The 72,089-nt window shown below is 41.0% G+C and overlaps 1 protein-coding gene and 1 long non-coding RNA gene across 2 annotated transcripts; one reads left to right on the top strand and one right to left on the bottom strand.

The window, feature by feature from the left end:
- Positions 1–11,245: 11,245 nt before the first annotated feature.
- Positions 11,246–11,773, bottom strand: LOC145099169 (uncharacterized). The gene is made up of 2 exons (XM_079036760.1): positions 11,446–11,773; positions 11,246–11,379 (listed from the first exon to the last, which is right to left on the bottom strand). The coding sequence occupies exons 1-2, from the start codon at positions 11,771–11,773 to the stop codon at positions 11,246–11,248; spliced, it is 462 nt and encodes a 153-aa protein (XP_078892886.1).
- A 5,684-nt stretch (positions 11,774–17,457) lies between these two features.
- On the top strand, positions 17,458–19,165 carry LOC145103242 (uncharacterized). The gene is made up of 2 exons (XR_013706408.1): positions 17,458–18,719; positions 18,857–19,165. It is a non-coding gene; the product is annotated as an uncharacterized LOC145103242 (long non-coding RNA).
- The last annotated feature ends 52,924 nt before the right edge of the window (positions 19,166–72,089 follow it).

The raw sequence follows: 72,089 nt of genomic DNA, 5'->3' as shown, positions 1-72,089 counted from the left end.
TATGTTTCCCGATTCCTGATTTGTGATGATGTAGGACTTCTAATTGAACACATCAATTTAGTCCTGGCTGGGCCCAGCACATAAGTCAACACCAAATCATCGAGGGGCCCACAGATTTCGCTTTTCCCGTTAGGGCAAAAGGAACGAATAAACATTGACTCATATGCTTGTATCTTTTACTCATCAAACCATACATGATAATATGTTTTATAACACCAAGTTACTGATGCGTTTTCGTATCACCAATGCATAGCCGACTTGCAAATCACAACTCGTATATCTCTGTTTCAAGATTATAAGATATTATCGTCTCAGTATTACTCGTGATGAATTCCATGAAGTAATACTCTGAGCGAGGGTTTATTTAATACCCAAATCTCAGTTTCTGAGTACTCATGAACGTTGCAGCAAATACATTGCCATGTCTATCCTTAGACAATCTACAATCCAGTTCATGACAGTCTTGATTCACTACTTACTTCCAAAAGTACGAGCGACCGTGGAGTTTGAATAATCTTATTATTCGGGAAGTAAAACATGCAAAAAATGAAACACAATAATAAACAATTGACAAAAGGTAGAACCCAAACTTATAAATAATACTTTATTATTTAATCACCAAAAGTCAATTACATTTACTTTGTTACAAGTTTCAGAAAACTAATCTAACTACTAAAACTAATATCATCTTTCAGTCCTATGCTCCGAGCATGCGGAATATGCTTAGCCCTACTCAGACCCTTTGTGAGGGGATCTGTTGGGTTATCTTCAGATGACACCCTCTTCACTATAAGATGGCCTTCTTCTACTCTATGTCTGATGAAATGGTACTTTCTGTCGATATGTCTGGTTTTACCATGATCTATCGGTTCCTTTGTCAAGGCAACCGCTCCTTCATTATCGCAGAACAGTTCCATAGGCTCCTGGATGGTTGGAAGAACTTCGAGATCTCCGATGAAGTTCCTCAACCAAGCTACTTCTTTCGACGCTTCACTTGCTGCTATGTACTTTGATTCACAAGTAGAATCAGCCACCGTATCTTGCTTGGAACTCTTCCAAGTAACTGCTCCTCCATTTAGTAAAAATACCCAGCCCGACTGAGAACGGAAGTTATCTCTATCCGTGTGAAAGCTGGCATCACTATAACCATCTACTCTCAAAGTATCATTGCCACCAAGCACAAGGACCCAGTTCTTCATCCTTCACAAATACTTGAGTATATTCTTTACGGCTATCCAATGTGCTCTACCTGGGTTTCCCTGATAGCGACTGACCATGCTCAAAGTAAAGGCCACATCAGGGCGAGTACATGTCATAGTGTACATGATCGATCCGACAGCGGAAGCATAAGGTACACGACTCATGTCATCTATTTCCTCATCTGTACTCGGGCATTGAGTCTTACTCAATTTGGTATTGCTCTGGATAGGTAGCTCTCCCTTCTTGGAATTTTCCATACTAAACCTCTTTAGTACCTTATCCAAGTATGTGCTCTGACTAAGTCTAAATAGTCTCTTGTTTCTATCTCTCAATATTCTAATCCCAAGAATATAGGCGGCTTCTCCAAGGTCTTTCATGGCAAAACACTTTCCAAGCCAAGACTTAACTTCATTCAAGGTTGGAACGTCGTTACCAATGAGTAATATGTCATCGACATACAACACCAGAAAAGTTACTATACTCCCACTAGCCTTGATATACACACAAAACTCATCTTCACTTCTAGAGAAACCAAACTCTTTGACTTTCTCATGGAAGCAAAGATTCCAGCTACGAGATGCTTGTTTCAATCCATAAATGGATTTCTGAAGCTTGCACACTCTATTGGGAAACTTTGCATCAACAAAACCTTCTGGCTGACTCATGTAAACATCCTCAGCCAACTTCCCATTAAGGAAAGCAGTCTTGACATCCATTTGCCAGATTTCATAGTCATGAAAGGCAGCTATGGCGAGCAATATCCTAATAGATTTAATCTTAGATACTGGTGAAAAAGTCTCATCATAGTCAACCCCTGGGGTTTGAGTGAAACCTTTTGCAACCAGTCGAGCCTTGAATGTATGCACATTCCCATCCATGTCTATCTTCTTTTTGAAGATCCATTTGCACCCAACTGTCTTCCGACCTGGTGCACTATCAACCAAATTCCAAACTTGGTTGTCATACATGGACTTAATCTCGCTGTCCATTGCCTCTTTCCACTTGGAAGCCTCTAGGCCTGCCATTGCTTCCTTATAAGTGACTGGTTCATCTAAGTTTACCAGTGTTCTGTCACTTATGAATGTGTCACCATCTGAAGTAATATGTAAACCATACAACTCAGGTGGCACACTCACCCTAATGGATCATCAAAGAGGTAATGATTTATCAACTGGTTCAACAGGAACTGTTTCCTCTGGTTGAGTGCTAGTATCATCTAAGTTTCCTGTATTGGTTGACTCTTGAATCTCTTCAAGGTCAATGGTACTCCCACTATCTTCTTTGAATATGAGCTCTCTTTCCAGAAACACTCCTCTTCGAGCTACAAACACAATGTTTTCACTAGGTCTGTAGACCAAATATCCAAAAGACTGCTTTGGGTAACCAATGAAAACACATTTCTCACTTCTAGCTGCTAGCTTGTCATGAGTCTCTCGTCTTATGAAAGCTTCACAACCCCAAACTTTAATATGTGCTAACGAGGGAACTTTCGCTGTCCACATTTCGTGAGGTGTTTTGGCAACCTTCTTTGTAGGGACAAGATTGAGGATGTGGGCGGCTGTCTCTAAGGCATACCCCCAGAAGTGAATAGGAAGCGAGGCACGACTCATCATAGAACGAACCATGTCTAACAAGGTTCGATTACGCCTCTCAGGTACACCATTTAACTGTAGTGTCCTAGGAGGAGTCAATTGTGAGACTATCCCACATTCTTTCAGATAGTCGTTGAACTCGGTACTAAGATACTCCCCGCCTCTATCGGATCTAGGTATCTTTATCTTTCTGTTGAACTTTTCAAAGGTTTCTGACTTATGTTTGATCAAGTAGATGTAACCATATCTGCTATAATCGTCAGTGAAAGTCACATAGAATCGATTAGCATCCGTTGTGGTTGATCTGAAGGGCCCACACACATCTGTGTGTATGAGATCTAACAGACCTTCACCTCTTTCACAAGACCCTGTGAATGGTGATTTTGTCATCTTTCCCAAAAGACAAGACTCACACATATCATCTGATTTTAGGTCAAATGATTCCTACACTCCATCCTTTTGGAGTTGGGCTATGCGTTTCTTATTAATGTGTCCAAGACGACAATGCCACAAGCATGCCTTGTCTACACTATTAGACAAGTCAATATTAAGTACACTATTTCCTAAGCTATCAACACAAGTCACTGTTTCATACACACCATCACAAGATAAAGCTTCAAACATAAACACACCATTCTTATAAACAAAAATTGAACCATTCAAATCATTAAAAGAATATTTAAAACCTTGTTTGAACAATGCATGAAATTAAATAATGTTTCTCGTCATCTCAGACGAATAGCAACAATTTACTAAGTCTAATCTAACATCATTACTAAGCAATAGTTGATAAACTCCGATCTTGGTCACTGGTGAAGACTTTCCGTTCCCTATGATCAAGTTTATTCTCACATGATCTATCTCCTCACTTTCTTTTAGCCCCTGCAAATCAGAACAGATATGAAAACCACATCCTGTATCAAGGACCCATGAACGAGAAGATAATGAGTTATTAGCAGAAATAGTGTAAATACCTGCCGTGGATGGATTCACTTTTCCATCCTTGATATCTTGCAGATATTGTGGGCAAGATCTCTTCCAATGCCCCTTTTGATTGCAGTAAAAACAAATGGCCTCTTTTGGATCAGAAACATGGGGAGTGGAACCATTGGGCTTAGCCTTCGGGCCATTACTAGATGACACAGCTTGAGCCTTGCTCTTTTAGTTTTTCTTGGGAGGACCATTCCTCTTCTTCCCCTTTCCCTGTCCAATGACCAAGACAGGGGCACTTGCAGGTGTGGAAGGTATACTTTTACCCTTCATCCCTGCCTCGGCTGTCTGCAACAAGTTGTGTAATTGGGCCAATGTCTGCTCAGTGTTGTTCAAATGGTAAGTTAAAATGAACTGACCATAACAATCAGGCAATGAGTTCAAGACCATGTCAATGGCCAATTCCTCATCGAAGTGAATGTTAAGCTTGACCAAACGCTCTATGTATCATTGCATTCTTTGCACATGAGATACAACTGATTCCCCTTCTTTCATCTTGCAAGCCATGAGTGACTTGACTACCTGAAACTTTTCTTGACGAGCTCGCTTATGGTACTTTTCCATAAGGTCCTTGTTCATCTCAAAAGGCCAGTAGTCCTCATAGTACCTTTGTAATTCTGGGGACATGGTTGCAACCATGATGCATGCCACTTTGGTAGCATCATCATAGTGTTTCTTGTAGGCAGCATACTCTTCGGGAGTGGCTTTGGACTCATCAAGTTCTTTGAGCTCCTTTTCAAGGACATACTCTTTGTCCTCGAATCTAAGCGCCATCTTGATGTTACGCATCCAATCGTTATAGTTGGAGCCATCTATAACGACTTTGGAGCAGATGTTTAGTAGATAGAAGTTGTGGCTGGAGGATGATGAAGCAGAAGTGTTTCCAAGAGTAGACATCTGAAAAGAAAGATAGTTTTAGTTAGATTTCAAGACAACTCAATATAATAAACCAAAGATATCATATCAAGGTTAGGACCCAACTATGACGATTTACAACTTAGAAATGGGATGCCGAGATCCAAGTTCAAATCTCCATAAAGGTAGGTGAATGACGATTCACCAATTCCACCATTAGACAAAATAAACAAAGTGAAATTCCTAATTCTTTTGAGATACATTAAAACTATTTAATGGCATGTTTTAATCTCGGATTATACTCTACTATTTGTGACTGGGATACCGAGGATCACAAACTAGATGTGAATAACCTTGCAAATGTGCTTGGTAACCTTATTGTCTTCATCATTAACTATTGATGTGCCGGTAAACCACACACGCTCCATCAAAATGATAATTATAAGATACCCATTACTACTCTTTATTAGTGCTTTTTAGTGTGCCGGTTAACCACACATGCTCCACTAACGACCAATAAAGCATAATGTGCAATTTTATGGATTAGCATACTTTACACATTTTTCCTAAAGTAACTAGAGTTAGGATTTTGAAAAATAGTGTTCTAGTACTTTCTTTAATAGCATTATACTTTTAATGAGAAGTAGTTGTCCTATCAAATCCTTTCTGGTAACGACCCTCCACTAATCAAGGAAGCGGTGGGTGAGAGTGGACACCCATTCAACTACCATTTTATAGGCAGTTTCCTTATACCCCCCTTATAGACTAGCTTCGTGAATGAGGCATACTAGCGATTTGACTAACCATATTCTTATACATATTTAATATTTAACTTTTAATTATAATATATATATATATATATATATATATATATATATATATATATATATATATATATATATATATATATATATATATATATAAGGTGTGTTTTAAAACATTTTAAAACTCCAAGGGTTTATATAAATTTTCGAAATTTAAACTATTAAATTTTAAATTTAAATAAACCAATTAATTAGATTTAATATTTATCTATTAATTAACTTTTAATTAATTTATTAAATCTTGTAAGGATTATCTAATTAAATTATTCAATTAATTTAATCCTAATCCTTATCCCTCTAAATTTCGAAAAATAGGGTAAAGGATAATTATCCAATTAATCTAATCAAGTAACAATTATCCAAAACAAGAAACCCTAAAAAAAGGCTAGCAATTTCAAAATTTACAAGGGAGGAGGCTAGGGTTTTCAAAACCCAAACCCTAATTTCGATTAGGGTTTTCTGGAGGCTAGGGTTTTCGAAAAAACCCTTTGATCCCCAACCCTAAAAATCGAAAAAATGGCCTTTAGGGTTTAATAGCTATAAACCCTAATTTGCAATTCAACAATTATAGCAATTCAATTTAAAACAAACAATGGCTCTGATACCACTGATGGGTTTTTGGTAAAACAAATAAACTAGAAAACAATTCCTAAGCTCACATGCAACCTACTTTGGATCTATGTTTTAACTATTGAACATACAACTTTGAATTGCAAAACAAGAACCCTAGAGGATAGAGGCTATTTTCGAAATCTATAAACTAGGGTTTAGTAATTACATACCTTTCAATTGTTATAGTAAACAATTGATAATTCCCTTGATCTTGATCTTGATCTTCTTGGAAGCTTAGCACCACAAGTGTAATGCCTCTAATGGAATCACACCCAAACTAGCAAGAAGGAAAGTAGAAGAGAGAGGGGAGAGGGAGTATGCAAAATTTCGGCCCTTAGGGTTTCTTCAAAAGAAAGAGTGACCAAAATATGAACCAGGAGGCTCCTTATATAGCTGAGGGATCTAGGGTTTAGGGGAAACCTAGTTATCCTTTGCTTAGGGCCTAAGCAAACCCAAAGGCCTTATCCAAGCCCCTATGGACGAAATTATTAGGGTTTCCCCTAAAGATTTCGTCCACCCTTATCCAAGGGGGTTCTAGAGCCTTCCACTCAACTATTAGATAACTGCAAACTAGTCCCTACACCTTATAATTAATTCTTATAACCCCAAAATTAATTCTAATTAATTTCTGGCTAACAATTAATTAAACAGAATGATTTCTTATTAATATATTAATCTTTTAACATATTAATAAATTCATTTATATTAATTTATTAATCTTATAATAAATTAATATCTCTCCTTTCATAATTTCCTTGTCCGGTTGCTAGGTTTGAGGGCAACCCAAAAGGACTGTGCTGCTATCAATTCAAGTACATACCAATTATAGTTATGGGCTTAGACACCTAATCCAACACAACCCTGTAGTCACTCATGCATGCTTATCATACATGACATTGGATCTTATAGACGGTCGAATACTTCACCCTATCCTAAACCCTTCACCAGACATGAACAAGAAATAAGGCTAAATCAAACATTCTTTATTCTCTGACTATAAAATCTTAATTATGTACAACTGCGATGCACACACTAAACAATTATAGTAATGATGTGAATTTCACCTAACATATGAGAAGTCCTCCTAGGCTATCATATATCATATATAAGACAATTCTATCGTGTAATCACTAAAGATCCCTAGCCTATCACTAACACGCAGTTATATCATACTCATAAATAACAACTAAAAGTATGAGTAACTTTGGGTATACTCTTGTTACACCGTTGATCGTACACATTACATCCTTCCTTGGTTACTTTTGAAAACAATTTTGAAAACCATTTGAAAACTATTGTAGTTCCTTAGTTTGAGTCTAGATTCACACAAATGTTTATCCAATTCTCTCAACCATGGCTCTGATACCAACTTATAACACCTCAAAAATCTAGGTAAAAAATTTCTTTTTTAAATCATGAAATCATTGTTTTCAAATAAAGTAAAAAATCAGCCAATAATTTACAAAATATTGTTCTCAAACATAGAAATCATATATCAAAGTGTCCCAAATCAAAATCATCAAAACCAAGAGGATGTACACGATCATGCCTTCGCTTTCCCATAGTCATCCAAAGTACCTGAAACATAAAACTAAAATTCTAAGCCAAAACTTAGTGAGTTCCCCAAAAATACCACCACACAATATATAACAACATGAATATTGGGTCCACAACTAACAGACTGGATTACCACGGAGTACATAACATGAGTCTAGCTTTTTGTTAGGCTCAAAGATCATGTATGGCTAACTCGTGAGCCCACATCATAAGTTTGGCTTGCCCCTTGGACCCAAAACATATGTTTGGCTTTCTCCTAGGTTTATTGGCTTTCGTACAAAGCACTAACGCCTCAACCCAACCGTACTATGTCAACATACACATAACATATAACAGATAAAGATATTACCATTCAATAAGACTAACATGCAGATCTACAGATCACTATCGCATAAAAACATCCTATATACCAGGACTTTGTACCAACAAGTCAATACATAGTAACAACATCCTTTAAAACAGGGCACACAATCCAATGGGCTGGTATTGGTGCCTTCGACTCGCAAGTACAGTGAGGAAAATTTATCTATCAATCCGATTAAAAAACTGAGTAAGTCTCTACCCCAAATATTAGCTCTACCCATCACAAATTCATCAAGTAGGGACCAATCTCAAATATAAATCAAAATACCCAAATTAACCTTAGGTTAAACTTTGTCAAATCCAGGTCAAAGTCAAAAAGTCAAACCTTGTCAACACAGCTAAGTACGTCTAACGTACTCAACTTGTACACTTAGCGTACTCGAGCTTGACCAAAAAAGGGCTGGTTGACCTTGTACACGCCGCATACATGGGTTACGCCCAACATACACAATGGATTCCTTTCCTTTCTTATTAAGAGCTTATTCCTTAAAGTCTTTTGCCCAAATTCCATATCTATCCCTCAAATAATGTCTTTAACCATAAAGTTTCTAACTTTGTGGTCTTTCATGGTATTAAGTGCCCAATAACAAAAACCATAACTTCGTAACTCATTAAAACATTATAACCCATACATGGAGGAAACTAACAATCAAGATTGCATTTTATGACCTTAGATACTCCAAATCGTCTAGAAGGACAATTTATTTGGATCTAGAGAATTCCATACTCAAGAACACCATTGATTGGGGACAAAATCACATAATAACATCATATAAGCTAGATCTAACCAAATAACCATCAAGGTATGAACTTTATACCTTCTAGAGATGTAGGGGGTGCAAAACTTCCAGATCCAAGGTTGTTCCAAGCTTCCAAGTTATTCTCTTTTCATTCTTCTTCCTCAATGAACACCATAACACACACAAATTCAAGAATGCTAAAAAACAAATTAGGGTTTTGAAAAGTCGAAGTTGAGGCTGGAGGCTGCTTTAAGAAAGAAAACTTAGGATCTAAGGATGTTTAAGTAGGGTCTAAACCATAAATATTAGGGTTTGAGATTTGGCATGTACGCCCAGCGTACCTGGGTACGCCCCGCATACTCAAGGTGGCTCCAAAAATTACAAAAATGCAATTAAGAGTCAAAATGCAACAATTCTCATATCATGGATTAAAAATGGAAAATAACTAAATATCAATATGTTATACTTATTTTTGAAAACGTATTTTCAAAAAACATATTTAAAAATGTGTTTTTTTTTTGACAACGTATTTAAAAATATATTTTCAAAAAAATGTATTAAAAACGCATTGTGGAAAATCTATTTTTACAATGTATTTAAATACGTACTTATATTTATTTTTGTTTTAGAATAATAATAATAATAATAATAATAATAATAATAATAATACTAGGATTAAAAAAATGTAGGGTTCAAAGTAGTCTATGGATTATGGCAATGGACCCCCTTTATGAAGTGTAGGTTAAAAACTCAAGACTTGTCTTATTCCTTATATATTGTCATGTATTATTCATAATTAGGGTTAAGAGTGAGGCAAAATGTAGCCTCCAAACATAATGAGGTTTCTTATTAGAGTTAGACTCTTTAGTTTATCCTAAAAGTGTAATTTATTCCTCATGTTCATGAATAAATTGATTGATCATTCGACATATCTTCATTATTGTGTTCGTTCTTATTTTCCGCATTTTGTTCATCAAATCGTAATTATGGTTTTAATCCAAACAAGTGGTATCAGAGTGGGTCTTTCAAGATCTATTGATTTTTGAAGTATCGGTTCTTGATTTGATTATTTTCTGCACAAGTTATTGAAGATTTTTGGTGTTTTGGCGATTTGGAATCATGATTTTTGTTCGATCTACCGTTCATGGAGACTTATGTATTCAATTACTGTTCATCTGGGTAATTTTCCTTTAATCCGATTCTTATATTGTTTGTATTTTCTGATTGGATCTTATCAATTGTTTGATACAAAATTGATCTATAAAATCTCTTTTGATCTGGCCCAATGATTTGTTGCTCATTAGTATTCACTGATCCGATTGTTCAAGCCCAATTTTTTTTTTTATTATTATCATCCAGACAATATAATCTTCCAACCAGGGTTTCTCATTCAAGCTTTGATCAATTGATTTGTGTTTGAGATTCGTATGTTTTATTCAATTTCTGATTTGATTCAATATTTGATGACAGGATCCGAAATTCGATTGTGATATTTTGGACATTCAAATGTTCTTGTTTGCAAATTTAGATGATGTTTGTTTTGGAAGTGGTCAAATGTCTTTTGTTTTTTTTCCATGTCTGCGGAAGAAGACGTGGATTAAAAGTCTTTTTTTATGTATTCATACAAAAAGTCTTAATGCAATAAGATTGTGTTTTGATTAGAATGAACTAAAACTTAAGAGATCTTGTAATAAAGGAGATTAATTAACCATATTTTTTTCTCATATTAAAATACGAATAATTCACGTTGGTTTTTAATAAATTGAAAAACCTATCCATTTAATAATATTTACGAACAATTTAATAGATTTATAGTATTTTGTAAGAAAATATTAGATAATATAAAAAAGCAACATAAAAATACAATCCTTGAAATTAATGTTGAAACAACCAAAGCTCAAATGCTAAAAACTCAACATCTCATACATTACTAATCTATTAAAATTTATATTTGACTTAAACTTTGCCAATAACAATTTCATACAGTTTCAAACATATAATATTTTTTAAAACATTAGATAAACTATATATATTTCGACTTAAACCGGAAGGCCGCATACTTATTAAAGTGATATTTTTAAAAACATAAAGGATTGTTTTGATGATTGTCTTACAATATTAAAACTAAATTCACAAAACTAACATATTTTTATGAAATCATTCATTCTACACGCATTAACCGGTCAGCAATTTGATCTCGTAGATGAACCATATATTCCCGGTCTCTTGCACTTCCGTGTGGTTGTACCTCATGCACGTCATCCTCCTCCTCCTCCTCCTCATCATCATCATCTTGTACATTGTTGCTTTGAAGTGATATATCGACTTGATTATATTGAGAAAAATACTCATCACTTAATCCCTCTTTTATTATATAATTATGAAGCGCAAAACATGCAATGACGATGTTTCTTTGTGTAACCAATGGAAATGGAGCCATTCTCTTCAATATAGGGAAACATGCTTTCAAGAGACCAAAAGCACGTTCAACAACATTTCGAAGTTTTGCATGTTAGTGATTAAATTTTTCTTTGTTGGTTAATGCACGTCTTCGATGAAAATCTCCAAGCCAATACTGCACATTATGATAAGGAGCCATAAATCCTCGGGTGTGTGTATACGCAGCATCACAAAGATAATACTTATCTATAAATATAAGGAAATAATTAATTTAAAAAAAGTAGAAATATTAAAATGAAAATGTAAACAAACCTGGTGGTGGAATTGGAAATGGTGCATCTCGATCTGTTAAAGCTTCAGATAATATTCTTGAATCATGAGCTATGCCTTCCCATCCAGCCACGACAAATGTTAAAATCATATTGAAGTCGCATATTGCCAATATATTTTGAAAACATTCGCCTTTTCCCCTTCCTCTATACAAATGTTGTTTGTCGAGAGGGACAATAGCATGTACCAAAGTTCCATCAAGTGCACCAACCGCTCCTTTGAAAATGCTTCGTAACCTCCTATTATGTCCCGGAACATTTGGATTTGGATTAAAGGAAGTTGGTACTATTATCTCATTTGCGAACACCATCATTTTATCCAATACTTCGTAAAAATACTTATGAATCGTTTGTTTTGAGTGTTGAAATCTACGTTTGATGATTACATAACGTTGATTGTGACCGCTCATCATCAAGAACATCACCATCTTCTCTTCAACCGATATATGTTTACTATCCTTTAACCAACTTTTTACTCTAAAATGTGTGCAAATCCGAACATAAGACTCACATGACATACGTAAGAGCTCAATGCATTGGTTATTAGTTCCTTGTAATAACTCTAATGTGAATTGATGCCCAGACGTTTTTGAGGTATTATCTCGCATTCTTTTCAAACCTCTTCTCCAAAAAAAAGCGAAGATACAAATTCATAACAATTAGGAGGCGCAACTTTTTATTGTAATCCATTGTGAACCCGTTAAACCACAAAACTTGTTAAATCCCAATATGCTAAAGCAAAAAAACATAAGCATTTGTATCATATTCAATGCACACATTTTGTTTCAAGTAAGTATATAATCTCAATACTAGCAATATTTGTGTCAAATAAGTACACAATCATTCAAATGATAGCAAAAAACATAATGTCAAACATAAGTTCAAGAAACACATAATTGTTCAAAATAAAAGAAAAAACATAAGCATAAAGACTACTTAAACATCCCTAATGTGGTGCCAGTCATCTTTATGCACCCTTTTAAGACCTCTGGTATCGGTGGCAATGTCATCCATGCCTTTCTCATATTCATGGACATTCCAAAAAGGTGAAAGGCTGCCAAAAATATAGGATCCATTGGGTCTAATCCAACTAGCTTCAACCTCTCATAACATTCTTCTACTGTTGGCCCTTCCTTGCTGTTCACCAAATGTTGCAGAGCTTTTTGCATATCAAGACTCAACTCATCAAGACTAACAGAGGTTTTAGAGGCTATATCTATATCGGTCCTATTAGTAGAAGCATCACTGGTTTTAGCCCCTTTATCGGGCCTAACAGTAGAAGCATCAATGGTTTTAGCCCTTTTATCGGGCCTATCAGTAGAAGCATCAGTGGGTTTAGCCCTTTTATCGGGCCTATAAGTAGAATCGCCATGAGCTTTATCACTAGGAGCTCGAGCACTAGTGTCATTGGAAGCGTCATCATCATCATCATCATCATCTTCTAGGCCATTAAAAGGGTTGTCATCAATCAGAAGTATTTGGACATGATGAGAAGAAGATGATGTATTTGCGGGTGTAGTTTGAGTAGAGGCCCATTTAATGCTACCGCTAGCACTACTTCCATCAAACAAAGATGCACAAAGGTTGGGATAAGGCAATGGGTGTGTCCTCAACCATCCTGCCTTAGGATGACCCTAAACCAAAATTAATAGTAATTACAAGTATTTTGACATCATTATTAAAATTGGACATAAACTAAAAAAATTAAATTATATAGACACACCTTGAATTCTTCCCATTCTGTGTTCACTAGGGAAAATGAATTTGTTTGAGCATTGTATAAATTCCCTGACTTGTTTCTCAAATATTTCCACCCTACTAGGGAAAATGAATTTTTTTGTGAAGTATCCATGTCAAACTTTTCTTTTAGAGCTTTCCCTAATGTAACCCAAGACTCCTTGTGCATGCTACCTCCTTTTCTACCAATTTTGTTGACCTCTTCGATACATGTATCTAATAAACATTTTACTTGCTCGTTCGACCATTGTAGTTTGTATCCCATTTAGACACGCTACATATAATAACTTTATAAATTAAGTCCATGAAAGAATTGACTTAAAAAACTAAAAACTTCATGATTCATATCTATGGATTACAACATGTTAGCCAAACAACATAAAATAGAAACATTTGATTCAAATTAATCGAAAGCTAATGACAAATAACATGATGTTGATCAAGAAAAAAATTAAATAAAAGCACTTCACTAGAAGCATGCAATGAATAAAAGCACTATACTAAACAGTTTGAAACTAGAAGCATGTAGTTTGAAACTAAACATTTTAAAGAGAAACTCTAAAGTCAATGAGTTTTTCCTTCTCTTTCAAAAAAATGCAAGTTTTCTCACAATCACATTAACTTTTCAAAAAACATAAAGCTACCCTTTTGAGTTTTTGCAAATTACTTTTTCAATTATTGTTTATATTCTCTATGAAGTGTTGCTATAGACAATGTATCCAAAAAATATATAACAAATTATTCAATGAAAGTAAAAACCATTTATGATGGTATAACCAGTTTTATCAAAATTAAAAAAGAATCAAACATAAATCATCAAGTAAATTACAAAACGGACACTACATATTTTGGACAACAATACCCCTGATGGCCAGATTTGGTGCCAATGGGATTTCAAACAAGAAACAAGAAAATTACTTATTCAAACAAGAAACAACTAATAATTTTCTGGTATAAGAGCAGTAAACAACATGAAAATTACATCCTAAGCAAAGCATAATCAATTAGATCAGGTAGAAAATAAAAAAAAAATCTAACAGATTAACAAGAAATTATTTGAGAAATCAACAACAGGAAGTTATTTGACAAAATGGTTGATGGGTTTCACCATTAATGGAGTTTAAAGTAATAATACAAGTTGAGAGGGAGATAAGAAAAGAGAAACGAGAATGAAGAGTGACTAAACAGAGTAAACTCAAGCATGTACAAAATTCCCAAGAAATAATGTTACAAATCGACACCCACTGTCAGAAAACAGAACTAAACACAGGAAAAATGAAGAGCTGAGTTACATCTTAAACTAAACAAAATCACAAGAGAGGAATAGATAAAGCTTAGATGAACAGGAAGTAGTTTGATTCTAGTACCAAACAGAACAAAATCAAAGAGATAAATAGAAGTTATCTGAGAAATCAACAACACAGAAGGTTTTTAATTGACAAAATCGTAGATGGGCTTTCACCATTAGTGGAGTCTAAACTAAAAATACAAGCTGGGAGGGAGATAAGATAAACGAGAGAGGAGAACGAAAAGGGAAAGAACGGAACATACCTGATGAGTCGGCGGCGGCGATGACGACATGGAGCGACGAAGGACGAGCGAGGAGCGTCGTAGGCGGAGCAAGGACTGGCGTTGGCCGGAGGTATGGATGGTGCGTAGAGATCACCGGTGGGAGGGTGTAATTTCAAGTAAAAGGGGAAAAGCGTATGGAGACGATGAGAAAAAGATAAATGTATTCAACAATTAGAAGGGGCGTTGTTAGGTCTTTCCGGAAAAGTGATGAAAAAGTCTTTTTAACTTCTTTTGTCTTCCAAAAATCAAACAATCTTTTTAGTAAACATCTACCCGCCCGCAAATGTAAGCCCCTAAAAAGTCTTTTTGACAAAAAACAAACGAGCCCTTAGTCTCATCTATCCTACGCTTGTTTAAAATTGAACCAACTAGAGAAGATTTCTTGTTCTAATTTTTTACAATTAGTTGTTTCATGGATTTTTGAGATTTGTTGGTTTCGTGAATGACAACATGAGTCTAGATGACGAAGAACAAATGAAGGTTGATTGAATGTATTGTTTGATCCGGTACTCGACTCGTTTAGCTCAAAAATTGGGTTGAGGAAAATTAGGTCTGTTGTTTGGTGTTAATTGTTGTCGATGATCAAAAGTCAAAATCGGAATTGTGGATTTTTTTGGTGCAAAGGGACTCCCTGCGAACTTAATCAGGATCATAATTTGGATTCACAATCAGAACAGATTGATTCAGAGTTGCTATCGGAAGTATGATTGTTTGACTCGGGACGAACCATCTTGGATTCGAAGTTCTAATCGGCTCAGAATTGGAATTGAGACCTGACTCGGATAGGTAACTCACATCTTCATTAGAAACGAACTGGGTGCTCGGAACCAGTGCATTCGGAGTTCTCTCCTGTTCGCGATCATTTGATGTTCGGAGTTGGTATTTAGGGGGTGTTTGACTTAGCTTTTCATATGCCAAAAGAACTTTTAGTAAAAGATCAAAGACAAAAGATGTTTGGCAAAAGACTTTTAGAAGTAACTTTTGGATTTTGGATAGAAAAAAAATCAACTTTTTGGAAAGGCCAGGAAAACCTGACTTTTTGTAACTTTTTGGAAAAAGACTTTTGCCTCTAAAAAGCTAAGCCAAACACCCCCTTAGTCAATCAGAGTGAGTTGTGTTTGTTTATCAGGGGAAATTGGGGAAGAAGACTACCGATTTACACACTTGGTCCCCATAAATTTGACAAAGTGACAGTTTTCGTCCCTGTTCCGAAATTAATACAAATCAAAGGGATAATGATAAAAAATTACCTTTTCAATCCCTGACTTTCAGCAAGTGACAGAATCTGCCTAATTTTCAAAAATGTTTAAAAATTTAAGGGATGGTGAACAAATTCAGATTTCTCATGAACATATTTTTTTTTGCATTAAAGGTACATATGAGATTCCAACAAGTCTTGGCTGTTCGGAAATTCGTTTTCTATGATAATGTCAATTGTTTGATACAAACTTGTGACATTATCATGGAAAACGACTTTCCGAACCGCCAAGACTAGTTTGAATCTCATATGTACCATTCATGAAAAAAAATATGTTCATGAGAAATCTGAATTTGTTCACCGGCCCTTAAATTTTTAAACATTTTTGAAAATTAGGCAGAAACATTTTTGTTCACCGATTATTACAGATTAAAAGGGACTAAAAGAGTAGGTCGTATCCTAGTTTATACCCCCATAAAGTCCGACAAAAACTTTAAGAACTGAATCGACAACCCCTAGAAACTTTGTAGGTCATCTGTGTCATTTCCCTATATTTTTAAACTCGAGCATCAGCCTTGCTTATAATCTGCACTTTGCAGTTTGTTATCACATATAATTCATACTCGAGTTTGAAGTAAATCCAGGTCAATACGAAAATGATTTATATGAGAAGATAATTTATGATAGTAATAAACTTTTATGAAATTTTATGTTGTGCACATGTATCATTAAACTTACTAATTTTTGTAAAAGATTATGATTATTGCCATAAATAAAAGGTTTATCTTTGTACACATTTATTTTATGCACATTATATATAAAGATAAAAAGAACGTTCAGAACAGTTCTTTAATATCGTTGGTTGCTTTTTTATTATTAATTCTTATGTCATTTTTTTTAAAAAAAAAATATTTTGAAGTCTGTCCACGTCTTCTGTGTTCTGGACAGATGTTATGTTCTATTGTTCACTGGTCTCATACAATGGCGAGTCCACATATTACAAAGGTAGGTCACTTGACCTATCTTATTATTATTTTTTTAATAAGAAGTATAGAAAATAAAAATTGTGACCTATCTTAATTATGTTTAGTGAACTATCCTATTGTTTTGGCAAAAGAAAATATGTATAAATCAAGATTTTTAAAGCTTATATTTTATATTTCAATAGCCCAAATAAATAATCTATCCAAGGTGGAGATGAACAACGTCGGTTTTATATATATATATATATATATATATATATATATATATATATATATATATATATATATATATATATATATATATATATATATATATATATATATATATATATATATATATATATATATATATATATATATCTGTCGGGTATAATTGTAAGAACTTTAATTTTTTTTTGTTTATACGATTTGACCCGACCCGAACTCACAACTAGTATTTTTTTTTTTCTATCGATATCATTTTAATAGTGAACCATGTCGTTTTACGTTCTAGACTCGCCACTGGTCTCATACCACCGCCCAGTACACAGAGAACATATAAGCCACCGACTCAATACTTGGCCACCGTCTCCTATCACTATCTGCTTATATACGTTGCTTAGCTGTTAGCACCACCATGGACATCAGTTTTGTATTACTAGCTGATTCATCTTTTGATGTTGCTACTTTCAAGCCACGCTTCTTCCTTCTTTGATTCCTTTCCCTCAAAATTTCTAGAATTCCCGTTTTCGTTTGCTTTCATAAAATAAAACCTCCAAAATCTTGAAACAAAGCAGAGAAATAAAGAAACGATCTTCGTCATGGTTTTCCCGAAATCAACCCCTTTCACTTGCTCCTGTGTCAGTGATGGCCATAGTTTGTCGGTTGTTGAAAATGGGTGTTCCATGGTTGTCTCTTCTCTTCCCTCTGTTAGCACCACCATTGTTTTGACCTCTACCTATTCTCATTCTGTTCCTGTTTCTCTCTAGAAGCGATTTTACTAAAGGATTCCTTTTGAATTTGTTGGAATCATAATCGGGGAAAATTGGATCCCCGTAGTTTCCATAGACGTTACCACCGCCACCACCGATCAATCTACCTCCACTCCGGGCTCAATTCATCATCCCGTTTTACCTTCTTTTTCGTCGATTTTTGGAGGCTGCCAACCTACTTAAGCAAAGATCATCTCCCAATTTCAATTATCTACGAGGTTGTTAATTTTCTAGATACCCCTTTCACCACACACTGAAATGCTCTCTAAAATGTCACAGTTTTTCAGAAGATGAAGACACAGATGCGATAAAAATGGTCCCTTTCTATAAAACCTTTCTCCTTCTGTTCTTTTTTATTTTTTTAGATTTACGACATGTTTATGTTATCAGAATTAAAATAAAGTAAACTGTTGTTGCCTCTGTGTGCATGAGGAAAATGGAAGTAGGGGTTAATATCCGATTTCAAGTAAGTCTCGAACCCTAAAACATCACCTTTAATAGCTTTTAAGATTGCAAAGGGCGCCATCATGCTTAGAATGTATGAAATTTATGCCATAAGATGAAACTGCAAAAGAACCAATCTTATTATCTTGTACAAACAGATAATTGACATCCTATACCCACTTAAAGACATTCTATAACCTGGTGTTTTGTTCAAATGTTTGAAGAATCTTTCACTAACTTCAGATGTGTACATTTCTTTTAGCATAAAACACTCTCATTTTATTTTTGTGGATCAGGCCTGAAGATTTCGAAAAACCAAAGCATTTGAAATTTTACAAATCTGTATTAACATGTCAGAAAGCACCCATATCAATTGCACTATTATCAAAGCTCTTCCTTTTTCTTTTACTCTTCAAGTTCTTTATCCACAATTACTCTTGGCAATATATTATAGTAACTGATTTCTATTGTGGTTATTATGTGTTGTAGGTGTATGAGGTATGCTGTAGGAGGAGAAACCCCTTATACGTATTGCCATATCATCTTCAGATTTTGATAACATTTTGGGTGGTGGAATAAGTTGCAAGGAAGTCATTGAAATTGGTTTGTTGTTTTGAGATACGTTTTCTTTTTGTTTACTTCAACCACATATGCTAATATTCCAACTTTTCTCCCATTTTTGTTTTCTGATTATCTGGAGTTCTAGGCATTGGTAAAACACGATTTAGGTATACTATAATGTTGATATAGCCTGTTAAGTTGACTCAACAACAATTTCAGAAATTTGTGAACATCTTATATTGGTTTGTCATTATTTTAAGACAAAACTTCAAAAATGGTTCCTGTGATTTTCAAAAATATCAAGTTTAGTCCCTAAGTTCAAAAAACCTCACGGATCGTCCCTGTGGTTTCAAAACTTTTAACATTTGGTCCTTCCGGCTAACTCCGTTACCATTTAGTCGTTAAGTCAGGGGCAATTTTGTCATTTCACTACACAGGGACCATTTATGAGGTTTTTAATTATTTTTTTTAAAAATAAATAAACATATAATATTTAATATGCAAGGGGTCCCACCCTCTCTCTCTCTCTCTCTCTCTCTCTCTCTCTCTCTCTCTCTCTCTCTTACACACACCAAACAGTAAACAATCACCTTCTTCATCTTCTCTAACCATCCCTCCCAAAAACCCAAAATCAGGGAGAATCATAAACCCGATTCTTTTTCAAAAGTAAGACATTAAGATTCTACAATATAACTCTTCATGTACAGAAGCCTTGCACCTCATGTACTGATGCTTTTTACCATTTGGGTGAGGTTGTTTGCCCTAATCCACCATTGTTTCCCACTGATTTATATTGACTAATGATGTTTCAATAACTTTTAGCCGTTCTCAATCTCAAACAGTAAGTTCCGAAATCATAACACAGAGCACATACAACCTAATTTACGGAATTGGACAGATACAGACACTCACGAACACCATACGATATAAGATGAAAAGGGCGTAAAAGTAATTATAAAAGCAAACAAGTTATGTGAGGAGCAATTGTAATCAATGATCGCAAATCCACACGAATACCATGTATTCAAAATCCAACCAGATCAAAATCAAACCTCACACTCTTCCTCAAATGGTAAAGGAAAACCCAATTCAAGAATTACAGTTGCAAAATCCAAATCCAAATCTAAATCCAAATCAAAATCCCCCAAAAATCTTTACTACCATGGCAGTAAGTTCTGTGGACATGTGATGTCCAGTGATCGCCTTTTTTGCCACAACTTCTGCATACCATGAGTACAGCGCCGCCTTTGCTCAGCTGTCCTAAGCCGTCTCCGGTAGCCTTTTCTTCTCCCTTCGAACCTATCAAAATTCCAACACGAAAAACACAGAATTAGTCCATTTTGAAAAGCGAAATGCAAATACAAATCGATTTTTCAAGGTTTAACACCAAATCCGATAATTATATTCGACTGATGAATTTATCGCAATTGGAGGAAGAGGAATATACGATTTCATGAAACTAAAACGAATTTGACAGTGGAATTGTTGATGGAAATATAAGAACACACCAATTTCATACTTCATCAATGAGATAACAGAAAGTGTTAAGAGGGTGAGAGACAAACCAGGAGCCCTAGGTCGTTCAAGCAAGATCTCTCTGTTCGAAACCATGGTGAGCCGAGAACCGACTTCTTCATGAACGGCATCGCCAAACTTCGCCCACGACCGGGGCTCGATGGCGCGCTTGCTTAATCGGGCTTTAGCAAGCTTCTGGACTCGAATAGGAAGATGAGAGGGAAGAGGTCTTGGCAGTCTAATGAAAAGAGAGAGAGAGAGAGAGAGAGAGAGAGAGAGAGAGAGAGAGAGAGAGAGAGAGAGAGAGAGAGAGAGAGAGAGAGAGAGAGAGAGAGAGAGAGAGAGACCATTTAATATTAAATAATTAAAAAAAGAGGCAAAACTTCATAAATGGTCATTGTGATTGTGAAATGACAGAAATGCCCTTCACCTAACGGCTAAAAGCTCACGGAGTTAGCGAAAAGGACCATTTGTTAAAAGTTTTGAAACCACAGGGACCATCTGTGAGGTTTTTTGAACTTAGGGACTAAACTTGATATTTTCGAAAACCACAAGGACCATTTTTGAAGTTTTGTCTTATTTTAAATTCATCTATTATTATTTTTGATTAACAAGAATATAGTTAACTTATGAATGAATACATGACATCTGTGAAGTAAAATTACCGGGAAAACGTCCTCATTCAGTTTGAAATTTTTCCTAACCACAACATGTTTAATCTTTTTGTTTTAACGACGATATCCATGTACAAAATATAAGAGCAAATATTTATAACTTTTTTTTTTTACTTTTTATTTTTAATAATTTTTATTAATTTTTCATGTGACAAAACCATTATCGTTCATTATTGAGACAAGTAATTGTATTTTACAGAAGATATTCAGATATTAGTTATGGAAACTTTTGATTGTGAAATCTGGATTAAACGACATATTTATTATTTTTCAAAATTTTACATGATGTTATGATATTTTAGGAAGCTTGCATTTATTTATTATTTTCCAAAATTTACATGATGTTATGATATTTTAGGAAGCTTGCATTGCATTACATGCCAACAAATGGTCCAAGTGCTTCGAAGAACCATGTACCCTCTATAATATTGTAACGCCCGCGTTTTCAGGCTAGTCATTATTGTTGATGTAATAGTCTAGGTTAACCTTTATAACTCTTTTTGAAGTATTAATGATGAAATATTTGAGTATTATGTGAATTATGTGTTTATTTTCTTAATTATTATAATTTAATGAATTAAGAATAAAATAAGCGTCAAAATTAAAGTGTGAGATAAGCTCGATATCATTGCATGAAGATGTAGTGGTTGAAACAAGGATTCCGGAGATATAAAGAATGCTGAAATCCAAGTTATAACGAAGAAGTTATGACCTGTCGAAGTTTCGCGACAGAATCGGCAACGCTGAATGACGTAAAAAGTGAAATTTACGTTAGAGCGATATTTAGCCTTAGTGATCTAAACGAAAGTCGTAGAGTTCGTTAAACCGAGAGCGTGCATAAAAAGAACGCCTAAATCTGACATCGTATGAGGACGTTATGATTTTTTTAAGTTTCAACTTAGCAGCATGCAGCCCGAAACTCGAATTCGAGATCGAGTGATTGTTGATCGAAACAATCTAAACGAGAATCGAAGATCTCGTTATGAGTAGTGCAACGATGAAAAGACAGAAGAAAACCGACGTCATATGAAGAAGTTATGAATTTATAACGAAGTTTTCCTGTCCCGACCTACTAAAAATAAATAATAAAAATAATTTCAAAATTAGCCGACGGAGTCCAAACGAAAGTTGTAGATCATAGTCTCACCTACGCGTGGATATAAACAACGTGAAAAACGGAGTTCATATGAAGAAGATATGAATTTGCGAAGTTTTTAAATAATTAATATTTATTATTTAATCTTTAAATCGGATAGTTATCCGAAGGAGTCAGCAATCCGATCCGCGTTACGCCCACTGTAGAGTTGTACGCCCAGTGTACAGCGAACCATGACCCGCCTCGCACTCGAGTACTCCGAAGTACGTAAGCAGTGACGATCCGAAGCGTACGCCCCGCGTAGAGCATTACGCCCAGCGTAATGCGAGGCTTCAGCCTCTATAAAAGGCATGCGAGGGCAGCCGATTTGTTTGCTCATTTTCTCTTTTCTCTCTCTCTCTCTCTCTCTCTCTCTCTCTCTCTCGTTTTACCTCGTTTTTTCATGCAAGAATTATCCCGAAGCCCCGGTATCATTCTCGAGACCCGAAGCACGTCCCGAAGCCCCAAAGATCCCAAGAGGTGAGATTCCCGAGCCGAAGCTCTGCCCGCGAGAAGCCAATTTTTGTGAAGATCTTCTAGATCTACCGAAGAATACTACTTCTACTAGCCGTAGTGCTGTCCGATCATCTTCTGATCAAGTGAGTGTGTAGTCACTTTCTTCTAACGCATAATTATGAAGTATTTTATACGAAATACGTGTTATGTGTATATTTTTGTTGTTATATGTATGAATGTATATTCACTTTCTTCTATCTCATAGATATGATTTATGCTCTATGAAATACGTGTTATGTGTATGTGTCTCATCTGTTGCTTGGAATATGTATTGAATGAGAATGCTATGCAGGTCTTAAACTATGTATAAAAATATATATTTTTATCTACTAATATGTTGGGTAGAACTTGGGTAGATAGTTGATGTGTGATAAACAGATGAGAGGTCTCGATATTGTTTTTGATTTAGTCATCTAGCGGAGTTTAGATGACGACCACATACTTTTGTAGATAGTCCTGTGGGACGCTAGTAGGCTCGCCACCTGTAGGTGTTAACGAACTTGGGTGTTCATTCACTGTACTCCATCCCCGAATGCATGTGTTGTCGCCCCGATGAAATATTCTTAGACTAGGTCCCTTGTGTTAGTTGTTTTAGGGACATAAAGTGAGAATAACGAGAATAGGTAATTGGGTTATTGTTGGTTAATGAAAATAAATTTAATTACTTATTGTGGGTTGAAAACCCTATATGCTCACCAGGCTCCCAAGCATGACCCACTCGGTTTTCTTTGTATTACAGGTAGTGGCGCCAGAGCATAAGTTGGATGACTTGTCAAGTTATTTTTGGTTTATAGACCTGTTGTTTTAAATAACTATTGTAAGGTCTATATTGAAATGTTTATGCTTTTGGTCTGTTTATCGGAACATGACATCATGAGTATTGTAATATAATGAAAAATACATTTCTTTAAGAAATGCTTTGGTAAATCTTATTTTTAGAATATTTTGTTTTGGGAACAAATTTCGCAACTCTTTTAATCAAAGGATTACTCTGAAATCATTTTAAAATTATAAATTAAACCGGTCTTTTATGGCCGTGATTTTGGGGATGTCACAGTTGGTATCAGAGCATTAGTTTAAGCGAACTAGGAATTTGTAGGATTTCTAGACTTAAATTTAGAATGCTAAGTGAAATTGTGAGATGTGTGTCTGTTATATTTTAGACACGAGCACTAGTTTATTTTAGAAAATTTACCTGAAATGTTTTTATGTGCTAAATATTATATGTTTGCCATATATGATATTATTTGTTCGGATCTATGGTCTGTTGCCGACCGAATCTGGAAACCTTATGTGTTTAGGATTCTAAGCGTACGTCTACGAATTTAGAACTAGCATTTAACGTCTCGGAGTGATAAAGATGATTTGAATATCTAACGTGAATGAGGATCTAAAATTCACCTTATTCGGTGTATAGATAAAAAATGGTGAGAACGAGGAGTGGAGTTGGAAATGCTGATGAAAACAGGAATCAACCACCAGTGATTGAGCAAATACCTGTTGTAGCAGTAGCACCTAAGCCAATGACAATGACTGGTGTACAAATGATGATTCAAACAATGTTGGATCATCAGATGGAGGATACTAGGCGGTTGCTTCAACAGAATCGTGAAGAACTATCAATTCAAGTGGAAGAGCCCGAATTAAATGAAGGGCACTCGGAAGGAGGAAACTTCAGTGGATCTGTTGGTCAAGCCAACCTACCAATAGTTCGACAAAACAACCAGGAAGGAGGGAATAATGGAATGGGATGTAAGTATAAGGATTTTCTGACTTGTAAACCATCGACCTTCACTGGAAAGGAGGGTCCGATCGGAGTCATGGATTGGATATCGTAAATGGAGCTAGCCTTCATGACGTGTGGCTGCAGAGGCAAGTTGTAGACCACTTTTGTAGTACGCCAGTTCAGGGGTGGAGCTGTTCATTGGTGGAACACTTTAGGGAAGACCCTAAGCCCTAATGAGCCACTACAGTTGACTTGGGCAGAGTTCTTGATGCAATTCAAGCGCAAGTTTTGTTCAGCCCAAAATCTGTTGGAGTTGGAGAACAAGTTTCTGACATTGACGAAAGGCAACATGTCAGTTGATGAATATACTAATAACTTCACAGACAAGATGGATTTTGACTTGTGCATTGTCCCAGACGAGCTGAACATGGCAACAATAAAGAATAGATATCCAATGCCGAGGATTGATGACCTGTTTGATCAACTACAAGGTTCAAGTTATTTTTCAAAGATCGACCTAAGGTCATGGTATCATCAGCTGAAAGTAAGAGAACAATATATAGAGAAGACTGCATTCAGAACATGATATAGACACTACGAGTTCTTGGTTATGTTGTTTGGACTAACCAATGCTCCAGCAGCATTCATAGATTTAATGAATCGGGTTTGTAATCCATTCCTTGATAAATATGTGATAGTGTGCATAGATGACATTCTGATCTATTCGAAGAGTCAAGAAGAGTATGGTAAACACTTGCGAGAAGTGTTGGAAGTATTGAAGAAGGAGAAGCTGTATGCTAAGTTCTCCAAATGTGATTTTTTGATTCGAGAAGTCCAATTCTTGGGTCACGTGGTCAACCAGGAAGGGATAATGGTTGATCCAACAAAGATTGAGGCTGTAATGAAGCGGGAACAACCAAAAAGTCCCACGGAGATCCGAAGCTTTATTGGATTAGCTGGATATTACCGAAGGTTTATCCAAGGCTTTTCTTCGATCGCTACTCCATTGACAGCTTTGACCCACAAAGGAGCTACTTATGCTTGGAGTGATAAGCATAAAGAAGCATTCGAGAAGCTAAAGAAGAAGCTATGCGAGGCACCGATACTTTCTCTACCCAATGGAGTTGAAAACTTCGCTGTTTATAGCGATGCGTCTGGTGTTGGGTTGGGTTGGGTTGTCTTTTGACCCAAAGAGAAAAGGTGATAGCATATGCATCTCGACAGTTGAAGGAGCATGAAAAGAACTACCCGACTCATGATTTGGAGTTGGTAGCGGTAGTTTTGGCTCTGAAAATATGGAGGCATTACCTCTATGGCACGAAGTGCAAACTTTTCACTAATCATAAGAGTCTCCAATATCTCTTTAATCAGAAGGAATCGAATATGAGGCAACGACGCTGGCTGTAGTTACTCAAGGACTACGACTGTGAGATACTTTACCATCCCGGTAAAGCTAATGTTGTTGCTGATGCTCTTAGTCGGAAAGTCAATCATGAAAGAAAAAGGCCAAGAGCGTTGAGAATTGAAGTTGTCTTGACAATTGTGGAGAGTCTAAAGAAATCTCAGGAGGAAGCTTCTGAAAAAAATGACCGAAAAGAGGAACGTTTGGGCAAAACGTTGGTGTTTGGTACAAACGGTCATGGACTAAAGGTATTCCGTAACACCCATAAAATTTACGCCAAATTTAAACTTTTAATACTAACAAAAGAGTCAAATAGTAATTGTTTTTACAAAACATTCCCAATTCAATTATCATCAGAGTGTCCCAAAATAGACCATGAGGATGAGGAGCAGTACGGTCACGCCTTTGCCTTCCCTCGCTCTCCTGAAGTACCTGAAACAATAAACTGAAAATTGTAAGCCCGAGGGCTTAGTGAGCTACCCCCAAAATACCAATACCACGCTAGCAGACACCATAACCATAACGATCAATCAAACAACATACATACTGGGCCATCGGCCGGACTGGTCCTCCCTACTGGGCCTACAGTCTATCTGAATCTATCCCGAGCATTCGGCATGACTGGTCCGCCGCATGGGCCTACAGTCTCCCCGGACAGCTCAGAGGGTGTGTTGGCCTTCAGCACAAAGCAGGACCGCCTCAACCCAACCAACAAGCAAATAACCATGTACGCATACTTTCATATACTGGCACATACACATAGCAAACATATCTATCTCACTGACCATCAATCATAGAGTTTCACTCCTAACTAGAGCATCGACCTAACAGGTCACTAACATACCAATCCTTATGGATCATAAAAGCATAACTTACTATCTATCTTGATTCCGATCTGACAGATCAGAATCATATGTAGCCTACAATCACAACCGATCTAACCGATCTCTAGCATAGCAGCCATCCTAAACAGGATGAACTCTAACATAGCAATATCATAAGACCCATCCTATCCAGGATGAAATCTAACATGGAAATAACAAAGCAACCATCCTAAACCAGGATGTAATTCATAAAGGGACGGACTTGGTGCCGTAAACCCTATCGATATAGTGAGGATAACTCACCTGCAACTGCCTACTTGAAGAAATAAGGCCACGTTGCTCCGACCACTATCACGAACTCCACCACTGATCATTACCAAATAACCAAAACCAATTAACACCAATGATTACCAAAATACCCTTGGAAGTCAACTGGTCAAACCTTGGTCAAAGTCAAAGTCCTCAGTAAAAGTCAACCTTCCTGGTTGACCCTACTCGCCGAGTCAACCCGTTGACTCGTCAAGTTCCTATGCTCAGAAACTCCCATGCCATGACTCAACTCGTCGAGTTGCCCCAAGACTCGTCGAGTCCAACAAGCTCCGAGTCCTTTCCTGCTCAACTCACCGAGTCGTCCCTCGACTCATCGATTCACAGCTTAACCAAAAAGGTTAGGACTTCCCGACCAGACTCGCCGAGTCCAACAACAAACTCGCCGAGTCCAACGCAATCTTCAATAGACTCGCCGAGTTGTTCTTCCAACTCGTTGAGTTTCTGCCCATCTTCATACAACTCGTCGAGTCATCTCCCAGAGTTGCCGAGTCCACACGTGACATCTTCATTTAGACGATCACAGGCCATTCCATTGCTTCCAATACATAGATCTAGACTCCTAGGGCCAGATTCACAAGTAAAGTTTCCAAATTTACGTGCATGCAACGCTCAACAAGCGCCAACCAAGCTACAAAAAGGTTTTGGGAAAAAGGCAGTCTCAAACAAGCCCAAAGACTGATGCTTTCTGCCCTTATGACTCCAATACAACCTAGATCTGAAGTTGCAACTTCAGATCTAACCTCTAAACCCTAAATGAATCCAAACCAAGCTAAAAAGTCCCCAAGACAACCACCAAGGATGAACCACAAAGGAAAAATCTTAAGGCAAGAGCTCCTTACCTCAGAGATGTACACAAATCTGATGTAGATCTCAGATCTTTACAAGCCTCTTGATGCTAGCTCCCAATTTCTCAAGTTCCTTTCACAATTTCCTCTTCTAAGCCCCAATCTTTCCAACAATGAAGCCTCACACGAAATTAGGGTTTTCTGGAACTAAAAGGGAAGGTAGAGAGGCTGAGGGTGGCTATAATGTGCTATATATATGGCACAAACCCCGGATTAGGGTTTTTCTCCCTTCAGCACCAACTCGCCGAGTTCAGCTGCCGACTCGCCGAGTTCGTCACTTAACACGCGTCCTGAATCGCGACCCGACTCGCCAAGTCTATCCATCGACTCGCCGAGTCGACCTTCCTTATTTACACTTAGAACCCTGAGCTTGTACTTCTGAACTCGGGGTGTTACATATTTTAAGGTCGTATTAGGGTACCTAAGTCAGGAGGGATAAGAGATCTTCTGATGGAAGAAGCTTACAAAACCATGTACTCGATTCATCCCGGTAGCACTAAAATGTATAGGGATCTGAAACCCTATTACTAGTGGCTGATGATGAAGCTTGATGTTGCAAAGTATGTGGCCGAGTGTGTGACTTGTGCGAGAGTCAAGACATAACATCAGAAACCATATGGGAGTTTAGAACCTTTACCTATGCCTATGGGTAAATGGGAAGACATTGATTTGGATTTTGTTACTAAACTACCCAGAACAAATAATGGTCACGACATGATTTGGGTGGTCGTTGATCGATGCACTAAGAGTGCTCATTTTATAGCAGCCAAGGAGAAATGGTCTATAGATAACCTTGCGAATTCTTATGCGAAGGAAATTGTGAGGCTTCACGGTGTTCCGTTAACGATTGTGTTAGATCGTGACAGCCGATTCACCTCACAATTTTGGAAAAGTCTACAAGAGGAATTAGGTACCAAGTTGTGTTTAAGTACAACTTACCATCCACAGACTAATGGTCAAAGCAAAAGAACGAAATAAACACTTGAAGATATGCTGCGAGCATGTACCTTGGAATTCCAAGGTAACTGGGATGAACATTTACCTTTGGTAGAATTTTCCTACAATAATAGTTTCCACTCGAGCATAAAGATGGAACCTTATCAAGCTTTGTATGGAGATAAGTGTCGTACGCCGTCTTGTTGGCTTGAGGCTGGGGAAAAGCAGTTTAGGGGGCCCGATATGGTCCATCAAACCGATGAAAAGTTTAAAGTAATTAGACAAAGAATGTTAGCAGCTCAGGATCGTCAAAAGAGCTATGCTGACGCGAAGCGAAGACCGATGACTTTTGAAGTTGGAGATTCGGTTTTGCTTAAAGTCTCGCCGTGGAAGGGACTTATAAGATTTGGTAAAAGGGGAAAGTTAAGTCCAAGGTTTATTGGACCGTTTAAAGTTCTTCAGAGGGTTGGAAACCAAGCTTACAAGCTCGAACTACCAGAAGAACTGGACAGTATTCATAACACTTTTCATGTGTGTTATTTGAGGAAGTTCATGGGAGAAGTTCCCGATATAATTCCAATTTCTTAATTGAGAATTGATGAAAAAAAGAGGTTAATTGAAGAACTAGAGGCAATTCTTGGCTGAAAGACTAAGAATCTTCGACGCAAGATGGTCGAATTAGTGCTTGTCCGTTTGAAACATTCGAATGGGCCAAATCTCATCTGGGAAACGAAGAGTGACATGTTGAGTCGCTATCCGCATTTGTTTGTTGATGTGTGATTCCGGGGACAGAATCATCATAAGGGGGAGAAAATTGTAACGCTCGCGTTTCCAGGCTAGGCATTATTGTTGATGTAATAGTCTAGGTTAACCCTTGTAACTCTTTTTGAAGTATTAATGATGAAATATTTGAATATTATGTGAATTATGTGTTTATTTTCTTAATTATTATAATTTAATGAATTAAGAATAAAATAAGCGTCAAAATTAAAGTGTGAGATAAGCCCGATATCATTGCATGAAGATGTAGTGGTTGAAACAAGGATTCCGGAGATATAAAGAATGCTGAAATCCGAGTTATAACGAAGAAGTTATGACCTGTCGAAGTTTCGCGACAGAACCGACAACACTGAATGACGTAAAAAGTGAAATTTACATTAGAGCTATATTTAACCTTAGTGATCTAAACGAAAGTCGTAGAGTTCGTTAAACCGAGAGCGTACATAAAAAGAATGCCCAAATCTGACTTTGTATGAGGACCTTATGATTTTTCTAAGTTTCAGCTTAGCAGTATGCAGTCTGAAACTCGAATTCAAGATCGAGTGATTGTTGGTCAAACAATCTAAACGAGAATCGAAGATCTCGTTATGAGTAGTGCAACGAGGAAAAGACAGATGAAAACGGATGTCAGATGAAGAAGTTATGAATTTATAACGGAGTTTTCCTGTCCCGGCATACGAAAAATAAATAATAAAAATAAATTCAAAATTAGCGCACGGAGTCTAAACGAAAGTTGTAGATCGTAGTCTCACCTATGCGTGGATATAAAGAACGTCAAAAAAAGAGTGCGTATGAAGAAGATATGAATTTCTGAAATTTTTAAATAATTAATATTTATCATTTAATCTTTAAATCGGATAGTTATCCGAAGGAGTCAGCAATCCGATCCGGGTTACGCCTAGCGTACAGAGACCCGCCTCGCACTCGAGTACTCCGAAGTACGTAAGCAGTGACGATCCGAAGTGTACGCCCCGCGTAGAGCATTACGCTCAGTGTAATGTGAGGCTTCAGCCTCTATAAAAGGCAAGCAAGGGCAGCCGATTCTCTTGCTCATTTTCTCTTCTCTCTCTCTCTCTCTCTCTCTCCCTCTCTCTCTCTTTATCTCTCTCTATCTCTCCCATTTTACCTCATTTTCGTGCAAGAATTATCCCGAAGCCCCGACATCATTCCCGAGACCCGAAGCAAGTCCCGAAGCCTTGAAGATCCCGAGAAGTGAGATTCCCGAGCCGAAGCTCTGGTGCCGTAGACCCTATCGATTTAGTGAGGATAACTCACCTACAACTGCCGACTTGAAGAAATAAGGCCACGCTGCTCCGACCACCAGCACGAACTCCACCACTGATCATTACCAGATAACCAAAACCAATTAACACCAATGATTACCAAAATACCCTTGGAAGTCAACTGTTCAAACCTTGGTCAAAGTCAAAGTCCTCAGTCAAAGTCAACCTTCCTGGTTGACCCTACTCGCCGAGTCAACCCGTTGACTCGTCGAGTTCCTATGCTCAGAAACTCCCATGCCACGACTCAACTCGCCGAGTCACCCCAAGACTCGTCGAGTCCAACAAACTCCGAGTCCTTTCCTGCTCAACTCACCGAGTCGTCCCTCGACTCACCGATTCACAGCTCAACCAAAAAGGTTAGGACTTCCCGACCAGACTCGCCGAGTCCAAGAACAAACTTGCCGAGTCTAAGGCAATCTTCAACAGACTCGCCGAGTTGTTCTTCCAACTCGTCGAGTTTCTGCCCATCTTCATACAACTCGTCGAGTCATCTCCCAGACTTGCCGAGTCCACACGTGACATCTTCATTCAGACGATCACAGGCCATTCCATTGCTTCCAATACATAGATCTGGACTCCTAGGGCCAGATTCACACGTAAAGTTTCCAACTTTACGTGCATGCAAGGCTCAACAAGCTCCAACCATGCTACAAAAAGGTTTTGGGAAAAAGGCACTCTCAAACAAGCCCAAAGACTGATGCTTTCTGCCCTTATGACTCCAATACGACCTAGATCTGAAGTTGCAACTTCAGATCTAACCTCTAAACCCTAAATGAATCCAAACCAAGCTAAAGAATCCCCAAGACAACCACCAAGGATGAACCACAAAGGAAAAATCTTAAGGCAAGAGCTCCTTACCTCAGAGATGTACACAAATTTGATGTAGATCTCAGATCTTTACAAGCCTCTTGATGCTAGCTCCCAATTTCTCAAGTTCCTTTCACAATTTCCTCTTCTAAGCCCCAATCTTTCCAACAGTGAAGCCTCACACGAAATTAGGGTTTTCTAGAACTAAAAGGGATGGTAGAGAGGCTGAGGGTGGCTATAATGTGCTATATATATGGCACAAACCACAGATTAGGGTTTTTCTCCCTTCAGCACCAACTCGCCGAGTTCAGCTGCCGACTCGCCGAGTTGGTCACTTAACACGCGTCTTGAATCGCGACCCGACTCGTCGAGTCTATCCATCGACTCGCCGAGTCGACCTTCCTTATTTACACTTAGAACCCTGAGCTTGTACTTCTGAACTCGGGGTGTTACGATTCTCCCCCACTTAAATTAGGCTTCGTCCTCGAAGCCTGCCACAACACATCTCAGATGATATTCCCACAATGCACCTCTTGGTATCAATCAACCCAGGTTCCTCCGAACACTGCTAACCATCCTCTATAAAGTCTACTCTTCCCTCCCAGAGTTACGACAACTGATTCAAGCCGGCCACCAGCTTCTTTCTCTGATAACAACCCCTTATTAACCAATGATCCCCCGATGATACCTTCATCACTCCAGATCGCAACAATCACTTGACTCTTACAAAGCTAGATATCAACCTGAACCACCAGGTCCTGACCCGGTACCAAGCTGCTACCCATTTCCTCGACTGGCATATCCTTTATCGAATTCACTTCTGGGACTTATCCTGCTTTCCTTCCCGAATCCAACTCGTTTCTTTCCGAGCTGACAGGATGGCACATCCTTCAGCTCCTGAGCAACTCCCATGAGCTCTCCTCTGCAATCACACACGCATGTTGAACCTACTCTAACATCCTCAGGCTGGAAAACCCGACACACTGATGATACCTCCAGACATCCCTAGGATGATTTACCGCTACAGATATAACCTCCTAATCACAACCGTACTAAAAATCCAAGGCTTCATCCTTGCATCCCTTCCGAACTCCTCAGTTGTACTCCACGGAGTGCAACCCACTTACACCTCCCTATCACGACCTCTAGGTCCTTGACCTCTGACTGTAATATCATCGTACAGCCCTCAGCACCGGTCCAGACTACTCCCGAGTCTGTTAACCTGCTGTCTCACCTCCCATTGTCCAAACCTCCAATCTGGAACCACTATCCTTCTCCTCTCCCAAGGAGACTGAAACATGCCTGCGCATTATCCAACATTGCTACAACCTCAACGGGCATCCAACCCGTAAGTGCCCCCGTATATTTGGTACAACCCTAGTGCTTACTATCAATAACTGAAGTACTTTCGGTCACCCGATCCCACTACCGTTTTCCTTTCAGAGGGCCCACACTCCTTCTGGAGCTATATACCTTCCCCTTCCAGGGAATCTACTCAACAATCCTTGCCACACTTGTAAGTGTCATTGAGCTAAACTTCACTCTATACTATCCATGTAGAGCAACTGCTATTCTCGAACTCCCGTATACTCAAAATCCGATCATATACTAACTAGGCCCACGCACGGCCTCCAGCCGACTCCATCATCATGATCAATACTTGGGGCCAGACCATACGATTACCATCACATGGCGACCTATTCATTTATACTCCTCATACCGATCCAATAACACTTATAGAGTCTTCAGCATGACTGGACCTCCTTTCCAGGCCTTCAGCCTATCTGGACCACTCTCGGAACCTTCAGCATGTCTGGACCGCCCTCCCGGGCCTTCAGCCTGTCTGGACCGTTCCCCGAACCTTCGGCCTGACTGGTACGCCTTCCGGCCTTCAGTATATCCGGACCTCTCAAAACCGTCGTACGCCACCCTGAACCATTCTTCCCGGGAATCTCTCCCATGTAGTCTGTTCTAGCCCTTTAGGGGTTCCGAACTCCGAATCCGTCCCTTGAATTTTCCCCCCTGCCTAAACCAGGCCTCACATCGATCAACTACCTCATCTGAACCCATGGACTGCTCCCTGCCCTATGCGTCTATCACATACGCTAAATAACCCGCATACCTGTGCTGCAATGCTGCCGAGCCCTAGCAGCTAACAAAACCTTCAATCTATCAATTCAAAAACCCTCAGAGTTGAGCACACCCTCGAGTGAATACTCGAACTTAACTCAATCATAACCAGACTTCCAAACCAAATCCCCAAATTCTGTTGTCAATTACCGAGAAGACGGGATACACATAATGGGGAGTTTTACCGAACCCCCGACTCACACAACCCTGAACCAAGCAACCATTAGGGCCTTCATTCTCCCTATCGGGTTACAAAACTTATCCTCGTTTCAAAACCCTTCCCACATCCGCATCGCAGGGTAACACTCCCCCACTTAGATTTGACTAAGCCTTCATAATACATGGAAACTGGAGGATTCTCAATCCTTCTCACTTCCTAACGACCGATCCGAGGCCAACCAACTCTTTCCTACTAGTGTTCCATTACTAGCCCATCCCGAATGATCACACACCTCCAAGAACCAGATGAGAACTTGCTGAACTCCAGAGAAAGCGTCACCCACTAATGCTTGAGCGACCCTACACTCATCCCCTGAAGGCCAAGAGATAAATGCTCCAACTAATACCTTGCCAACGAACCCCTTTCCGCTGGCGCTGCCGTCCGTCAATCACGAATGGTTGCTAACACCACTAAGTCCCGACAATGCTGAATGACCATTCTGAGAAACCCTACCCGCGGACTTCCCCCATAATACACCTTTTTTTCAATGGTCTTCCAATAAACTTCCCGCTCCCAGGCACTAGAATCAGTCTCTTCAGGGTTCACACCCTGACCCAATTATCAGCTCAAACGTCCATAGCTGAACTGCAGCAGCTGAAACAACCTCTGCCCTAAACTGGGATACAACTACTCCCAAGACATAATCTACACTCCCAATGTGCAATAGATTGTACAATCAATCCTTACAGTCCGATGCAAGAGATCAAAGGCAACCCGAACTCCACATTTACATATGCCAAGTCGACCCACCTGCGCTTACCGGTGCTCGAACAATGTTGCAAACCTCTGCAACCAACTGACCCCAATGCTAGAGAACAACATGCCCTGGGTCACAAGTCTGCTCACTCTTTCGAGCTCGAGAAACTGAGAGGGAACAGTCCTTTCCCTACCAAACGCTGATCCAATTCATCAATTAACCTTTTCACTACCAGCTGCAAAACCCCAGTTGAACATAGTCATCACTCCTTTCCAGTGTCCCCGAGCCCTTGGAGGTTCCACTCCACCCTGACCTCCTCCCATAGTCCTCAAAGTGGCCGGTGCTGGAGCCTGCACCGGTCTTGCAACAAGCTGTGGATAGTTGACCCTCAAGTGTCCAATCTGATGACAATGATAACAGATCCTCAAATCCTGAATCGGGGCTGACTGATGGAAATCCATCGCATAATGCCCCTCTTTGCCACACTCGTGGCACGCAACACCGGACCTACAAACTCCGGTATGACCATTCCCGCACTTCTCACAAGTGCGGCTGCTTTGACTTCCCAACCTGGAATCAACGGTCTTGGACCGCTTCGGTGCCGGCTGCGACTGCACCGGGGTTTGCCTCTGCTCTCGCAACTGTAACTAATTCTCCAACTCATGCCGCCGAGCGGCCTCCTGCAACTCCAGCAAGGTCTCGCACCTCTGCGTAGACACAAATTGCCTGATATCCCTCTTTAGCATACTCAAATATCAGGAAATCTGAGCCTACTCCTGAAGTAAACTCAAGGCAAAACATCGCCCTCTCAGTTAACATCCTGGTGATCTCCGTCACCGACTCTGAATCCTGCTTCAGTTCCAAGAACCCTTGAGTTAACCTTTCTCTCTCAACCCTCAGAACATATCGAGTGCTGAACATCTCTCGAAACTGATCCCAAGTAACCGCGTCCTGCTGTGCATCCGAATAAAATCCCGTAATCAACCTCCACCAATCCCTCGCCCTGAGCCTCAAAAGGTTCAGAGCACACCTCACCCTCTGATCAACGGGGCATGGACACGTGAAGAAACAACCCTCCACGTCTGACAACCACTTCATAGCAACGATCGGATCCTGAACTCCATCGAAAGTAGGGGGCTTCGTATTATCGAAGTCCCGATACTAAAAACCTCGACCTGTTCCTCCCCTTGCCGCTGTTACAGCCGCAGTAGCTGCCGCGGCAACCGCCTCCAAAAGAGCTGCATAACACTCATCAAGGTACTCAACCATGGCGGTCTTGATCGACCCAATATCTCTGGCAACTCAGCTCGGAACATAGCAGCAATCTCATGATGCAGGATCTCATGAATCCTGACATCCAACTCGTCCGTACTCATCTGACCAATGGCCCCAGGTGGTACCGATCCACCCTGATCACCCTCTCCTGATCTTGATCCCGAACTGGATCCAGCCCCGAGACGTCTCGTAATCACCATACATAAAATATACCACATGACATTAGGAATTCCTCATGATAACCCCAAGAACTAGCTCCCAACAAAACCCTAGGGGTTGTGACTTCCTTGATACGCGTATGGGTCCTGTGCTTTTAGTAGTACGGGCCCATACTACCTTCCACACCTACCCATATTTGTCTCAAGTATCACCACAACGCCCTTACAATATCATTAACATAGGAAATGCGTTCAACCCTCATTCTAGGGGAATACCAAATACCTCGCATCTAGACTCGCCATTTATCACGACTCTCACATCCACGAAACTTCCATCATCCCCTGCAGCGCTAATGCATGCTAGCTGCACATAATGCTGGACCCAATAGACTTTCGAATATCCGATCCTACCCGAAGGCCGAATCAACATTCTCAGGCTATAGGTCTTTATTATGTATAACCGTGATGCATACACTAAACATCTACAGTTATGATGTCAATTCCACATACATGAAACCCTAGGCTAATAAGCATCAAGCAATCAGGCAAATCTATCATGTGATTCCTAAAGATCCCTAGCCTAGCACTAGCATGCTGTTTTAACATATCATAATATCAAATAACTGCATGGTATTTTGGGGTTTACTTATAGGCTCCGGCTGATCGTACCCTCTGCATCCTCCGTCCTTTATTTTGAAAACCATTTTAAATCTTATTTCCGAAAATCTCCTTGATTTGAGACTGGATTCACACGAGTGTTCCTCCAATTCACTCAAATTAAGGCTCTGATACCAACTTGTAACACCCATAAAATTTATGCCAAATTTAAACTTTTAATACTAACAAAAGAGTCAAATAGTAATTGTTTTTACAAAACATTCCCAATTCAATTATCATCAGAGTGTCCCAAAATTGACCATGAGGATGAGGAGCGGTACGGTCACACCTTCTCCTTCCCTCGCTCTCCTGAAGTACTTGAAACAATAAATTGAAAACTATAAGCCCGAGGGCTTAGTGAGCTACCCCCAAAATACCAATACCACGTTGGCAGACACCAAAACCATAACGATCAATCAAACAACATACATACTGGGCTATCGGCCGGACTGGTCCGCCCTAATGGGCCTACAGTCTATCTGAATCTATCCCGAGCATTCGGCATGACTGGTCCGTTGCGTGGGCCTACAGTCTCCCCAAACAGCTCAGAGGGTGTGTTGGCCTTCAGCACAAAGCAGGACCGCCTCAACCCAACCAACAAGCAAATAACCATGTACATACTTTCATATACTGACACATACACATAGCAAACATATCTATCTCACTGACCATCAATCATAGAGTTTCACTCCTAACTAGAGCATCGACCTAACAGGTCACTAACATACCAATCCTTACGGATCATAAAAGCATAACTTACTATCTATCTTGATTCCGATCTGACAGATCAGAATCATATGTAGCCTACAATCACAACCGGTCTAACCGATCTCTAGCATAGCAACCATCCTAAAATAGATGAACTCTAACATAGTAATAGATAACACCCATCCTATCCAGGATGAAATCTAACATGCAAATAACAAAGCAACCATCCTAAACCAGGATGTAATTCATAAAGGGCCGGCCTTGGTGCCGTAGACCCTATCGATATAGTGAGGATAACTCACCATCAACTGCCAACTTGAAGAAATGAGGCCACGCTGCTCCGACCACCAGCACGAACTCCACCACTGATCATTACCAAATAACCAAAACCAATTAATACCAATGATTACCAAAATACCCTTGGAAGTCAACTGGTCAACCCTTGGTCAAAGTCAAAGTCCTCAGTCAAAGTAAACCTTCCTGGTTGACCCTACTCGCCGAGTCAACCCGTTGACTCGTCGAGTTCCTATGCTCAGAAACTCCCATGCCACGACTCAACTCGTCGAGTCGCCCCAAGACTCGTCGAGTCCAACAAGCTCCGAGTCCTTTCCTGCTCAACTCACCGAGTCGTCCCTAGACTCACCGATTCACAGCTCAACCAAAAAGGTTAGGACTTCCCGACCCGACTCGCCGAGTCCAAGAACAAACTCGCCGAGTCCAAGGCAATCTTCAACAGACTCGCCGAGTTGTTCTTCCAACTCATCGAGTTTCTGCCCATCTTCATACAACTCGCCGAGTCATCTCCCTGACTTGCCGAGTCCACACGTGACATCTTCATTCAGACGATCACAGGCCATTCCATTGCTTCCAATACATATATCTAGACTCCTAGGGCCAGATTCACACGTAAAGTTTCCAACTTTACGTGCATGCAAGGCTCAACAAGCTCCAACCAAGCTACAAAAAGGTTTTGGGAAAAAGGCACGCTCAAAGAATCCCCAAGAAAACCACCAAGGATGAACCACAAAGGAAAAATATTAAGGAAAGAGCTCCTTACCTCAGAGATGTACACTTATCTGATGTATATCTCAGATCTTTCAAGCCTCTTGATGCTAGCTCCCAATTTCTCAAGTTCCTTTCACAATTTCCTCTTCTAAGCCCCAATCTTTCCAACAATGAAGCCTCACACGAAATTAGGGTTTTCTGGAACTAAAAGGGAAAGTACAGAGGCTGAGGGTGGCTATAATGTGCTATATATATGGCACAAACCCCAGATTAGGGTTTTTCTCCCTTCAGCACCAACTCGCCGAGTTCAGCTGCCGACTCGCCGAGTTGGTCACTTAACACGCGTCCTGAATCGCGACCCGACTCGCCGAGTCTATCCATCGACTCGCCGAGTCGACCTTCCTTATTTATACTTAGAACCCTGAGCTTGTACTTCTGAAGTCGAGGTGTTACATATTCCAAGGTCGTATTTGGGTACCTAAGTCAAGAGGGATAAGAGATCTTCTGATGGAAGAAGCTTACAAAACCATGTACTTGATTTATCCCGGTAGGACTAAAATGTATATGGATCTGAAACCCTATTACTGGTGGCTGATGATGAAGCTTGATGTTGCAAAGTATGTGGCCGAGTGTGTGACTTGTGCGAGAGTCAAGACACAACATCAGAAACCATACGGGAGTTTAGAACCTTTACCTGTGCCTATGGGTAAATGGGAAGACATTGCTTTGGATTTTCTCACTAAACTACCCAGAACAAATAATGGTCATGACATGATTTGGGTGTTCATTGATCGATGCACTAAGAGTGCGCATTTCATAGCAGCCAAGGAGAAATGGTCTATGGATAAGCTTGCAAATTCTTATACGAAGGAAACTGTGAGGCTTCACGGTGTTCCATTAACGATTGTGTCAGATCGTGACAGCCGATTCACCTCACAATTTTGGAAAAGTCTACAAGAGGAATTAGGTACCAAGTTGTGTTTAAGTACAACTTACCATCCACAGACTAATGGTCAGAGCAAAAGAACGATACAAACACTTGAAGATATGTTGCGAGCATGTACCCTAGAATTCCAAGGTAACTGGGATGAACATTTACCTTTGATAGAATTTTCCTACAATAATAGTTTCGACTCGAGCATAAAGATGGAACCATATCAAGCTTTGTATGGACATAAGTGTATTACGCCGTCTTGTTGGCTTGAGGCTGGGGAAAAGCAGTTTATGGCGCCCGAGATGGTCCATCAAACCGCTGAAAAGTTTAAAGTAATTAGAGAAAGAATGTTAGCAGCTCAGGATCGTCAAAAGAGCTATGCTGACAGGAAGCGAAGATCGATGACTTTTGAAATTGGAGATTCGGTTTTGCTTAATGTCTCGCCGTGGAAGGAACTTATAAGATTTGGTAAAAGGGGAAAGTTAAGTCCAAGGTTTATTGGACCGTTTAAAGTTCTTCAGAGGGTTGGGAACCAAGCTTACAAGCTCGAGCTACAAGAAGAACTGGACGGTATTCATAACACTTTTCATGTGTGTTATTTGAGGAAGTTCACGGGAGAAGTTCCCGATATAATTCCGATTTCTGAATTGAGAATTGATGAAAAAAGAGGATAATTGAAGAACTAGAGGCAATTCTTGGCCGAAAGACTAAGAAGCTTCGACGCAAGATGGTCGAATTAGTGCTTGTCCGTTAGAAAAATTCGAATGGGCCAAATCTCATATGGGAAACGAAGAGTGACGTGTTGAGTCGCTATCCGCATTTGTTTGTTGATGTGTGATTCCGGGGACAAAATCATCTTAAGGGGGAGAGAATTGTAACGCCCGCGTTTCTAGGCTAGGCATTATTGTTGATGTAATAGTCTAGGTTAACCCTTGTAACTCTTTTTGAAGTATTAATGATGAAATATTTGAATATTATGTGAATTATGTGTCTATTATCTTAATTATTATAATTTAATGAATTAAGAATAAACTAAGCGTCAAAATTAAAGTTTGAGATAAGCCCTATATCATTCCATGAAGGTGTAGTGGTTATAACAAAGATTCCGGAGATATAAAGAATGCTGAAATCCGAGTTATAACGAAGAAGTTATGACCTGTCGACGGTTCGCGACAAAACCGACAACACTGAATGATGTAAAAAGTGAAATTTACGTTAGAGCGATATTTAACCTTAGTGATCTAAGCAAAAGTCACAAAGTTCGTTAAACCGAGAGTGTGCATAAAAAGAACGCCCAAATCTGACTTCGTATGAGGACGTTATGGTTTTTCTAAGTTTCAGCTTAGCAGTATGCAGCCCGAAACTCGAATTCAAGATCGAGTGATTGTTGGTCAAAACAATCTAAACGAGAATCGAAGATCTCATTATGAGTAGTGCAACGATGAAAAGACAGATGAAAATGGACGTCAGATGAAGAAGTTATGAATTTATAACGGAGTTTTCCTGTCCCGACATACTAAAAATAAATTCAAAATTAGCCCAAGAAGTCTAAACGAAAGCTGTAGACCGTAGTCTCACCTACGCGTGGATATAAAGAACATCAAAATGGAGTGCGTATGAAGAAGACATGAATTCCTGAAATTTTTAAATAAGTAATATTTATGATTTAATCTTCAAATCGGATAGTTATCCGAACGAGTCAGCAATCCGATCCGGGTTACGCCTAGCGTACATCGAAACATGACCCGCCTCGCACTCGAGTACTCCGAAGTACGTAAGCAGTGACGATCCGAAGTGTACGCCCTGCGTAGAGCATTACGCCCAGCGTAATGCGAGGCTTCAGCCTCTATAAAAGGCAAGCGAGGGCAGCCGATTCTTTTGCTCATTTTCTCTTCTCTCTCTCTCTCTCTCCCGTTTTACCTCATTTTTCGTGCAAGAATTATCCCGAAGCCCCGGTATCATTCCCGAGACCCGAAGCAAGTCCCGAAGCCCCGAAGATCCCGAGAAGTGAGATTCCCGAGCCGAAGCTCTGCCCGTGAGAAGCCAATTTTTGTGAAGATCTTCCAGATCTACCGAAAAATACTACTTCTACAAGCCGTAGTGTTGTCCGATCATCTTCTGATCAAGTGAGTGTGTAGTCAATTTCTTCTAACGCATAGTTATGAAGTATTCTATACGAAACACGTGTTATGTGTATATTTTTGTTGTTATATGTGTGAATGTATATTCACTTTCTTCTATCTCATAGATATGATTTATGCTCTATGAAATACGTGTTATGTGTATGTGTCTCATCTGTTGCTTGGAATATGTATTGAATGAGAATGCTATGCAGGTCTTAAACTATGTATAAAAATATATATTTTTATCTACTAATATGTTTGGTAGAACATGGGTAGATAGTTGATGTGTAATGAACAGATGGGAGGCCTCGATGTTGTTTTTGATTCAGTCATCTAGCGGAGTTTAGATGACGACCATAGACATTTCTAGACAGTCCTGTGGGACGCTAGCAGGCTCGCCACCTGTAGGTGTTAATGAAATTGGGTGTTCATTCACTGTACTCCATCCGCTTCATGGTTTCCTTATTTGACATATATTGCTGGGCAACCCCCGAATGCATGTGTTGTCGCCCCGATGAAATATTCTTAGACTAGGTCCCTTGTGTTAGTTGTTTTAGGGACATAAAGTGAGAATAACGGGAATGGGTAATTGGGTTATTGTTGGTTAATGAAAATAAATTTAATTACTTATTGTGGGTTGAAAACCCTATATGCTCACCAGGCTCCCAAGCCTGACCCACTCAGTTTTCTTTGTATTACAGGTAGTGGCGCCAGAGCATAAGTTGGATGACCTGTCAAGTTATTTTTGGATTATAGACCCGTTGTTGTAAATAACTGTTGTAAGGTTTGTATTGAAATGTTTATGTTTTTGGTCTGTTTATTGGAACATGACATCCCGAGTATTGTAATATAATGAAAAATACATTTCTTTAAGAAATGCTTTGGTAAATCTTATTTTTATAATATTTTGTTAGGGAACAAATTCCGCAACTCTTTTAATTAAAGGATTACTCTGAAATCATTTTAAAAGAATAAATTAAACCGGTCTTTTATGGCCGTGATTTTGGGGATGTCACAAATATTCTTGAGGATTTAATGCAATGGTAAAAATTCTCTAAGTATTATTATTTTTGATATTTGTTTTGATCAAGAAAGCAAGAGACCGATTCCAACTTCTTTTGATTACAACATATTTCATTTCAAATGAAGGGTAAACATGTCATTTATGTTATTGGCTTATTGCTCATTGCAGCACCTACATGGATGTTGATAAATGACTTTTAGGTTAGGACTCTTAGAGCCAACAACTAATTACAAGAAGAATTATGAAGTAAGGGATCAGGTTGCTCTTCTTTGTATCGTGATTGCATTTTTATTTATATAATAAACAATTGCTTTCCCTATTGCAAATTCTTGCACATGGTTCTAACGTAGGCAACATTTTCAATATGGTTGAATTTGCCTTGCTCTGGCAAGTTATAATAAACAAATGGTTTTAATTTACAAATCGTAGTGGAAGGTGCGGAACCACACGCTCGGACTACATGCCAACACCAATATTGCTAAAATATCTGCTATTATAAGTCTTGTAAGTGATATCTATAACATCATAGTATCATACTTTTGGTTTTTTGATATTTCTGTACGTACTTCTCATAGTATCTTGCTTTACTGATGTATGTATGCATGTATGTATGTATGTATGTATGTATGTATGTATGTATGTATGTATGTATGTATGTATGTATGTATGTATGTATGTGTGTATGTATGTATGTATGTATGTATGTATGTATGTATGTATGTGTGTTGATATATATATATATATATATATATATCTGTGTGTGTATTGCTGTATATATATATATATATATATATATATATATATATATATATATGTGTGTGTGTGTGTGTGTGTGTGTGTGTATGTGTGTGTGTGTTGATATATGTTTCAAAACACATTTTACCCATCTTATTTGTAACGTCGGGTACTTTAAAATTACTTTAATATCTGATGTAAACCATGAATGCGCCATATTAATAGACAAACCAAGGAAAATCCTTTTGACCCATGCGAAGCATGGTCACTTTTCTAGTTAACCACTAAAACTTATTTTGTGCATATTTACTATTAAACTTACTAGATTCTTAGAAAATTAGTCATCTACATCGGGTAGCCTTTTCAAAATAGGTATCTTGTGAACCATCACACATTTCATATAATTTTGGCATGTGTATAATGATAAATATCTAAAACTCTAAGCACTTCAAATTATCAAATCCCATTTGGATATCATGAGTGACAATGACACTCTCTCATCTTAAATCTTCATATTCTAATAAAAGAATATGTTTATTCTCCTTTTTTCGTGTTTCATCATATTAAGTCTTCTAATTAAACTCATGCCACTTGTCCACCTATTGATTCTCTATTTCAAAATTTCAAATTTTAGATTTCCCACTCTAATTACATTAAATTAATAACATTAGAAAAAATTAAAATAAAAGTAATACAGATTATAAAGTCACATATTTATTTAAATCAACGATTATAAATATATATAACTAAAAAAACATTTCTTAATTAATAATTTATTTAAAGTATTTGATTAATAATTTGGAGTTTTTACTATGAAAGGTTAATTAATTTTGTAATTGTGGTTCCTACGGGTTATAAACTAGTGAATGAATATAAGGATGCCAAAATACTTTTAAATCAATAACAAATTAAAATAATGTACGGCGACCATCCCGTTTTTCCATTAACCAATCTACTTTACTACCCTTTGTATATTAAATTCCTCAAACTTTACTAATGACTAATTATGCATAATAATAATACATTATCATCTTTTATTAACTCTCAAATAAGTACAAATTCATTTATGACTTAACACAATTTCAATGTCTCGTGGATTCGATAATTCGATGTAGACTACAATCATGCACTCTATATCTTAACTCGTGAATGACTTCAGATGTTAATCGGACTATATTCGTAAGACTTAATGATCACTTTGAACTTCCAAACCACAACTCAAATATCATATTAATCCCTTCCTAAGTCATGATTCCGTCCCATTTAATGTAATTCCAAGCTTACTATGACATTGTGTCTTTCTAATCCTTTCTAGGTGTTGCAAGCCAATATAAACCTTTGAATAGCCATAAAACATTTTCGTTCAATTCAAAATATTATGTGTTCATGCAACCTATGAGGATCTAAGTTTCATTCTATTATTTCAACTAATAGTCTAATAAGAAAATAATTACATAGCTATTTTGTAGTTAGAGATCTTCTTGCTTGCCAACTTGCTTAGATGAAAGGATCTAAACTAGAATCCTCTAATGTTTCACACCCAAAAAGAAAAGTGCAAAAGTGGCAAATCCTTGGAAATGGGAAGTTAGGAACAAAATTTCTACAAACCCTAGAGAGAGTTAAGAATTTTGTCTAAGGAGAATCGGGAAAGCGGAGTCCAAAATTTTCAGGAGATAATGACTACTTAGGGTTTGATCCCTAGCATACTATTTGTAAGCTTCAATTTCTTAGTCCCATAGCAACTCCAAATCCCTGGATATGTCGTATCCAAAATCTTCCACCTCCATCGCTTAAGAGTTCTAGAATGTTCCACTTAACTAACAATTAATTAATTAACATTCAACCCATGTAATTAATTAATTCCAAAATATTTTCTAATTAGTTTTCAAAACATGAAAAATTGATAACTTCATTTCTCCTAAATTGTTTTTGTCTTTTAATTGCTTAAAAAGGTTTTCAGGACAACCCAAAAGGATATGTTATTATTAGAAATACATCTAATGTTCCAATGAGTGGTCCCTAGCTTTAATCTTTCACTTGAGCAACTTCCTATGTTGTTCGTATCAGTAATGATATCCTAATCCAACTACCTTAGAGCATTGGAAATGTAAACTATTGCCACAAGAGACTGGGGAATGCTTCAAGCTCTATCCCTATATCTCCCCTTGATGATATAAATCTCCCATATGGAGTCGTGCTAAACCCACATCTCGATCTAGCTCCAAATGAAAGGAAAACTACTAGTTCTTTAAAATCTTTGGTCTTATGGCAAGATTTGTCCTTAAGTTTCTTATTTCACAAAATAGACACCTTATGTAAAATCATATATATGAAGTTTCATAATTGAGAAATTCCCCCCATTCCAACATTTTGTTGGATTAGGTGTCTAAGTTCACAACTATTTCGGGAATGTACTTGACCTGGTTGGCATGGTCCATTTGGGTTGCATGACATTGCAACAGTTGGATAGACTAAATAAGAGAAAGGAAACTGAAGGATTATTAATATATTATAAGTTCTAATATATTAATAATATTATTTAACTAGTATTGATCAAATAATTAATTTGAAATTAATTCAGTGATAAAAAGAGTAATTAAATATGTGAGGTTGATTGTTTAAATCATCTATTCTTCTATAGTGGGCTAATGATCCATGGTTTGTGTGGATTGGGCTAAAACCCATGAGGTACTCCATGGATAGTCCATGAAGGTTACAAACCCATGGATCATGGAATATGGAAAGCCATGTCAATTATGGCTTACATGGTGTAACCCTACTTGTGACCCAACTATATAAAGACCCCATGACTAGCAAAATCGGCCACTACAAGCAAGTACAAGAGGGCTAGCCGAATTTTGAGTGTTAGTGAACTTCTCTCAAGATTATTCCAAGTGTTGTGGTGTTGTGTGAGACATTTTAGGCATCAGACCTAACGTGCTAGGCTCACAAGGTTCTCAAGGAATCCAAGCAATTAAAATGTATGTTCTTTTATTAACATTAATGTTTTAAAGTTACCCATGCCATGCTAGTTAGGTTAAGAACCTTGGAAAATCAAATTTGCATGTATCTTATTAAAAGATAGATCCAAGGTTTCTAGGGTTACATGTACACCTTAGGAGTGTTATAATGCTCAAAACCCTTTAGTGGTATCAGAGCCTAAGCTTGTTTTCTTGATACTTGATGTAAACTTGTTCGAAAAACTAAAAAACGTGCAATCTGCTAAGTGAACTCGCCGAGTCCATGGGGGGACTCGACGAGTCTATGTGTAAAATCATCCTACTCGTTCAGTAGGTTCATGCACTCGACGAGTACGATCCCCTGATTGCAGATTTTCGAGTTTTGCTGCTGGAAATGGACTAGAAACATTACCCTAAACTCTTTTGGTCTTATACAACTTGTTTTAGGGGGTGTTTGGTTTAGCTTTTCACAGCCCAAAAGTCCTTTTTTGGTAAAGTTACAAAAAGTCAGGATTTCCCGACTTTTCCAAAAAGTTCATTTTCCTTGTATAAAAACACCAAAAGTAACTTTTAAAACAAGTTTTGCCAAACATCTTTTGTTTTTTTTCTTTTCCAAAAACGACTTTTGGACTGTGAAAATCTAAGCCAAACACCCCCTTAGATGGTGTAATGGTTATGCTAATCCATTTTCAATGGCTAATATCAAAATTTCAAGTTTTATATGGTTTATTTATGATTCTTGAAATCGTTGATATGATTGTTCACGAACTTATGAGTTTAGACGATTATAGGAATTATTTGTAACTTGCTTGTTAGCTTAATTCTTGATCTTGTTGTGTTTTAATGGAATCTATAATTTGTACTCAATTTATTGATTACCAAAAGTCACTCTTTTAAAGTCCATTATGAAACACATAGGTTACATAAAATGAAAAGTCTCTTATTTTATTAAACCATTAACTCATAAGTTATGAAAGATGAAAAGTTTTGAAAGTTACAAAACTTGCCCTCAAGTTTTGGAACATGTAAAGTCGCTTTAAAAACTTTAATTCCAACCCCTAGAATTATAAAAATTAAAATTCAACCCTTATACTTTATAATATTATAAATTAATAATATATATATATATATATATATATATATATATATATATATATGTACAAGAACAAGTCGTTTTACTGTTAGTAGGCCTCATTCACGAAGCCGGTCTATAAGGGGGGTATAAGGTTGTTGCCTATAAAAGGGCAACTTAATGGATGTCCACTCTCACCCACCTCGTTGTTGACTGGTGGAGGGTCGTTAGCTGAACAGGTAAGACAATGACTTTAATCCTCATTAAAAGTATGATGATTGTAAAGTAACTAAATGTTTTTATAAATTCCCAATCTTAGTTACTTTAGGAAAATGTGAATAAGGTGCTAACACATGAAATTACACTTTGCACTTTGCTTAAGTCGTCATTGGAGCGTGTGTGGTTTACTGGCACACTAACCTGGAGTTAACAAGGTAGGAAAAGGGAGGCTTAAGGTTTATCATAGGTTAGTGGAGCGCGTGTGGTTAACCGGCATATTGATTGAGTGATAAACATTAAGAGTACCAAGTAATTTACATGGTTACTCCACACCTTGTTTTATGATCCTCGGCATCCCATTCACAAAACTTGAAGGGCACACTCGAGATTGAAACATGTCATTTAAATGTTCAATGAATCTCAAAGAATCTAGGAGTTTTAAAAACCAATTAAAACCTAATAATTTATTTCGTTTTCATGGTGGAAATTGGTGAATTGTCATTCACCTACCTTCAAATATTTTATAGCTTGGATTACGGAATCCCTTTTCTAAGTTATAAAATATCGTGTTGGGTCCTACCCTTAATATTACATTTGGGTGTTTTATTAAGGACTATCTTTTTATCTAATCTAAACTTGTCTTTCTACCTTTTCAGATGTCTTCCAACAATGCTGCTTCTGGATTAAACCCTACCGGCTCCTTCTCTCTCATGAACCTTTGTGGGAGAGTCATCTTTGATGGTTTCAAATTTATGGATTGGATACAGAACATCATAATGGTCACTCGTTACGAGGACAAGGAATATGTTGTCAAAAAGGAGCTAACGGAACTTGATGAGTCGTCTGCTACTCCCGAGGAGATCGCTGAATTCCGGACTCATGAGAGAGATGCAACTAAAGTGGCATGTATCATGTTGGCTACAATGATAGCCGAGCTCCAAAAGTCCTATGAGGACTATTACCCTTTTGAGATGCACCAGGACTTGATGGACCGCTACGATCAAGGTGCTCACCAAGAGAGGTATGACATCATCTACTCCATGATAACAACCCGGATGAAGGTGTAACATCCGGATTCCTAGGTATACTATTTTATTTTATTATTTTGAAATTTGTGGAGGAACTCGGCGAGTTGGAGCCAAGACTCGCCGAGTAGGGTCGCGGATGTTCATCCGGGTTCACGTCCGGACTCAGCGAGTCCATGCTGTTTAATGAAACCCTAATACCCAGGGTTTGAAGCCTATTTAAGGGCACTTATAGCCTCCCATTGCGGCTACCAGTCCCTTGAGAGAACCCTAATTGAGCCAAATCGTTGTGAGGAAGAAGAAGTCACTTTTGATCCTTGTACCTTTGGTTTAGCAAGAAGCAGGTGACCAAGAGCAAAGAGGAGGTGCGATTCTAGCAGTTCCAGAGTTCAGAGACTTCATTTTGAGGTAATAGTTCGAACCTCCTTCAGTTTTGGTGTTGATCATTAGAGTTAGGGTTTTCTAACCCCTTTGGAGAGTGATTATGTGGAGTAAATGGTCCCTCTTCGAGTTTGTGCCTTGGATCTGGACTCAAAGAGGTCTAGAGACCTTAACCCTTGGAGCTTTATGGATCAGTTTGGGGTTATTGGACTTAGGTTGCCATTCTTGGGACTAAATCTCCTTTTGATGCCTTGTTGTTGTTATACAAGCATCAAGTTTCGTACTTTACGTGACATTCATGCTTGGGGAGGCCAGATCTATGGTTTAGGGAAACATATCTGACCTCAGGAGGTCAGTAGAGTTTTTGCATGGCATGAACTCACCGAGTTATTCTTGAGACTCGGCGAGTAGGGTTAAGGTTTCACGTAAATTGTTCAGTGTGTAGACTTGCCGAGTTGGGGGATGACTCAGTGAGTCATAAGGGGGTTAGAGGACTAGAGTTCAAGACGGTACTTGCCGAGTTGTTCGTGAGACTCGGAGAGTTGAGTCGGGGTGGCCCCGCGATTCATGCTTGGTATGACTCGTCGAGCATAGGGAGGGACTCGGCGTGCCAAGCGGGACAAAAGTGTTAGAGAACATGTGTGAACTTGCCGAGGCACCAGAGTGCACTCGGCGAGTAGGGTCAAAGTGTGACCATTGACTGTTGTTGACTTTTAGGGTTTAGTCAACAATGGAGTACTTGTGACAAGAGGGGGGTAAAATAGTCTTTTACCCTTCTGAGGGTGTCAATGGCCGGTTGAGTCTACTCTCGAGAGTTATATTTATAAGAGTATTTACTTTATGTGAATAGGCGGAGGTTAGGCAATATTTCTAGCGAGTCAGAGATTTACCGAGACGCCTGAGGTGAGTCTTTTCACTATACTTTACCTAGTGTTGTAACAGAGTTGTGTGACAGAGTATTCTAGAGTTATATGCCAGTGTGTTTGTATGATACTACGTGTTGTGATTTATTGTGATATATGAAATGCATGATTCAGAGTTTACAGAGTTAGGACCAGTGGGTCCACAGAGTTATGGGACCAAGAGGGTCCCACAGAGATATTCGACTAGAGGGTCAACAGAGCTACATCCTTGAGTGGCTGATATGTGTTTATGTGGTATTTTAAGGAACTCACTAAGCTTATGCTTACAGTGTTACGTGTTATGTGTTTCAGGTACCAGTGATGACCGCAGGAAGGCGCCGACTTGATTCGTACACACACATGGGATTTTATGTATTTCAATCTTTGGAGATGTTTTGTGAAACAAAGACATGATACTATGACATTTTATGAATGAATGAGTTTGTAAAAAAATGTGTTTGAAAATGCGAAAAATTGTTTTAAATTTTTACGGTGTTACAAGTTGGTATCAGAGCCTTGGTTTGAGGGATTCGAGTGCACCTTCGGGCGTATCTGAACTCAAATTGAGGATTTGAGGAAATTTTGATAATAAAATAGTTTTCAAAAGAAGAACTTTCGAGACAAAACAGAGTAGGGTCGTGTGCACGATCAGCCAGCGCCCGAACAGTGATTTCCCAAAATACCATTACAATAAGTGTTATGAGATATGATATGAGGTGTTATATGATAAGCTATATTATGCATGCTAGAGTAGAATAGGTATTCTTATTAGGACTAGAGTGGCCTGACATGTGATGCCTGAGTCTAGGAGTCTTGCTGCTAGGGATACTTCAGAGTGTTTAGGTAGCAGCGAGGAGGTTATCAGAGATCTGCTAGCGAGTATCATATGATTAGAGAGAGTAGAGTACTTGGAATTTGGGACTCTGGGAGGAGGACTTGGGGTGAATGCTGATGCGGTGTGAATGGTAGTATTGGGCCCGTACTACTAAAGACACCGGTTCAGTGCACAGCCCAACTAAGAATCCTTGGAGTACCAAGGGACAAGTAGGGTGGAGTATTCGAGTGTGAGCATACTCGAGCGAGTCCCTGATATTTATTCTTGTGTTGTATTTCAGAGAGAGGGAGATCATGGTTGGGACACGTCACACACCAGGGAGCAGTGGTACGAGTGATGAGGAAATCCGTAGGATCATCCAGGAGGAGGTGGCTGCGGCCATCAGAGCAGAGATACCAGAGATGTTTGGGTCTATCAAGACCACGCTGATAGAGACATTTGATGAGAAGTACGTTTCTCTTTCTGAGGTTGCTGTTGCTGCGGCCACTGCAGCTATAGCTGCGACTAGGCCGCAGGGTGGTGATGTGTTGCTGTTCCGAGAGTTCAGCAACACAAAACCACCGGAGTTTGACGGGACCCAGGATCCGATTACGGTGATGAGGTGGATTACAGACATAGAGGGGTGTTTCTTTACTTGCTCATCTCCAGAGAATTTGAGAGTTCGATTCGCGCTGAACCCGCTTCGCTTGGGAGCGAAGGATTGGTGGAAGTTTGTGACGGCACACTATACGCTTGCTGAGCTTGCTGTAGTGACCTGGGAGAGGTTCACTGCTATGTTCCGAGATGAGTATGTTCCCCAGGTAGAGAGGGAGCATTTGGCCCTGGAGTTTCTGACCCTCAAGTAGGGTACTGAGTCTGTTACAGTGATTACGAGGATGTTTCATGAGCGGACGATGTTCTGCCCAGAGCACGTGTCTTCCGAGCAGGCAAATATGAGCCGATATCTGAGCATTTTGAGGAGGGATATACGAGAGTTCGTGGCGAACTCGATGTACCGGACATTTGCCGAGCTTTAGGCAAATGCTCGGAAGAGGGAGATAGAGCTGGAGACCCAGGCTTGGGAAGAGGCTGAGTCTCAGTGGAGGGATCGGCGACCGGTGCAGTCTCAGCCGGTAGCCAAGCGGGCCAAGCCCGCTGATTCGAGATCAGGGAACCAGAGGGGCCGCACTTGTGGCAAGTGCGGCAAGAGCCACGATGGGGTGTGCAGAGCAGGGTCTTGCTACAAATGTGGCAAGGAGGGGCATATGGCCAAGGATTTCCCCAAGGGGTTTGCAGTATGTTTTCATTGCAACCAGACCGAACACCAGAACGCAGAGTGTCCACAGCTGCGGGGATCAGCACAGGGAGTATCTCAGGGATCTGCCCCTGCTGCTATCAGAGCTACTGAGAGCCGGCCAGTGAAGGCCGAGGCACCGAAGGCACGAGGGAGAGCCTTTCAGTTGACCGCAGAGGAGGTCCGCGCAACGCTCGATGTCGTGGCTGGTATGTATTCTTTCGTGTATTTATTTTGATGTTGATGTATTGTGCTTATATTATGGCATGCGTAGGTACTTTTCTTGTGAGTTCTGTACCTGCCTTGGTGTTATTTGACTTGGGTGCGAGTCGGTCTTTTGTATCTTTGGCTTTTAGTCAGCACATCAGTGCTAGTCGTGAGGCGTTGAGTCGACCTCTGAGAGTTTCCATAGCTGACGAGAGGGCATTATATGCCACAGAGGTGATCCGAGGGTGTGTACTCGATATTTTCAGTGTTGAGTTCCCGATTGATTTAGTTCCTATTGCGATGGGAGATGACTGTGTTATCGTGGGCATGGTGTAACATCCCAAAAATACAGGCCAAAAATTTCATTTTTAAATATGTCGTTATAAAACCAACAGTGTGATAAAACATCTGTAATACCATCTCATGTCAAAACCAAGTAGGAATAATCAAACGTTTTATCATAAAACAATATCAGAGTGTAATCCCAAAGATCTCATGTGCGGAAAACCATAGTGTGATGCGCTGCGATCAAGCCGACTCCTTTCCTTTAAACACGAAGTACCTGAAACCAAAACTAAAAACCGTAAGCACGAAGCTTAGTGAGTTCCCCCATCATACCACATACCATTCAATCATATAATGAACAGCTAGGAGATACGAGCCTCACCCACGCTCATGGAGGTACGGGCCTTACCCACACTGTAACAGCCCGGATTTCCAGGTATCTTTTATTCATATATTTTTGGTGTTTTGTGAGGGGACTCGGCGAGTTGGAGCTCAAACTCTCCGAGTAGGATCGCGGTTCTGGACTCGGCGAGTCCAAGGAAGGGACTCGACGAGTCCGCGCTGTTTAATGAAACCCTAATTTCCCGGTCCTAAGCCCTATTTAAAGGACCTTATGGCCCTTCATTGCGGCTACCTTGACCTAGAGAGCACCAAAGCAGCTGAGGATTCTTGTGAGTGAGATAAGAGGCCATTATTCACCAAATCTGTGTGTATTTGCAAGAAAGGAAGGGGAAAGTCAAGCTAGAAGAGTTGGGGAGCTTGGATCTACTTCCATTTCGTCAGGGGAAGCTTCTTGAGGTATCATTCAGAGCTTATTTCTGTGTTTTTGTTGATATGGTCAAATCTAGGGTTTCTTCATGCCTTGTTTGCTTTGTAATTGAAGTATGAGAGGTCCCATGGGGATATGGTACATAGATCTGGACCTTAGTAGGTCCAGAGAGTCCCAAATGCCATGCTTTATGTCCTTCCTTTTGGGTTGGAGACTAGGGTTGCCATCTTAGAGGTCATTTCTTCAATCAAAGCCTTGTAGGTGTTGCATGGTAGCCAACACGGTGACTTTACGTGATGAATGAGCTTAGGAGGGCCAGATCTATGAGTTGATGGAGTGGATCTGACCTCAGAAGTGAGATTGAGTTGATGCATGGCATGGACTCGCCGAGTCCGAAGAACAAACTCGGCGAGTAGCATGAAGATTGTCCTTAACCACTCAGCGAGTGGTCCTGCCGAGTTATGGGTTGACTCAGTGAGTCAGGGAGAGTTAGAGAGGGTTGACAGGTGAACTGAGTCAAGCTGGAACTCGCCGAGTTGTTCTTGAGACTCGGCGAGTTGAGTCTTGGTGGCCCCGCGATTCATGCCAAGTGGGACTCGTCGAGTCAGGGGAGTACTCGACGTGTCAAGAGAGGATCCTAGGAAGTCAGTGAACACATATAGACTCGTCGAGTCGCCCTAATGCACTCGCCGAGTCCGGTCAAAGTTGACCGTTGACTCTTGACCAGAGTTGACCAGTGTTCACTTGATAGGGGTAGTCAACCTTAGTGGTAAAAGTGTTAATTAGAGATATATGATGTTATAGGAGGATTATAGCTCGGAGGATCGAGCACGAGTGATTTCCAGGATTCGTGAGTTATCGAGATATACGAGGTGAGTCTTCTCACTATACTTTACCTTGAGTAGGTAATCAAAGTTATGTGACAGAGTATGTGTATGTTATATGTATGTTATGTGTTGTACTGCATGATGTCTATGTGATTTATGCTGTGCATGCTTATAGAGTTGGAATCGGAAGGTTCCCAGAGTTAGAACCAGTCGGTTCACAGAGTAGGGTCTACGGACCCACAGAGTTATAGCCTCGAGTGGCTAATATGTGTTATGTGTGCTATTTTGGGGAACTCACTAAGCTTCGTGCTTACAGTGTTAGTTTTGTTTGTTTCAGTTACTAGTGACGACCGTGGGAAGGCGCCGGCTTGATCTGTACACATGCATGGGATTTTTATGATATGTGATCTTGGGATTTTGTATGATGTGAATTGGTGTTTTAAACTTGATGCTTTATGAAAATTAAATGAAAAATGTTTTTATATTTTGCGAAAAATTATTTTGAAATTCACGGTGTTACAAGTTGGTATCAGAGCCTTGGTTTGAGGGATTCGAGTACACCTTCAGGCGTATTTGAACTCAAACTGAGGATTTGAGAAGTATTTTCAAAAAGTGTAAAAGATTTTGGAAAAACGCAGAGCAGATTGTGTGTACGATCAGTCCGCGCCCGAACTGTGATTTCCCAAAATACCCTCATGTTATGTGATATTGATATTGATATGATGTATTCGCATGCTAGAGTAGGCTAGGTATTCCTATTAGGACTAGAGTGGCCTGATTTGTGATGCCTTAGCCTAGGAAGAGGTGAGCTGCTATGAGATGCTTGAGAGAGAGTAGGTAGCAGCGAGGGGCTTATGAGAGATTTATTAGAGAGTGGCCTATGCATGATAGAGTACTTGGAATTTGGGATCCGAAGAGGAGGACTTGGGGTGTATTCTGATACGGTGCAGACAGTAGTATTGGGCCCGTACTACTGAAAGCACCGGAGGGGTGTACAACCCAAGTAAGAATCTTTGGAATACCAAGGATCAAGGAGGAATGAGTTGTCGAGTGTGAGTATGCTCGAAGGGGTTCTAATGTTTCATATGTTGTATTTCAGAGGTAGATCATGGTGAGGACACGTTTGATGCCTGAGAGCAGTGATACCAGTGATGAGGAGATCCGCTGGATCATCCACGAGGAAGTGGCTGCGGCCATCAGGGCAGAGATACCAGAGATGTTCGGGTCTATTAAGACCACGCTGATTGAGACCTTTAACGAGCGTTATGCCGCTCTTTCTGAGGCTGCTGTTGCAACGGCCACCGCAGCTATTGCTGCCGCGAGGCCGCAAGGTGGTGATGCGTTGCTGTTCCGGGAGTTCAGCAACACAAAACCACCAGAGTTTGATGGGACCCAGGACCCGGTGGCAGCTATGAGGTGGATTTCTGACATAGAGGGGTGTTTCTTCACTTGCTCATCTCCTGAGCATTTGAAGGTTCGGTTCGCGCTGAACCAGCTTCGCTTGGGAGCGAAGGACTGGTGGAAGTTTGTCACGGCGCATTTTACGCCTGCTGAGCTTGCGGCAGTGACTTGGGAGAGGTTCACTGCCATGTTCCGAGATGAGTACGTTCCCCAAGTGGAGAGGGAGTGTTTGGCCCAGGAGTTTCTGACCCTCAAGCAGGGTACTGAGTCAGTTACAGCGATTACCAGGATGTTCCATGAGAGGGCGATGTTCTGCCCTGAGCATGTGTCCACTGAGCAGGCACATATGAGCTGATATTTGAGTATTTTGAGGCGAGACATTTGGGAGTTCGCGGCGAACTCCTCGTACCGGACATTTGCTGAGCTTTAAGCAAATGCCCGGAAAAGGGAGATTGAGCTAATGACTCAGGCCAGGGAGGAGGCGGAGTCTCAGGGGAGGGATCGGCGACCGGCAGAGTCTCAGCCGGCAGCCAAGCGGGCCAAGCGCGCTGATCCCAAACCAGGGAGCCAGAAGGGCCGCACTTGTGGGAAGTGTGGCAAGGGTCATGATGGAGTCTGCAGAGCGGGATCTTGCTACAAGTGTGGCAAGGAGGGGCATATGGCCAAGGACTGCCCCAAGGGGTTTGCGGTGTGTTTTCACTACAATCAGACCGGACACCGGAAGGCAGAGTGTCCACAGTTGCGAGGATCATCTCAGGGAGCACCTCAAGGATCTTCCCCTTCCGCCATCAGAGCTATAGAGAGTCGGCCAGTGAGGCCGAGGCGCCGAGGGCACGAGGGAGAGCCTTTCAGCTAACCGCGGAGGAGGTCTGCGCAGCGCCCGATGTCGTGGCTGGTATGTATTCTTTCATGTATTTATTTTGATGTTGAGATATTATGCTTATGTTATGTTATGCGTAGGTACTTTTCTTGTGAATTTTGTACCTGCCTTGGTGTTATTTGACTCGGGTGCGAGTTGGTCTTTTGTATCTTTGGCTTTTAGTCAGCATATCAGTGTTAGTCGTGAGGCGTTGAGTCGGCCTCTGAGAGTATTGATAGCTGATGAGAGGGTGATATATGCCACGGAGGTTCTCCGAGGTTGTGTAGTCGAGATTTTCGGTGTTGAGTTCCCGATTGATCTGGTTCCTATTGCGATGGGAGATGTCTGTGTCATTGTGGGCATGGACTGGTTGAGCAGATTCGGTGCGGTTATCGACTGCGAGCGTCAGCTGGTGACCATACGAGACCCTAGTGGGGGAGTTCTTTCGGTGTACGGTGAGGGTACACGTTCAGGATCAGCGTTTTGTTCGGCCGCTAGAGCGAGGCAGTGTCTACAGCAGGGCTGTAAGGGTTTTGTAGCGTATGTGATGGATACGCGGGTGGATTCCGAGAGGCCGAGTTCAGTTGAGGAGGTTCCGGTGGTGCGTGAGTTCTCGGATGTGTTTCCCGAGGAGTTGCCGGGTGTGCCTCCTGTGAGGCAAGTGGAGTTCAGTATCGATTTGGTTCCGGGGGCCGCGCCTATCGCTAAGGTGCCCTATCGCCTTGCACCTCCAAAGATGCAAGAGTTATCCTCGCAGCTTCAGGAGCTGCTAGGGAAGGGATTTATTCGGCTGAGCAGCTCGCCGTGGGGAGCGCCTATCCTATTCGTCAAGAAAAAGGATGGTTCACACCGGATGTGCATTGATTACCGGGAGTTGAACAAGTTGACGGTCAAGAACCGTTACCCGTTGCCGAGGATTGACGATTTGTTCGATCAGTTGCAGGGAGCATCTTGGTTCTCCAAGATCGATTTGAGGTCTGGATATCATCAAGTGAGGGTGTGGGATGAGGACGTCCAGAAGACAGCGTTCATGACGCGTTATGGGCGTTATGAGTTTGTGGTGATGCCTTTTGGGCTCATCAATGCCCCGGCGGTGTTCATGGATCTCATGAACCGAGTGTGTAGGCCTATGCTGGATCGATCGGTGATTGTATTTATCGACGAGATTCTGGTATATTTGAGATCTAGAGAGCAGCATGAGGAGCATTTGAGAGAGGTTCTCGGAGTTCTGAGATCGGAGAGGCTTTATGCCAAATTCTCCAAGTGTGATTTCTGGTTGTGGGAGGTCCACTTGTTAGGACATCTCGTTAACCAGGAAGGGATATTGGTTGATCCGGCCAAGGTTGAGGCGGTGATGAGTTGGGAAGTGCCGAGACCACCCTCCGAGATCAGGAGTTTCCTAGGGTTGGCAGGGTACTATCGGAGGTTTATTAAGGATTTCTCCAAGATCGCAGTGCCACTCACCAGATTGACCCGGAAGGGTGTTGCTTTTTCATGGGGCCCCGAGCAGCAGGCCTCCTTTGAGACACTTCGCCAAAGGTTGTGCGAAGCCCCAGTATTAGCCCTCCCGGATGGGATGGAGGACTTTGTCGTATACTGTGATGCATCGATTTTAGGGTTGGGAGCGGTGCTGATTCAGAGAGGGCATGTGATAGCAATACAGAGATCGTGCTTCAGACGACAGAGCAGATCCAGCAGGTCAGACATAGGTTGTTGGCCGCTCAGAGCCGACAGAAGAGTTATGCAGATAGATGCCGGTCCGAGCTTGAATTTCAGGTCGGCGACCTTGTGCTCCTGAAGGTCTCTCCTTGGAAAGGAGTGATTCGATTCAGGAAGAGGGGCATGTTGGGGCCCCGATATATTGGTCCTTTCCGTGTGATCACGAGGGTAGGGCGGGTAGCCTATCGTTTGGATTTGCCTGCAGAGTTGGGGCAGATTCACGACACTTTTCATGTGTCGCAGCTGAGGAAGTGTATAGCCGACGAGTCAGCAGTGGTTCCATTAGAGGATATTCAGGTGGATGCGAGCCTGAATTATGCCGAGAGACCAATGGCCATCAGAGATCGGAAAATCAAGGTTTTGAGGAACAAGGAGGTACCCCTGGTGTTGGTTCAGTGGCAGCATCGGAAGGGATCAGAGATGACCTAGGAGTCGGAGCGTGAGATGCATGAGCAGCATCCGGAGCTATTTGCAGAGCGAGACTTCGAGGGCGAAGTCTAGTTCTAGTGGGGGAGAATTATAACAGCCCGGATTTCCAGGTATCTTTTATTCATATATTTTTGGTGTTTTGTGAGGGGACTCGGCGAGTTGGAGCTCAAACTCGCCGAGTAGGATCGCGGTTCTGGATGCGGGTTCGCGCCTGGACTCGGCGAGTCCAAGGAATGGACTCGGCGAGTCCGCGCTGTTTAATGAAACCCTAATTTCCCGGTTCTAAGCCCTATTTAAAGGACCTTATGGCCCTTCATTGCGGCTACCTTGAACTAGAGAGCACCAAAGCAGCTGAGGGTTCTTGTTAGTGAGATAAGAGGCCATTATTCACCAAATTTGTGTGTATTTGCAAGAAAGGAAGGGGAAAGTCAAGCTAGAAGAGTTGGGGAGCTTGGATCTACTTCCATTTTGTCAGGGGAAGCTTCTTAAGGTATCATTCAGAGCTTATTTCCGTGTTTTTGTTGATATGGTCAAATCTAGGGTTTCTTCATGCCTTGTTTGCTTTGTAATTGAAGTGTGAGAGGTCCCATGGGGATATGGTACCTAGATCTGGACCTTAGTAGGTCCAGAGAGTCCCAAATGCCATGCTTTATGTCCTTCCTTTTGGGTTGGAGACTAGGGTTGCCATCTTAGAGGTCATTTCTTCAATCAAAGCCTTGTAGGTGTTGCATGGTAGCCAAGACTGTGACTTTACGTGATGAATGAGCTTAGGAGGGCCAGATCTATGAGTTGATGGAGCGGATCTGACCTCAGAAGTGAGATTGGGTTGATGCATGGCATGGACTCGCCGAGTTCGAAGAACAGACTCGGCGAGTAGCATGATGATTGTCCTTAACCACTCAGCGAGTGGTCCTGCCGAGTTATGGGTTGAATCAGTGAGTCAGGGAGAGTTAGAGAGGGTTGAAAGGTGGACTGAGTCGAGATGGAACTCGCCGAGTTGTTCTTGAGACTCGGCGAGTTGAGTCGTGGTGGCCCCGCGATTCATGCTAGGTGGGACTCGTCGAGTCAGGGGAGTACTCGACGTGTCAAGAGAGGATCCTAAAGAGTCAGTGAACACGTATAGACTCGCCGAGTCGCCCTAGTGCACTCGCCGAGTCCGGTCAAAGTTGACCATTGACTGTTGACCAGAGTTGACCACTGTTGACTTGATAGGGGTAGTTAACCTTAGTGGTAAAAGTGTTAATTAGAGATATATGATGTTATAGGAGGATTATAGCTCGGAGGATCGAGCACGACTGATTTCCAGGATTCGTGAGTTATCGAGATATACGAGGTGAGTCTTCTCACTATACTTTACCTTGAGTAGGTAATCAAAGTTATGTGACAGAGTATGTGTATGTTATATGTATGTTATGTGTTGTACTGCATGATGTCTATGTGATTTATGCTGTGCATGCTTATAGAGTTGGAACCGGAAGGTTCCTAGAGTTAGAACCAGTGGGTTCACAGAGTAGGGTCTACGGACCCATAGAGTTATAGCCTCGAGTGGCTAATATGTGTTATGTGTGGTATTTTGGGGAACTCACTAAGCATCGTGCTTACAGTGTTAGTGTTGTTTGTTTCAGGTACTAGTGACGACCGTCGGAAGGCGCCGGCTTGATCTGTACACACGCATGGGATTTTTATGATATGTGATCTTGGGATTTTGTATGATGTGAATTGGTGTTTTAAACTTGATGCTTTATGAAAATTAAATGAAAAATGTTTTTATATTTTGCGAAAAATTATTTTGAAATTCACGGTGTTACACACACTCCGCTAGCTGGGAGATACGGGCCTTGCCCACACTCCATTATCTCTGAGATACGGGCCTCGCCCACACTCAGCCACTAAACCATAGCATATAAGTATATACACTCATATACTAAACAGCTAGGAGATACAGGCCTCGCCCACACTCGTGGAGGTACGGGCCTCGCCCACACTCCACTATTTCTGAGATATGGGCCTTGCCCATACTTAGCTACTATCACAAATATCATAACACAAACAAACTATCAGACATATCTGGGGTGTCCGAACTACCCTTCGGTCCTAACAACCGAACTTGGGGACTATTCCCCTCCTACTACCACTATCATATATAACATATCATGCCAACGTATAAACATATCATCACATGCTGTCAGACATATCTAGGGTGTCTGACCTACCCTTCGGTCCTAACGACCGAACTCTACTACTATCACATATAACGTATCATGCCAGCATATAACATATCAAGTAGTAGCAAACCTAGATGATATCACAAAGACAATCATCTAACATACAACTGCTGGATGACAGATTCATGATCTGTCAATATCAAAACATCACCCAATTAATGATTGGGTCCCACTACATAACCATAAACACTTACTTTGGATAATTACATTACCCCAAGCTTTGGGTTATTCAGGCCCAAGGCCCAATCCGTAGGCCCAAAGTCAACTAGGAATCAAAGCCCAACACATGGCCCAATTTTCCAAATTGGGCCTAGACCTATTCATGGTCTCATTCTAAGGCCCAACATCATATACTCAATAAGGCCCAAAATATGGACCATCTATGGCCCAATTTTCCAAATTGGGCCCAAGCCCCTTACATGGGCCTTACCCTAGGCCCATTAAATTACTCTAGACTATTTGTTTAATCTTGGATAGTCCATTTAATAACCCAAATCATCAAGGCCCAACAGAAAGGTCCAACAATAAACCCAAGTGAAATTAGGGTTTCACATAGAATGATGATTAGGGTTAAGTTTCCTACTTAACCCATTAAGGACTTAATCCAGTAAGGACATAATCCATGAAGTCCAATATTACTTAGATTAATTTCCGCCAATGATTATTAATTAGTATTCCAAGTTATTCAATAATTCTCGTGTGTCACGCTTAATTCCCCAAATTAAGATTTATTGGCATTAGGGTTTTTCCAACACAAATACTAGCCCACTATTAATTTGTTGGCCTTTTAGGCTAGTTAGGGCTTTATTGGGCCTAACAAGCCCACTAGAATATCATTGAGCCCATTAGGGTTTTATTGGGTCAATTAGAGTCCATTAGGTTCATTAGGGCTGTCACTAAGCCTATTTGGCTTCATTGGGCCCATTAGGCTAACAAGGCCCATTAGGGTTTCTAGCATCCTCAACCGAGTCAACTCACAAGACAAGCACACCGCCACCCGACACAGCGGTCGGTGGCGGTAGCCACCACCCTAAGGTGGTGGGTTTCAATTTCTTTTATTATTCCAAGTTGTAATTTACATTTTACAATGCTAAATATCACAATAACACACAGTAAACAAATAAGCACACACACACACAACCACCTTGTGGTGGCCGGCGGCAGTAAACACGGTGGCGACCAACACCTTGAGATGGTGGCGGTGGGTTTTCCGACCAAGATCTCTCCAATAATCCTCAAAATACAACAACTACATGAACACTCGAATACATACCCATGAAATAACGCACACTACTTGGAGTTGAAGCAGCAGCGCACTCGAACTCATGAGAAACACGAACATGGCAGTCCTTTGGGGCAATAAATGATGACCGAAGCACATGAGAGTTGCACAGGCGGCGACAGTGAGTCGTGACTGCGTGAAGCACCGAAGATCTGAGAAGAGAGAATGAAATGAGCAACAGTAACATCAGCGACGGAGGAGGGCGTCGGCGAGATGTCGAAATTTTCTTAACAGAAGTAGCAAAACAGCAAGATCCGGCAGCTGCGGCGGCGTGAGGTGGTGGCAACGCCGGCGCGTACCACGTCCAACAGCTCGAGGGAAACGAATATACGAGATGAGGTTGATCTTACCAGGGGATTATGGTTGCTCGCAACCTTCTCTTCGTCGTTCACAGCTCAAACTTCAATCTCGATAGTCCTCTTGGTCGTTCACGGTGTCACTGGCAACAGAGATGTGGTGGTCGGCTCGGGCTCGCAACATCCTTGGCTTCGCCAGCAAGGAGACCGATGGCAGCTGGAAGGTCTCTCATGGTGGCTGCTAGTGAAGCATTAGGGTTAGGCGTGTTTAGAGAAAACTGGAGGGAAGGGAATGACGGGTTTAAGTCCCATGTTCCTTTCAAACTTATGCTTACTTTACACATTTAGTCCCTCCCTATGCGATCTTTCCCAATTCAAGGTTGCAATTTACAAAACAGCCCCCAACATTGAAGATTCATAACAATTCAAGTCCCATAAGTTACCATATAGCCCCTATCTTCTAAAATCTTTACAAAGCTAATTCAGAACTTACCCTTCAGCCCTCTACTTCTAAATTTATGACAATTAGCCCCTCGAGACCATCCATTGATATATAATTATTTATTTTAGGGCTACTATTCGCTCATTATTTTATTTATTGATTTAATAAATAAACGGGGCTTTACAACTCTCCCCCACTTAAATTAGATTTCGTCCTCGAAATCATTCCTTACCAATCCTTACATACCAAGCCACTCTAGTAACATAGTCATCTTCCTGGGCACACCCTAGCCTTCCCAGGGTAGCCGTGACCAATCTTCGCAAAGCCCTACAATATGTAGGTGAACGAATTCCTTGCAACAAGACCACATGTAATCTATCCAAAATCTGCTATCTCGAGATGGTCTGAATCCCTGAAAGACCACTCATACTAAATCATTATCGATGAATCTAGTCTGTTCATCCCTCGACTGACTACTTAACTTTTGATAGCATGTGGTTCCCGCCATAAACCTAGGTGACAAACCCAATTACCTCTGCAGATCACTTATTCTCGGATAAGGCTCAGCTAATCCCACTGTGGGTGACTTGTCACTCCCCAATAAACCAGCTATTCCGTGTGCATATGCAACTAAACACACATACTATCACTGCCCAAACGATGAAACTGCTCGAACACTGAACCGCCTGAAACAGTATACGTTGCTACATAGCTGCTTACCAAAAGCTACCAAGACCTCCTGGGTCTTAATTCGCTTGCCAATCCTCTGAAATACTGGGTTTCCACCCGACTACGGAGCCAAAGGACTCCCTACTTATTCGCCTCACACGACTTCTGAGCGAAATCCTTATCTGGAACTAGTTTCCACTAGTTATCATGCCACTGTGACTCTACTATTTTCTGATCTAACCAATCGGGTCCATGCGTCGAATCCTGTCATCATCAAATCCAAGACTAAAAGTGATTTCTACCTGACCAATGGTAGCCTTATCTCACACGCCCTGAAGCAATCCGTCGCTTCTCTGATCTCATAGCTGTACTAGTGCTCCTACAGTCCTATCACTGGCTCAAACATGTCTAATCCATATGGGGAATTCCGAAATCCAATATGTGGATTCCCATATCCTCACTGCTACACCCGAGCTGGTGGGTACTTCTGTTCCTTCCGTATTCTAACAACACGCTCATGCCATCTCTCAACCCAGTGAATGCTCTGGCTACACTCGCAGACTTACAACACTCTATCACTATCTAGCTGCTAGTGAGTGCTACGGCTACACCCGTAGACTTACAACACTCTATCACTATCTAGCTGCCTGGTGAGTGCTATGGTTACACTCGCAGACTTACAACACCCTAACACTATCTGCTGCTAGTGAATGCTATGGCTGCCCCATAGTCTTACAACACTTTCCATACTATCTGATCTCTAGTGAATGCTACGGCTACCCCCGTAGTCTTACAACACTTTCCAAACCGGGTCGAACACGCACTCGACCTAACACACCACTACACTTGAGTCCTAAACAGAACTCTAACCTGATTCCCGAAACTTGCTATCATGTGACCCCACTGTATCAGTACCGTACCCATGCCCATGATCAAAGCATCACAGTAAACCATGAAATCATCTACGCCCTCTTGCAGGGTGAGAATCGGTGCCTGGCACAACCACCGTCTGGAGGTCTCGAAGGCTGCCTGCTGCTCAGGCTCCCAACGAAAGGTCTCCGACTTCTTGGTCAGTCGGGTCAAAGGAACCGCAATCTCATAGAAATTTCATATAAATCTCTGATAATAACTCGCTAGACCCAGCGGGCTCCGAATCTCAGATGGAGACCTCGGAATCTCCTACTGCATCACGGCCTCTATCTTGGCCGGATCAACTAGAATACCCTTCTAGTTGACAAGGTAGCCAAGAGATTACACCCCGCGCAACCAAAACTCACATTTGTAGAACCTTATAAAAAGTCTCTCCCCCACTTAGATTCGACTAAGTCTTCACGAAATGTGAGAATTGAAGGATTCCCAATCCGTTTCGCTTTCTAATATCCCACTGATGACAAAATGTGCTTACCAATGCTAGCGTTTAATCACCGATTAAACCTTAAGATCGCCCATCCTCTGAAATCTTGAAGAGTACTCTTGAAATCTGTTCCGTTCTGACACCTCAATTCATCTCCCATTCTGACCACTGAAGACCTTAATCTTCACTCTGGCTGATGAATCCTCGTTCTCATTTCCAATCTTGCAGTTCCACTGAACTCTGACCGAACACAGCCCACGCGAAAATACAATTCTATTGAACATGTTATGACCCACCACTTTTGCATCTAACACCCGCGACTAACATTATCCTTTTCATGTCACCAGCTCTGTCCTAGCAACGGTAGTGCCTTGAAGTCCAAAGTTCATCCATAGACAATTACCGACCATAAATGAACAATGATAGAACCTCTGAACGCTGACTTCACTAGAGAACTGTCACTCTAACCCTGACCTGGGATCTTCCAAACAATACTCCTGTACAGATCTCGACAAAGATCCGAAATGATAACGGCATGCGTGGAACCCACTCCGCAAGATACGTCCCTCTGGAGGTTCATCAAGGACCTTTCGGCATGCAAAATGGCATATACGGTCCTTGATAACCAAACACTAGCAAAAAACCGACTTATCAAAACTCGCTCACAATTCCAAACCGATACATATTCCCAACATAATCGGGTAGCAGTAAAAGATGACATACTCGCAACATCTGGAGGAACCCTAGTCACCTCCAGCTGACATGATCAACCCTGCCACACCTGTAGCAACCTAAACCCTTGGAGTGACAAACTCCCTCGTGTACTCTCTTGTACGCATTGCACTGACTCTGGCCTTACTGGCCCTCCACCCGATGATCAGAAGTCATGGGTCTCTTCCCGGGATCCTCTAATATACCCGCCTAGCACAACCCTCTCTTTCCAGGGTGCTCCCAAATCGATCCCACATCTACAACTCTTGGAAATCATATCCTTCAGGGTCTGACACCCTGTCACGCGCACTATCTCGCTTGCCAATGGCTATGCTGCAACAACTGGAACATCCTCTGTCCCCAAACTGGGTCACAAACTCTTCCCTGAAGCTTCTTATATTCTCCAAGACTCTCACTGATTCAAATATGGATCATGTGCTTTCAGCAGTACGGGCCCAATACTACCTTCCACACCTATCTATACTTTCCTCGGCAATCCTCCTGGATCCTCCGAGTCACTTCCTCAACTGGTACACCCAAGTCTAACTGAGCCTCACTACTAACTCACTTAAATATATCCTAGGCTTCCCTAGGTTCCCGAACTCACCCAGTCCTCAGCTGCTGAAAGATTCCCAGTAATGTCAACTAGCTACCTCATGAATATAGCCACATGCAACAAAGATCAGATAATCCTTCGAGTAAAAGACCTATCCCTAGAACGGTTGGACTCAGACAAGAGCTGTGCAATAAGATCAAGTCTCACACTCTGAGATTATCCGGCCTGTATCCCATGTGACCTAGCATATTCACTTAATAGTTAACTCACATTACTAAGAGTCCCACAAAGCACAGAGCAAGCAGCATTCAGACAATGGGAAATCTAACCATCATATTCCAATCAGATCATTCTATCCTCTAATCAGGAATCTGTGCATGCAATTCAAAGGCTCATAATATCAGGCATAACCTAAACATGCTATCCTATCACTGACTGATCAATACTAGCATGCAAGTCTACAAGCACATACAATAGGCATATAAGGCATCCTTCGAGGTCCTTAGCCCTAATCTAGCATGCAATTCTCATAATCATATCATAACATAACATATCATAACATGTATCGGTATCTTGGGGAAAACTTACTTGAGCTCGGCTGATTGCACGCATCACACACTTTGTTCTTCTCAAAATTCTTTTCTCTTTTCAGATTCTTTTTAAAATCCTTTTTATAAAATGGTTTTACTTTTGAAAATTTTCATACCAAGTATTTAGTTTGAGTTCAGACACACCCGAGAGTATGTTCGAATCCCTTAAACCAAGGCTTTGATACCAACTTGTAACATCCCAAAAATACAGGCCAAAAATTTCATTTTTAAATACGTCATTATAAAACCAACAGTGTGATAAAACATCTGTAATACCATGTCATGCCAAAACCAAGTAGGAATAATCAAACGTTTTATCATAAAACAATATCAGAGTGTAATACCAAAGATCTCATGTGCGGAAAACCATAGTGTGATGCGCTGCGATCAAGCCGGCTCCTTTCCTTTAAACACGAAGTACCTGAAACCAAAACTGAAAACCGTAAGCACGAAGCTTAGTGAGTTCCCCCATCATACCACATATCATTCAATCATATAATGAACAACTAGGAGATACGGGCCTCACCCACACTCCGCTAGCTGGGAGATACGGGCCTTGCCCACTCTCCACTATCTCTGAGATACGGGCCTCGCCCACACTCAGCCACTAAACCATAGCATACAAGTATATACACTCATATACTAAACAACTAGGAGATACGGGCCTCGCCCACACTCGTGGAAGTACGGGCCTCGCCCACACTCCACTATCTCTGAGATACGGGCCTTCCCACACTTAGCTACTATCACAAATATCATAACACAAACATACTATCAGACATATCTGGGGTGTCCGAATTACCCTTCGGTCCTAACAACCGAACTTGGGGACTATTCCCCTCCTACTACCACTATCACATATAACATATCATGCCAACGTATAAACATATCATCACATCCTGTCAGACATATCTGGGGTGTCTGACCTACCCTTCGGTCCTAACGACCGAACTCTACTATTATCACATATAACGTATCATGCCAACATATAACATATTGAGTAGTAGCAAACCTAGATGATATCATAAAGACAATCATCTAACATACAACTCCTACTGGTGGGCCGGCATTGTGGTCGTAGACCCACCACTACTGGAAGGTAACTCACCTCACACTACTGAAGTCCCGTAGACACAATCCCACACTGCTGAAGTCCCGCAGACTCAACCCCAGCTGCTGGATGACAGATTCACGATCTGTCAATATCAAAACATCACCCAATTAATGATTGGGTCCCACTACATAACCATAAACACTTACTTTGGATAATTACATTACCCCAAGCTTTGGGTTATTCAAGCCCAAGGCCCAATCCGTAGGCCGAAAGTCAACTAGGAATCAAAGCCCAACACATGGCCCAATTTTCCAAATTGGGCCTAGGCCTATTCATGGTCTCATTCTAAGGCCCAACATCATATAATCATTAAGGCCCAAAATATGGCCCATCTATGGCCCAATTTTCCAAATTGGGCCCAAGCCCCTTACATGGGCCTTACCCTAGGCCCATTAAATTACTCTAGACTATTTGTTTAATCTTGGATAGTCCATTTAATAACCCAAATCATCAAGGCCCAACAGAAAGGTCCAACAATAAACCCAAGTGAAATTAGGGTTTCACATAGAATGATGATTAGGGTTAAGTTTCCTACTTAACCCATTAAGGACTTAATCCAGTAAGGACATAATCCATGAAGTCCAATATTACTTAGATTAATTTCCGCCAATGATTATTAATTAGTATTCCATGTTATTAAATAATTCTCGTGTGTCACGCTTAATTCCCCAAATTAAGATTTATTGGCATTAGGGTTTTTCCAACACAAATACTAGGCCATTATTAATTTGTTGGCCTTTTAGGCTAGTTAGGGCTTTATTGGGCCTACCAAGCCCACTAGAATATCATTGAGCCCATTAGGGTTTTATTGGGTCAATTAGAGTCCATTAGGTTCATTAGGGCTTTCACTAAGCCCATTTGGCTTCATTGGGACCATTAGGCTAACAAGGCCCATTAGGGTTTCTAGCATCCTCAACCGAGTCAACTCACAAGACAAGCACACCGCCACCCGACACAGCGGCCGGTTGCGGCAGGAGGCGGCGGCCACCACCCTAAGATGGTTGTTTTCAATTTCTTTTATTATTCCAAGTTGTAATTTACATTTTACAATGCTAAATATCACAATAACACACAATAAACAAATAAGCACACACACACACACACACAACTACCTTGTGGTGGCCGGCGGCGGCAAAAACGGTGGCGGCCACCACCTTGAGGTGGTGGCGGTGGGTTTTCCAACCAACATCTCTCCAATAATCCTCACAATACAACAACTACATGAACACTCAACTACATACCCATGAAATAACGCACACTACTTGGACTGGAAGCAGCAGCACACTCGAACTCATGAGAAACACGAACATGGCAGTCCTTTGGGGCGATAAATGATGAACGAAGCACATGAGAGTTGCACAGGCGGAGGTAGTGAGTCGTGACTGCGTGAAGCACCGAAGATCTGAGAAGAGAGAATGAAATGAGCAATAGTAACATCAACGACGGAGGAGGGCTTCAGCGAGATGTAGAAATTTTCTTAACAGAAGCAGCAAAACAGCAAGATCCGGCAGCTGCGGCGGCGTGAGGTGGTGGCAACGGCGGCGCGTACCACGCCCAACAGCTCGAGGGAAACGAAAATACGAGATGAGGTTGATCTTACCAGGGGATTATGTTTGCTCGCAACCTTCTCTTCGTCGTTCACAGCTCAAACTTCAATCTCGATAGTCCTCTTGGTCGTTCGCGGTGTCACCGGCAATAGAGATGTGGTGGTCGGCTCGGGCTCGCAACCTCCTTGGCTTCGCCAGCAAGGAGACCGATGGCAGCTGGAAGGTCTCTCATGGTGGCGGCTAGTGAAGCATTAGGGTTAGGCGTATTTAGAGAAAACTAGAGGGAAGTGAATGTCGGGTTTAAGTCCCGTGTTCCTTTCAAACTTATGCTTACTTAACATATTTATCCCTCCCCATGCGATCTTTCCCAATTCAAGGTTGCAATTTGCAAAACAGCCCCCAACATTCAAGATTCATAACAATTCAAGTCCCATAAGTTACCATATAGCCCCTATCTTCTAAAATCCTTACAAAGCTAATCCAGAACTTACCCTTCAGCCCTCCACTTCTAAATTTATGACAATTAGCCCCTCGAGACCATCCATTGATATATAATTATTTATTTTAGGTCTACTATTCGCTCATTATTTTATTTATTGATTTAATAAATAAACGAGGCTTTACACATTGACTGGTTGACCAGATTCATAGCGGTTATCGACTGCGAGCGACAACTGGTGACCATACGAGACCCTAGTGGGAGAGTTGTTACGGTGTATGGCGAGGGTACACGTTCTGGGTCAGCATTTTGTTCGGCCGCTAGGGCAAGACAGTGTCTACAGTAGGGCTGTAGGGGTATTGTAGCGTATGTGATGGATACGAGGGTTGATTCCGAGAGACCGAGGTCAGTTGATGAGGTTCCGATAGTGCGGGAGTTCCCGGACATATTTCCGGAGGAGTTTCCGGGTGTGCCTCCCATGAGGCAGGTGGAGTCCAGTATCGATTTGGTCCCGGGGGCCGCGCCTATCGCCAAGGTGCCCTATCGCCTTGCACCTCCACAGATGCAGGAGTTATTATCGCACATTCAGGAGTTGCTGGGGAAGGGGTTTATTCGGCCGAGCAGCTCGCCGTGGGGAGCGCCTATCTTTTTTGTCAAGAAGAAGAATGGTTCACACCAGATGTGCATTGATTACCGGGAGTTGAACAAGCTGACGGTCAAGAACCGTTACCCATTGCCATGGATCGACGATTTGTTCGATCAGCTGCAGGGAGCATGTTGGTTCTCCAAGATCGATTTGAGGTCTGGGTATCATCAGGTAAGGGTGCGAGATGAGGACATCCAGAAGACAGCGTTTAGGACTCGTTATGGACATTACGAGTTTGTGGTGATGCCCTTCGGACTCACCAATGCACCGGCGGTTTTCATGGATCTCATGAACAGAGTGTGCAAGCCGATGTTGGATCGCTCGGTGATCGTATTCATCGATGACATTTTGGTGTATTCGAGATCCAGAGAGCAGCATGAGAAGCATTTGAGGGAGATCCTCGGGGTTCTGAGATCGGAGAGGCTTTATGCCAAATTCTCCAAGTGCGATTTCTGGTTGCGAGAGGTCCAGTTCCTAGGACACCTCGTTAACCAGAAAGGGGTATTGGTCGACCCAGCCAAGGTTGAGGCAGTAATGAGTTGGGAGGTGCCGAGGTCACCCACCGAGATCAGGAGTTTCTTAGGGCTGGCATGCTATTACCGGAGATTTATCAGGGATTTCTCCAAGATCGTCGTGACACTCACCAGGTTGACCCGGAAGGGTGTTGCTTTTTCATGGGGCCCAGAGCAGCAGGCCTCCTTTGAGACACTTCGCCAGAGACTATGCGAAGCCTCGGTGTTAGCTCTTCCGAAGGGAATGGAGGACTTTGTGGTGTATTGTGATGTGTCGATCTCGGGGTTGGGAGCGGTGCTGATGCAGAGAGGGCATGTGATAGCATACGCATCGAGTTAGCTGAAGCCTCATGAGACCTTGTATCCCACCCACGATTTAGAGTTGGGGGCAGTGGTGTTCGCCCTCTATATCTGGCGTAACTATCTGTATGGGGTTCGGTGTACCATATACACGGACCACAAGAGCTTGAAGTACTTGATGGATCAGCCCAACCTGAATATGCGCAAGAGGAGATGGTTGGATGTCGTAAAAGATTACGACTGCGAGATCCTGTACCACCCGGGTAAGGCTAATGTTGTAGCCGATGCACTGAGCCGAAGGGCGGAGAGCGCCCCGATGTGAGATGTTTGTTTGAGATTGACCGTGATGGCTCCGATGTTGGATACCATTCGTGGAGCCCAGGCTGTGGCCATGACATCAGAAAACCAGAAGAGAGAGCGAGTTGTCAGGATGGTATCGGAGTTCATTACCGATAGCCGGGGGCTTATGACATTCCAGGGTCGAATCTGGGAACCGTTTGTGGGCAGGACGCATACCATTTTGATGGAAGAGGCTCATCGGTCGAAGTTCTCGATCCATCCTGGGGCCACTAAGATGTATTTAGACCTGAAGAGGGAGTATTGGTGGCCCTGTATGAAGAGGGATGTCGCATGGTTTGTTGAGAGGTGCTTAACCTGTCGTAGAGTTAAGGCCGAGCACCAGAGACCGCATGGTAAGTTGCAGCCATTGGAGGTTCCCGAGTGGAAGTGGGAACATATTACCATGGATTTTATCACCAAATTGCCAAGGACTGCTAGGGGAGTCGATGCAATTTGGGTGATTATGGACAGGTTGACAAAGAGCGCCCACTTCCTTGCTATCAGTGAGGGTTCTTCCGCAGAGAAGTTGGCAGAGAT

This window comes from Lactuca serriola, chromosome 4, assembly GCF_051521515.1.
Source record: "Lactuca serriola cultivar US96UC23 chromosome 4, Lser_US96UC23_V15, whole genome shotgun sequence".
Lineage (NCBI taxonomy): Eukaryota > Viridiplantae > Streptophyta > Magnoliopsida > Asterales > Asteraceae > Lactuca > Lactuca serriola.
Note: the sequence above shows the minus strand (reverse complement) of the source record. Positions and strands in the feature narration are given on the sequence as shown.

Excerpts from the sequence above, each read along its gene's own strand:
- LOC145099169 (XM_079036760.1), bottom strand. The coding sequence starts at position 11,773 with ATGGTGTTCGCAAATGAGATAATAGTACCAACTTCCTTTAATCCAAAT. Across the intron at positions 11,380-11,445 it reads ATTTCCAATTCCACCACCAG|ATAAGTATTATCTTTGTGAT; the intron begins GTTTGTTTACAT and ends TTATATTTATAG.